The sequence below is a fragment of the Eutrigla gurnardus genome, assembly GCF_963514095.1.
Source record: "Eutrigla gurnardus genome assembly, chromosome: 19".
Classification (NCBI taxonomy): Eukaryota; Metazoa; Chordata; class Actinopteri; order Perciformes; family Triglidae; genus Eutrigla; species Eutrigla gurnardus.
The window spans coordinates 17,326,515-17,390,810 of NC_139930.1; the positions used below are offsets into that span (position 1 = coordinate 17,326,515).

At 43.1% G+C, this 64,296-nt stretch overlaps 2 protein-coding genes across 6 annotated transcripts in view; one reads left to right on the forward strand and one right to left on the reverse strand.

Annotated features, from left to right (window-relative positions):
* The first annotated feature begins 7,299 nt into the window (after positions 1-7,299).
* LOC311029774 (tenascin-like) lies at positions 7,300-32,499 on the forward strand. Of its 3 annotated transcripts, XM_084035109.1 has the most exons (29): positions 7,300-7,687; positions 14,012-14,560; positions 15,018-16,331; positions 16,674-16,937; positions 17,026-17,141; positions 17,909-18,062; positions 19,219-19,488; positions 19,606-19,791; positions 19,875-19,964; positions 20,096-20,359; positions 20,530-20,925; positions 21,638-22,069; positions 22,922-23,197; positions 24,432-24,704; positions 24,844-25,116; positions 25,203-25,475; positions 25,940-26,254; positions 27,465-27,737; positions 27,931-28,053; positions 28,224-28,367; positions 28,475-28,594; positions 28,736-28,879; positions 28,955-29,085; positions 29,377-29,509; positions 29,770-29,921; positions 30,538-30,634; positions 30,711-30,872; positions 31,125-31,288; positions 31,720-32,499. In XM_084035109.1, exons 2-29 carry the CDS (start codon positions 14,077-14,079, stop codon positions 31,828-31,830), a joined length of 7,134 nt encoding a protein of 2,377 aa, XP_083891235.1. In that variant the 5' UTR covers positions 7,300-7,687; positions 14,012-14,076; the 3' UTR covers positions 31,831-32,499. The 3 variants fall into 3 exon arrangements, with proteins under 3 accessions (XP_083891235.1, XP_083891236.1, XP_083891237.1); XM_084035110.1 differs by lacking the exons at positions 24,432-24,704; positions 24,844-25,116; positions 25,203-25,475; positions 25,940-26,254 and having other exon boundaries at positions 7,303-7,687; positions 31,720-32,495; XM_084035111.1 differs by lacking the exons at positions 20,530-20,925; positions 21,638-22,069; positions 22,922-23,197; ... (2 more) ...; positions 25,203-25,475; positions 25,940-26,254 and having other exon boundaries at positions 7,307-7,687; positions 31,720-32,483.
* A 12,502-nt stretch (positions 32,500-45,001) lies between these two features.
* Positions 45,002-64,296, reverse strand: part of pik3r1 (phosphoinositide-3-kinase, regulatory subunit 1 (alpha)) — a 24,066-nt gene continuing 4,771 nt past the window's right edge. Inside the window, exons 3-15 of one of the 3 annotated variants that reach the window (XM_084035131.1) lie at positions 58,735-58,827; positions 58,529-58,603; positions 54,621-54,752; positions 53,778-53,979; positions 53,332-53,414; positions 48,604-48,805; positions 48,333-48,513; positions 48,123-48,248; positions 47,901-48,043; positions 47,637-47,813; positions 47,451-47,525; positions 47,197-47,367; positions 45,002-46,982 (exon numbers count right to left, since the gene is read on the reverse strand). In XM_084035131.1, the coding sequence (XP_083891257.1) occupies positions 46,793-46,982; positions 47,197-47,367; positions 47,451-47,525; positions 47,637-47,813; positions 47,901-48,043; positions 48,123-48,248; positions 48,333-48,513; positions 48,604-48,805; positions 53,332-53,414; positions 53,778-53,979; positions 54,621-54,752; positions 58,529-58,603; positions 58,735-58,827 (1,850 nt within the window). In that variant the 3' untranslated portion in view covers positions 45,002-46,792. Of the gene's footprint in view, positions 46,983-47,196; positions 47,368-47,450; positions 47,526-47,636; positions 47,814-47,900; positions 48,044-48,122; positions 48,249-48,332; positions 48,514-48,603; positions 48,806-49,873; positions 50,027-50,831; positions 51,062-53,331; positions 53,415-53,777; positions 53,980-54,620; positions 54,753-58,528; positions 58,604-58,734; positions 58,828-64,296 lie in introns of those variants that run through there. The other 2 variants (XM_084035132.1, XM_084035133.1) reach the window with 2 other exon arrangements.

Below are 64,296 nucleotides of genomic sequence, written 5' to 3' on the forward strand. Positions count from 1 at the left end.
GCCGGGCCTGGAAAGCGGGGAGGCCTTGCAGCTCAGCAGAGACGGCCAGTGTTAGTTGAACTTATCCGGGACCGTCGTCAGCTGTGAGCCGTAGCTCTTTATGAAGAATAACATGTTAGGAGCCATAATATTAAGCTGACATCACAGTAGGATCAGCAGTGCGTGAAGGAACTGAAGGGAAACATTTCTGTTGACCACAAGAAAGTTGTTCACCCTGTGATTTATAGTTATTCTTGTTTTATAAGATATTAAAGATGACCTACATCGTGTTATAGGCTGTCCAATATTTGAGGCTGATATAAATATAACATTTTGACTGATAGATGTGCTGATAGCAGTTTTTGACCTTCATTTTTTTTTATTTTGATGCAGTTTAACCAAAAGTCATGCCTAAACATGAGCAAAAATGTTAATTGTGCTTTAGATGCTATAGATTTTGCATTGCATATTGTAGGAAATGAAATTGAACATTTTGCTATTTAATGTATGTTTACGACTTTCCTCATTAGGTATATTACGCTGCAAAACTGTTGCTGATTAGCAAATTAGTGGTATACCCACACGTTTTCAGGGAGGCATCTTCTGTCCTCATTATTATTATTATTATTATTATTATTATTCTCAGCATAGTATAAGGATACGTGGGTGTTTCCTGATGTACAACAAAATGGAACAGTTAACCCTGAAGTGTTTAACTGAGGTATTGAAAGGTGATAAATCTTTCTAGGAACAGTATTTCACAACAAAAACGCAGTGCGTTTCTCTAATCTTTCTATAATAAAATCATAGATGGTGTTATCTCTTCAGGACTCTTTGAAGTCATATGGAGCTGGCAACAGGTAGACATTACTTTGCTTTAAAGGATCACAACAAAGTGTTATTTCAAAGTTAGAAACTGAATTGTTCCAGAGAAATATCAAAGAGAAGCACAGAGACATAGTGGGATTGCAGTTGGCATGAATGTCATCACCCGAGAGAGGATTACGGTCTAATGCAGTGATGTAAACACCGGGGAGACGTCGGCATTAATGTTCAATGTGATATCTGAGTCGGCACATTCAGAACCATGAGACTCGGGACGGATGATGTATTTTTGGGACAATGAGTTTTGCTTGTTCTGAACGCCTAAGAAGATTTGTTGAGGGAGGAAAAAATGCGTGTTTCCACTGTCTCATTGAGTTGGCAGGCTTCAATGTTATTGTGACAATAGTATTGTGTGCACGGAATTTAAACAGTCAGCAAAACACATCAAAGAGGGAGCTATTAAATTCTGTGCTTCGTCATTGTTTGCAGTACAGATTATGGAGCTTGTATAATGAAGTAACCGTTGCAAATGCAGTCAAAGGTAATGGGTTTATTTTCAACTTCTGACTGAGGCAGATTATATCTGCTGCCGAATGTTCTCTGTTATTTCAGGGCACTTTGTTTGATTAATAACACCTGAACACATCTTCACTTTACAGCGCTGCGTTCACTGACGCATGCGGCGCTGACAAAAGGACTCTCCTGCTGCATTCGATGCACGTCTTTATGCTTCTTTGTCTGTTTTAATTGACGGTGATAACTTCTCCTCCACTTTGGTAAAACCATTAACTCAACAAATTGGATTGTGTCCACGGCAACAGCCGACATGCGTTCCCTTTTGTCGTTTAAAAGCTGGGCCGGTGTTTTGAATGTGTTTCAAGGTTATCTGGACAACTTCATGTGGGATTGCTAATCTAATCTAAATGAAGAGAATATGCTTATTTATTAGGACTGTAGATTTAGGTCAGGTGTTGATCTTACTCGACTGTCCCTCCTGGTTCCCTTACAGTCAATATGGCAGCAAAGACAACATAAACAGGGATTGATTCATCTCGTATTGTGCCTTACTTTTATGGATGAAACTGATCAGATTATGGAATCAATCTGCAGATGCTGCGGCTCAAAATGACACCAAACTTTGCTATGGGTGTTGGTTTTTGACACACACACACGACTGAAAGCTAGATTATGCCTGGCGGAGATTTGTTTATTACTAACCTAAAATGGTGAATACGATAAACGTTATACCTACTAAACATGCTAATTTATGTGATTAATTATCAAAATTGATAACATACTGTCCGAACCCCACTCCAATGGTGAAACATTCTACTTAATAATATCATGAAGTAGTCAAGTCTGACTAAATGGAGCCAATTCTGGACTTGCATAATACATTTATGATACAAATATTGTGCCATAAAAGCCATTCATCACGTCATTGACGATTGACTGCTAACCGATAAGGATATCGCGCCCTGTGGTTGATTAAGCTCCACCCAGCCAAACCCAGCTGCTAATAAAGGGTTCACATTCAGTACGGATCATTCACCAGTGTCCAAATAATCCCTCCACTAATGCCTGGAAGTGCAGATCCTCTAATCTGTAAAGCACACAAGCTCATTAGAGCTACCGCACTGAGACGACAAAGGGATCTCCGTCCGACTTCGCCTTCCGTAGTTTTGTTTTTGTCTTAAACCGCGACTGCAATCGGAGGCTCTCGGCGGATCCGCTGGCATCCTCCGGAGCGACCGGAGGGGGATTTGTGATGCCTTCAGAGCCATATTTGTTCATGTTTGTGTGAGCCGTGACATCTCCGGTCTGCTCAGTGTCTGCACATGGCCTGCAGCCGACTCGGAGTCGGACTGACGAGGACCTAACGCCACATATGAGGATGCACGGCTCACTATGTAGTTTAGAGTATTTTTAATTCATTCTTCAGGGTTATTTGCTGTCATTATTTCATTTTACACAACCCGTCCAGAGTGTGATGACCAGCTGTAATCGTGTTTGTTGGCAGATGTAGTTCTTTTACAAGTGTCTTGCAAGTGTTGCAGGTTTACAAGAATCAATAAAGCTAATGAGGTCATCTAAGAAGTAGCTTCTTGCTGTTTACGAGTTGATGACAGTTTGTTGATAATAAATCTGGTGACCCGCGCTGGAATAAGACCACATTGTAAATGTCTAGAGAAGCAGATATGGTACATTATGATCTTGGTCTGTAGTCTCAGTGGGTCCCACCACTGGTCTGTAACAGGTCTGTAGACTCAGTGGGTCCCACCACTGGTCTGTAACAGGTCTGTAGTCTCAGTGGGTCCCACCACCGGTCTGTAACAGGTCTGTAGTCTCTTTTCCAGAATAGAAACACGGAGATCTCCGTCTGAAATGAGGGAATGATGACGACATTCAAACACACTACCAGGTTTCTAACACACAAAGATGCATGCAGACGGTGAAGTATCCCTTTAAATATTCCTGTATCTGGAATATGAACATGCTGGAGGGTTGTATTGCGGCAAAACCTCTGAGAAGACACTCCAAGCAAATTTCCAAGTCACTGAACACCCTTGAAGTCCAATTGAATCAGTAATTTGGAAATGGAAAGTTAAATCAAAACCATGCATGGAAGTTCTTGGTGGTCATAAATTAATATTTTTTACAGAAAACCTCTTTACCACTAAACCAAATTAACGTGGCTCACTGATTATAACGTTTTCAATATTTTAAGCTTTAAGCTCCAACACAAAACAAACATTTAAAACGTCTTCGTCTTCCCCTTTAGTTTTGTACTCTTTAATAGAAAAGATCAAACGGTGCACCCACCTCCTACTTTAAGGCTGAAACACTCGGCAATTGTAGAGCTTTGTAATTAAACATTATGTAAGTAATCCATGTAAATATTTAACTGTAATCCATGTCCATGAAGAAAATTCTCTTTCATTGTACAAGTCTTTAACTCTGCCGTCGTATGCCAATTGAACATCTTAAAATGTTCCATGTTCTTCCATGTTTTTGACATAAACTGATTTTCCTGACCTCATGGTTCATTTTAGGTGAGCCTAAACCAGCCGTGACCCACGGAGCTCTATGATTAAACCCCGTCCAAAGGTCAAACTGGAGACGCTTTGCTTTTCTTTATACAGGTTTCAGCCTGTTGAGATTATAGAGGACTGGACCAAGTAGCACGTCAGCATGACTGTATGGATCGGCCGAAACGGCCATCATTTCTAGGGAGGAATGCCGCTCTGTAAACTACCAATAAATGTTTAGTCTCAGGACGGTAAAACTTATTTTAGTGCACTAAAAGAGAAACCATACTTCTTTGAGTCTCCTGAGGAAGACATTGAGTGTCTGAAACAGTTGAATTGAATAGCATGTGAATTGCATGAATGCTATTTCTTTGTTGACTTAATTGATGAAATTACCACTCACTGTCAAAACCCCCAGTCCAATGTTGAAATACATTCTATTTACTATCATAGAAGACTTAGAATGCCGACAAATATTCACATTTGAAGTGAAGTTTTATCCTTTTTGCTTTTAAATTGCCACAAATGACTAATTGACTATCAAAATTGTAAACCAGCAAATAGTTTCTCCTCTTCTTTCAGCAACAAACATTAGCATTGTATAGTCCTGGAGTTAAGGTGTTTGTAAAAATATAAACTTCGTATTTCTGTGTTTGAGGATTGTATTTAAGGATGTCGGCTGCACCATTTTGATCAAGATGGAAACTATTTGATGTTTTTTCTGCACCACTACTAGTATCGGGTATCAGGTCTGATACTGTGCTTGTGCACTCGTACTGGTAATACTATATCAAGTACCCAAATGTACTTGTACTTGGAATAAGTGACATCGGTGCATCCCTACACCTTTCCTCCGTGAGGATGAATCCTAATGACACTGTCTACGCTTGCATGTATGATGTTATTCAACTGTTTTAGCAAATAATACAGAATCTGCTACAAAATGATTGCCAGTGCTGCTTCAGAATTTAAGGAAATGTCATTAAGTCGCTAATTTAAGTTAGAAATAACAGTTTAAAAGAACGTTCAACATTAACAGCATTCTTAATTGATATTCATGGCCAATTTATTATAGCTATACTGTATGAAATAAAGGTCCAGATAGTAAGTATTTAATATTTGATTTCTTGCCTATAACTTCATTTTGACAGCACGTTTACTACGCGCCATACAGATGTATCCTTTTGATCGACATCAGCATCACCTGAACTTGATGTTTGGAGCTAATTAGTCAGTGCTAACACGCTAACACGCAACATTTGACCTTATGAGCTTCTCAACATGGTGGTGGTGAGCAGCTGTCTAGCTGTGCTAGCTCAGCTAGTCTCTGTGCTAAGTAGCAGACACGGTCACCTAAATGTTTTTGTTCCAGCGGTGTCGGACATTCTTCAGATTGTGTTTAGGTTTTGTTTACAGCCGCAGTAGTTGTGTGGCCGAGGCACACGCGTTCCATCGCTGTGTGCTACATGTGAAACACATGTGAAGGCTTAAATCTAAAGGGGGGGCCACGGCGAGACCCGTTATGCACACATTTTCTCATTCTTTAGGGTCCTCGTTTAAGACCAGATTCCTGGGGACTTCTGAAGCTCAGGGAGAGTACATGATTTAATGAATGATGACAGATTTTATGAGTTTACCCTCCTCTTCATCACATACTTGAACTCAGACACACATATATTTCCTGTTTTGCGTTAAAAGCTCCTGGAGAACAGACACTTGTTTGTCTCTGTGTTGTGGCTTCGTGTGTCTGACTCGAGCATCCTGAAATGAAAAGTGACAAATCTACTTAGCTCTGTTGTGCCGTTAGATTAGCCAGGATTTCTTGTTTTTCGTTTCATGCTCCTCCTTTGGGCCAGTTCATAAAAACAAGGCCAGGACTTGTAGTTGTCTTTGGAAGTTGGTTATTTATTTATTTGAGAATGCAGAAGTAAAGGTCAAATCTATGTACAGATTTAGGATTTTGTTGGAAAAACTGATGCCCTGTATCATAAAAATATTAGATTTGTATGACTATAAATTAATGGCAGAACCAGTCAGCGGTTATACATTATCAATTATTCCCCAATAAGAAATAAAAAATAGCTTTTTTTTTAAAGATTGTGAGGATTTGCTGCTTGTATTTGTCTTGTGTGATAGTAAACTGAATGTATTCCTGATTTTGAGTCTTGGTCTCAGAAGAAAAGCCTTTTTAAGAAGTCATCTTGGCTTTTAATGTTTTTTTTTTGTTTTTTGTGTGGGTGTTTTTCAGTTTGACATCTTAAAGGCCAACTATTAGTATGATGGGTATGAGTTGGTACCTGTTGTTCATTGGCCCCTTTTTAAACTATTTTATTATGTTTTGTCCCTAAGAACTGATGCAAATGTCACCAGGTAAGCCAAAGCATTCAATTATTTTAAGCATTTTCTAGTTTTCTTCATCTTATATGACAATAAATTAATCATATTTGGTTTTGGGTCTGTTGGTTGGACAAAACAAACCATTTTTAAATGTCACTTTTGGCTATAGAAAATGTGACAGCTGTTCTTTAAACCAAATTATTTATCGATGAAACCAGAAAAAAACGATAAATTCAAACAATAATGGAAAATAAACAAAGGTTGCCTAATCTGAATTATTCCCAATCAATCTAAATGACATCTTAACCAGTCTCACGGACTCTTAAAAAGATTTAATCCTCATCTAATCAAGTCTGCGTCCGTTTGCTGCCCGTTTGCCCAGCCGGGCTTCAAGTAGTCTCGCACGTTTTTACACATTTAGGTTTTGGGACCAAATGATATGACATCCTCCCGTTTTATTCCAAGATGTCGACCTTGAAAATGTGTCTGCTTCCTGCTCATCCCATCTGTTAAATGTATGAGAATGAACCCTTGTCTGTGCAAGAAATCACCGTGTCTGGGTTAGGAAACATTCCCTCCAGGAATTAAAAGATTGGCTTCACTGTTTTTGCACTTTTGAGTCACATTTCATGAATGTTTCACTAACTAGATAATTACTGGACCTATTCAATTGGGAAACGTGTTGCAGATTTATTCAATTAAGAGTGCTTGCATGCATAATAATAAAATGTGGTTACAGCTGCTGTAGATATCCATCAGTGTGACAGAACTGGAGAAAGATTGGCTGTGAGCGATTTAGAGTGTAGTATGGAAATGAGGGGAAGTGGTGATGTATGACTGAGGAGGGGATTCCCCTAAATATCATAATATATTTGAGGGAAATCATCAGACTGATTATTCATCATTTGTGCGTAAATCATTATCCCGAAGTTATTGAAAGGAGCCGTCTGTCTGCCGTCTACGTTCTGCCCTCACTTTCTTCTCGTTCCCGGCAGCTCCCCCCCCCCCCCCCCCCCCCCCTCTCTCTCTCTCTAATTTTCCTGCACAACCACAAAGCGCTGCTCGCTCTGTCATGACTCCCAGCAACACTGGCATCTCATTTAAAAAGGCAGCAGCCCGGATTAGTTGCAGCAGAAGGGAGGGAAGGAGAATAACGGCTATTTAAGGGGTTGGAGTTTTAAGCAATGGGGGTCTGACCTAAACTACTCCTCACACTTTAAAAGACATTTACTCCCACTCTCTCCCTCTCTCTCCCTCTCTCTCTCTCTCTCTGTGTGATTTCGACTCACTCGCTCTCCTGTCAGTGAAGGAGCTGAACTCCACACGGAGCTGTGAACGCTGAGGGACGATACGGAAGCTGGCTGAGGGAGGACTGACACCTTGCCAGGGAGGCTGCAGGAAGGAGACACATCAAGAGCAAAGCATCATTTTTCTGGTGGCTTCAATGAATGTGTGACGACTCGGAGGAGCGCCTCGTCTTACCTGCACGGGCTCGTGAGAAGTGGATCGTACTACAGGTAAGAAGATGTCAAATATCCATGTGACACAGAGGCACATGAATAATACAGTTCTCTTGACTTTCCTTTGAGTGTTTCCTTGAATTAGCGTCTTCACACTAGAGGTGTTTCCTTCAGCAGTGGGTTTCTGTCCAGCTTAGGTTACTGCAACGCCAGCAGGCATCGATTATTGCTTATTGGAAGTACATTCTTGGTGTATACTGCAACTTCTTCCTCAGTCAGACACACAAAGCAGCCAATGCAGGATCAGAGATGATGGCCGACTGCTGTGGGAGGGAACATGCAGAAGCTTTGATCCGCAGCCAAAAAGATTCTCTCACATTTGTGTCAGGTTGTAGATCAGTGTGTGTGTGTGTGCGTGTGTGTGCGTGTGTGTGTGTGGGAGCAAAAGAAAGCACGTATTCCTTTGTCTGGTGCAGTTTTGCAGCCTGATGATTCATCACATTACCTTCTGCAATGTAATTCAGTTTTCATTGTGTGTCATGTTTCCATCACAGAGATTAAATTAAAGGGGAAAAGTGGATTGTCGGCTCCGCCAGTGTGGGAATGAAAAATAGAAATGTCTTCATCCATTCAGTCAATTAGCTGCACTTAGTTGGAATCCAAGTCTGGTTTACAGTGGTTTGAACTTCTGAATGTTTCAGCCGAGGAAGATTTCTAATCATTTCAGCTCCTCTTGATCTTGTTTTTTTTGTCGTATCTGAATGCACGTCATGTCCCATCTGCAGCTCTCTGGTCTGGGATGTTTTACTGCCTCTCTGCTATGTGCTGACTGTCCTGGGATGTGTCTGTGCAGCAGAGTTAGAGAAGGTGTCTCCATGAACCAAACCTCTGTCAGAGGTTACAGCTGCTTTCATGGCTGGAGCTCCCCCAGGGCTCGTCCTACACCTTCCCCCTGAGTGACCTCTACACACAAAAGGATGAAAAACACACACATTTGATGTAAAATATGTCCAATTTCAGTGTGAGCTTGTGTGACCAGAGTGACACTGAGGAGTTATGTGTTGGTTTATTGAATGTGTCTCTTTTTCCTACTCAATTATCTCATGGTTGAAATCATTTTACAGTCCAGAAATGGTCATGGGACGACATTAAAATATGTAAATCATCAAAATATGCTCTTAAAATAGCACTTGAACATACTGGTATTGCTGATTTGCACACATTTTTAGTGGGAAAAACAGTCAACTAATCCAAAATAAGTTATCATCATAGTCTCCCTGAATAAATTAATAATAAATAAATGATTAATAAATAAAATATATATATATATTTTTGCATCCTGTATTTTTTAAATCAGGCTCCTTTTTCGCTCATTATCCCAATAATGGAAATTCCCCATGATCAGCTTATATCGTTGCATCCCTAGTACAGAATACCTGAATAAAATCTATATTATATAACGGTGCACTAATGATGTGTTAGTAGGCCTTTAATCTGCCAGATTGTCTAGAATCAGGTGTGTCGATTATGAGGTGGACTGAGCACAGATGGCTGTTTATGTATGTGGCTGCATTTCTAGCTAATTAAGATTTTCTTGGTCATTAACCAGTAGAGGAATGTTTTCAGAGATCCTCCCAGTAGGGCTGAACAGTTTTGAAAATAATATCTGATTGCAATTATTTTTGCCTGATACTGTAATTGCGATGTGATCTGCAATATAAAAGGGAATTTAAATGTTTTATTTACTCTCAAGAGCAAACAACCATCCAAAAACAAAGAAAAGAAACGTTTATTAGCCTCTATTACAAAGAAAAGAAGCAAATGATCAATATGAGAAGATGGAACCAGCAGGTGTTTGGGATTTCAGCTTAAAAAATGGCCATTTATCAAAACTTTCAATTGATCCATTAATCGTTTCTTCTCCGAAGAAGGAAAAACAAGTCTCCTGTTACAAATCTTCAGGCTCCTTCTCCTTAATTGAGGAGAGACCCCGTCATTTCACATTGGAGCTGAAGTCTGCATCCTGTCCAGGCCCTCATGGGAACACACAAAGCTCAGGTTTATTATGCTTAGAGGACCACTTCAGGATATCAGTGCAGCAGAGGGGGGAAATGTGCAATCTGCTAATGAGGTGTTTGCAATTTCTGTTATTGTGGTATCGGCTACTAACGAGTCCAATTAACTTTTCCCTGAGATGGTTTCCAGCTGCTCCAGATGCCACGAGAATCAGACCGTGTTCGTCTGTGATATTTTAGCTTTTTTTTTTTTAATTTAGCAAACAAGCAGCTGCACCCAGTTGATGTTCACTGCGCTGACCTGAGAGCTGACACGCCGCCGTCAGCCATAAACGTTTCTCCAGGAGGAGTGTGAGCCAGACATGCAGCGCTGGTGTTGTTCTCCTGGGTGTGAAACGAAAACAGCAGCTTGTGTCTCGTCACCAGAAAGCAGCTGATTGGACACAGATGATCACTGTGACATGCAGGGCACTTTCCATTTTCTGTCTGGACGGCAGGGCAAGTGCCCTTTTTTAAATTTTTTTTTTTTTATTTCTTTGACAAAGCAAAACAGATGTCCCGAGTCCAGAGCCAACATTCCCAGTTTCCACGCGGGAAAGTTCCCATCTCGCTGCCAACGTGAGAGAAGAGTAGTAAAGCTGCAGCAATTCTGGATTATAGCTTAGCGAACAGGTTATATTTATTTCAATTTGCTCTCCAGATTGTCTTCCCATGTCCAGTCGTCACATGAGACGTCCTTGGTCAACCCCTGCTCTGCTTCACTTGATGTATTTGTGGCTTTTTTTGTTTTGTTACAATAACAAATCTCCTTTTTTATTTAAATATTTGATACAGAACGGCTTAGTTGAGACACTTTTGAGGTTGTGAAGAACATCTTCAGCTGAGGATTTTAATAGGGTTCGTTTTAACCTCCAAAACCACAAATTATCAGTCTTTGTGGGTTGTAAAGTTTTCTAGGAAGAGATCAGAAACATATTGACAGACCTAGTTTGAAGATTTACAACAGCAGCCACAACCTGCCTTTTTATCCCCAACACTCACCAGATGTGCGAGAACTCGTGAAACTCAAACTCAGTTTTATATCTGTGTCTAAGGTGGAGCAAAAATGTAGGTCAGGTCAAAGGTCATGACTAGAAAAGGGGGATTGATTGAGTGGAGTTTAAAGGCTCTTTGGTGACAGTTATGGAAAGTATTTGTCTTTTGATTTGGGGGATGATTCACGCAGCCTGTCATCCAAATATAACCAAACAAAAATGAAAGAAAGAATAGAACGTTATTCCTCTTATCTGCTATAAACCACAAAAGGAACGTCCTGTCAGCTCGTCTGCATTCAGGCTGTTGGCCGTTAGCCCGCTGTGCTCTGTTGATTCCTGTTTCTTGATCTGTTTTAGTGGTTTTCCACAAATATTAATCTTGTGCAGGGGGAAATTCATCACAAGCTGTCTTGAGCTTCTTCATATTTTTTGCTGAAAAACAAATGCACACAGGCTCATTCTGCCCATTAATGCTGAAACGTTTTGTGTTAATCATTTGTTATTAGTCTATTAAGATTGTGATATTCTATGGAGGCACCCTTTAGCTTCTGAGGCAGACCAGGCTTTCAGCTAACTCCAGTTTTAACCAGCCTGCGTCAATATTAGACAGTCAGATCAACCGACGTAGTATATAGAGCAAGAAAGTCAGGTGGGAGGGGAGGTCGACGGGTCAAACAAACACAGGACTTTCATCCTGGAGCCCGCTGTTTGTGTCCCGTGTGAAACTAAACGCCGAAATGGGGTCCATTGGTTTAATACGGAGACGATAGTGGGAGGCAGACCTGCGGGTGTGTTTCTGAGGATTGTCTGACTCGTGTTCTTGCATATTTGGAACAGACACACAACATTTGTCTAAATGATGGAGTGCTGAAGCAGAATTCCACTAGATTTTTTTTCCTCCACGTTTTTAGTTGTTATTATTTTCATTTAGTTTTATTTCCGGCGTTGGAACTCGTATGTTTGTTGCTTCATTTGCTGCCTTGTTTTTTTGTTATTTTTGTTATTTTTTTTCGAAAGTTTCCATTAATTTTCAGTGTTATAATCAGTTTTTGATTTTGAATGTCTGGAGTATAAATTGTTTCCAGAAGTTTCCAGGAGAAGAAGCTGAATCCAGGTGCAGCACATGTATTATATATATTTATATATTATATCATAGCTGTCACCGAATGAACGATTCCCTTCTGGAAGTTGTTTCTCATTTGTTTGCAGGTGCTAGCTTCTGTCAGCCGCTACCAATCCAAAAAATCTGGACAGAATCCTGCATCACTGACGGGGATGCAACCTCTTCTTTATGGAGCTCGCTGCCTCCCAGACGTAGGAGCAGACATGTATATCTGCTGCAGTGCAAAGATGCATCCGTTAGTCTGTCGGCCTTTTATATTCATTTTCAGTCACTCAAGTAGGGCTGCAACGATTCATCGAGTTACTCGATTAACTCGATTATGAAAATTCCTCGAGGCAAAACATCTGCCTCGAAGCCTCGTTAAATTCCTATGACGCGCCTACGTGCAGGGATCCGATTGTTCCACACGGACCGTTGTTCAGGAAGCACCAGCGCGTCATACACGGTCATTCATTCTGAATTTAGTTGGCGCGATGGTGGAAAGTCAGACTCAGAATGTCCGTAAACGACAGAGAGTATCGGGGCTAAACAACGGTATCCTGCTTGCCCATGTGAGCGATTTATTTCTGACAACAAAACGAATGCGTAAAGTTGTAAAATGTGTGACTAGATGTCTCCTCGTCTCCGTGGCGCATTTCTCCGTTTTGTTGTATATCGATCACTTCTCATCCGCCATCTTGCGAGTGACGTATAGAGTTACGTTTATGCATCGGACGCTCGTATTGGCTCCCGTAGCAGCTTTTACAGCCAATCGGAAAGCCTGATTTACGCTTGGCTGTGAGTTGTTGTGTTTGCCCAAACGGACGGAGGAGTTCAAAGCAGAGAAAAGAACGGTCAAACAGTTACTGTAGTGATAGAGAAAGCTAAATACATAAATGGCACAGAAGAAGTACACTATATACACACATATTTAGGGCAGGGAGAGGAAAGGGCCATTGCTGGCAAAACAAAACGTAAATTAAATGTTATCCATGTTTTATCCAAGTTGATTTAACTGTATTGTTGTTAAATTCTCACTGGCACTTAATAAATGGGCTTAGTTTTGGAGCCAAATTTTGTAGTTGGAATGAATACCTCTGTTTATTTTTTTTAGAAATGCTTGATCATTTTACAGCCACATCATTTTCGTTATGCATTATTTGTTGTGGTTGTTTAAAAACGCAATTTTTTTTTATCCGATTCCTCGATTAATCGATCGATAAAGTGCTAAATTAATCGATTACAAAAAGAATCGATAGCTGCAGCCCTACACTCAAGTAACCCAAGCAGGCTTTCCCACGCCGAGGAACCTTGTCATTACTTCTACTTTGGCTACCACAAATTATAGCGTTGTTGGCGTCTCGCTGATGAAGTCATCTAGGGTGAAGAACAGTCCTGTGTAGGAGATTGTTTTTGTATTTTACATTATATATACATATACTATTTCAACAGCTACGTGTTTTCCGATATACGTTTGCTCCTGTGCCCACAGTGTTCTGTTGGTTACTAATGTAGCACAAACTGTAAATAATAATCAGAGTCAGTCTGTGTGGGCCACCGAGAAGCCTGGAGTCGGTTTGAGTAGTGTGAAGGGATCCTGGTATCCCGGACTGACCTCTGCTGTTTGTTACAACGAACAAATGTTTGGTGCAACGTTGAAGTGGGAATTGGAAAAGTGCGATAAATCTCCAAAAAGTGGAAGAAAAAAGGCTTCATATGGAGAGTGCAGAGTTTGATTATCCCCAAATTAAATCAGTCAGACAATGGCTTTATGTATGGCATTACATTATGGATGTATGCAGATATTGTGCATTTCATTATTTTGGGGAATTTGCTTATGCAATTTGCAGAGTTGGATGTGAACATCGATACCTCTGTCATGTCTTTGTGAGAAATATAAATATGACTTTCCTGATTGGACTCCAGGAAGTCAGGAAACGAGTGGGGGGGGGGGGGGGGAATCACAATATCATAGTTTTGTTCGATCTACAATCAAGAAACAAACTGTCAAAATATTTAAATTACTATCATGTGAGAACAACAATAAATTATCACATTTGAGAAGCTTGAACCATTAAATACAATTCAGCAACGATAACTATATCAGTTATCTTTCAGTCAGCTTATCGGTTAAGTGACTCATAGTTGCAGCTCTACGAGTCAGCTTATCGGTTAAGTGACTCATAGTTGCAGCTCTACATTACAATGAAACTGTCTTTGTGTTTTCCAGATCATCACGTTTGATGAAAAATCGCCTTTAAGAGGTTGAAGCAGATATTTATTCCCTCCTCTAACATGGGTCCACGAGGCGTCCTGAGCTGCCTCCTCCTGACCGCTTTGCTCAGCTTATCAAACGCCGGCCTCGTGAAGAAAGTCCTGCGGCATCGACGACAGACTCTGGAAACCCCCAAAGACCACAACATCACGCTGCCGAGCGCCGACCACCCTGTGGTCTTCAACCACGTCTACAACATCAACGTGCCCGCCGCCTCCCTGTGCTCCGTGGACCTGGACGCTCCGGAGAGCACGCAGCTCCGCCCCAAAGACGCGGCGGCGGCCTCTTCGGAAGGCGGACACGTCACCGAGCACACGGTGGACGGGGAGAGCCAGATCGTCTTCACCCACCGCATCAACATACCGCGGCAGGCCTGCGGGTGCACCGAAGACCTGCCCGGCATGAAAGACCTCATGAGCCGGCTGGAGATGCTGGAGGGGGAAGTGTCGGCGTTGAGAGATCAGTGCAACGGCGACGGGGCCTGCTGCGGCGCACAGGTCACAGGTAGGTGTCGCTCGTCTGGTATGGAGTTTTATCACTCTGGGACTGCGTTGTATTGAACATCACATGGCACATCTGTTCCATTCATCTGTCGAGGAGTTCAGGAATTCAGAGTGGGCGAATAGTACTCCGAACAACTCTCCGGTTTGAATGGGGCTTTATTTGACTCAAATGCCATGACATACAGATGCTGAGGTCTTCTCCTGGAATAGTTGCTAAAAAACATGAGCTTTTCTGGGTGACGCACTCGTAAAAGAAGAGATTGGCATTTCAGGAGATAAGCTTATTGCCGAGAGTTAGAGAAGATAAGATCCATATCCCTCTACAGCAGCTGTAGCCAGCAGCTCTCATAAAAACTGGAAGCAGGGGAAGCTGCACCCGACCAAGAAATGAGAAGATGATATAAAGCTTTCTATTAGCTTTTCTATTGATAAAAAACGTCTTTTCTTTCTTATCAAAGGTGCGGTGGGAACTAAACCTTACTGCCACGGGCACGGAAACTACAGCACCGAGTCCTGCGGCTGCATCTGTGAGTCTGGCTGGAGAGGACCCAACTGCACTGAACCCGAGTGTCCCGGTGACTGCCAGGACCGAGGTCGCTGCATGGACGGAAAGTGTGAGTGCTTCAAAGGCTTCTCCGGAGAAGACTGCTCCGTCCAGGTCTGCCCCGTGGACTGTGGCGCCCAAGGCCGCTGCGTGGACGGCGTCTGCGTCTGCTCGGATGGTTTCTCAGGCGAAGACTGCTCTGAAAGCGAGTGCCTCAACAACTGCCTGGGCCGCGGCCGCTGCGAAGACGGGGACTGCGTGTGCGACGAACCCTGGACCGGCTTCGACTGCTCTGAACTCATCTGCCCCAAAGACTGCTACGACCGCGGACGCTGCGAGAACGGCACCTGCTACTGCGACGAGGGGTTCACTGGGGACGACTGCGGCGAACGCACCTGCCCCAACAACTGCCACGGTAACGGCTTCTGCGTGGACGGACGGTGCGTCTGCGCCGCCGGCTTCAACGGCGACGACTGCTCTCGGCTCACCTGCATCAACGACTGCAACGGCCGCGGCACGTGCTTCAACGGGATGTGCATCTGCGACGCGGGCTACCAGGGCGCCGACTGCAGCCAGCTGGCGTGCCTGAACAACTGCAACAGCCGAGGCCAGTGCGTGAACGGACAGTGTGCCTGCGATGTGGGCTTCCAGGGAGACGACTGCTCCGAGCTCTCCTGCCCTAATGACTGCCTCAACCGGGGGCGCTGTGTCAACGGGCAGTGTGTGTGCGAGGAAGGCTTCGTCGGGGAGGACTGCAGCATCTGGAGCTGCCCCTCAAACTGCTACGGCCGCGGCGAGTGTGACGAAGGGCGTTGCGTGTGTCACACTGGCTTCACCGGCGATGACTGCGGCGAGCTGAGCTGCCCCAGCGACTGCCGAGGCCGTGGCCGGTGCATCGACGGGCAGTGCGTTTGTGACGAGGGCTTCTCTGGCGAGGACTGCGGTCAGAAAGCTTGTCCCAACGACTGCCTGGCCCAGGGTCGCTGCGTGGAGGGCGAGTGCGTCTGTCGGGAAGGCTACTCGGGACACGACTGCTCCGTGCAGGCCTGTCCGGGGAACTGCAACAACAGGGGGCGCTGCGTCAACGGAAAGTGCGTGTGCGAGAGCGGGTATGAAGGAGAAAGCTGCGTGGAGCTGAGCTGCATCAACGACTGCCAGGACAAAGGCCGCTGTGTGGACGGTCGGTGCGTCTGTGATGAGGGATACATCGGAGAAGACTGCTCAGAAGGTAAGAAGCCCTGGAAACACGATGATACATGAGACTTTCCAAGTAGATGTACTCTAACAGAGGTCTTCAGGCCAAGGCTTATAGTGACCTGGTGGAGGGACCCCCTTGTTGAAGATCTTTGCAGGATAAAATTAAACCCAGAGTGATGTAGTTTCTTCTTATTCTAAAACTATTTTAGTGAATATAAAAGAGGCTTTCGGTTTCTGGACTTTTTTTTGGCAGTTCTTCACACCGCAGCCAGATGTGATCTGGAGTTTGCATTAGCTTCGAGAGGAGGATACTCAGTGATGGCATGAGAAACACCCCTTCACTTTCCTTTCCTTTTCCTCTTTGTTTTTCCAGTGTCTCCTCCAAAGGACCTGTCTTTTAGAGACGTCACCTCTGACACGGTGGGCCTGTCCTGGACCAATGAGATGTTGGTAACGGAGTACCTTGTGACGTATGTGCCCACCAGACCTGGCGGTCTTCAGATGGAGTTCACCGTGACGGGAGACAAAACGGCTGCCAACGTCAAAGAGCTTGAACCCGGCATGGAGTACCTGATCAACGTCTACGCGGTTCTGAGCAACAAGAGGAGTGTCCCCGTCAGCGCCCGGGTGGCCACAGGTAGTCGCCAACACGTACTCCTCCATATCCATTGACAAATCAGCTGACTTGCCTTCGCTATCAATGCTTTTTGTTTCCATCCCTCCAGAGCTTCCAAAGCCAGAGGGTTTGATATTCAAATCGGTGAGAGAGACCTCGGTGGAGGTGATGTGGGACCAGCTGGACATCCCCTTTGACGGCTGGGAGATCTATTTCCGCAACACGGTCAGAGTCTGCACATCTCTTTTGAAGCCTCACCCAGGATTTTATCAAGTGATGGGGGGGGGAGGTGATGAAGCAATGCAAGCTTAGTGGAAGCCTGCACAGCATGGAGTCGTTTCAGTGCTAACCAGTTAAATTGCTTTGACATGTGGGGGGAAAAAACATCAGTGAGGGCAAAGTCTGGATGAGTAAATGTGTTGCTCAGAAATTCTTTGAAAATAAATGACTGTGCCAGCTGATAAGTCAGAGAGACTTATGCAGAGTTTACAGCCATTTCCAAATGTGCATGTCCTCTCCTGACATTGACGTTTGTGTTGATAAAAGGCTGTGTGATGTCGTTAACTACACACAACAGTTATCAGACCTCACACATTTTCCTGTGCTGTGTCACGCAAACACAGCGTTGGTCCATACTTCCTGTAAACTGATTACTGGAGTTTTGTTGTTTCTGCACATAGCTGTAGTTAATGTGCCTGGTTTTCACCAGCCCTCCGGTTCTGAAAAGTGAAGCCAAGGTGGAAGTGCCTTGAACTTGCATTCTTTCTACTGACCATCAGGGGGCGACTCCTGGTTGCAAAAAGGAGTCTTAGCTTTAAATTCACATGCAAATATAAGATCCATGCCTCTAGCTTTTGACAAGAAAGCAATTAAGCCTTTCCCCATAAAATGTCTTATGTTTTCGGGTCAGAATAATCCATAAATCTTAGCCTGATTTTCTCACAGTGATCTGGTCTCGTTAGCGTGTCCTGTCCCTTTATGTTTCCTTGCAGAAAGAAGAAAATGGAAAAATCGTGAGCACCCTTCCACCTTCCCAAACCCAGTTTGTCCAGTCGGGCCTTGGACCAGGACAGGAGTACGAAGTCTCTGTTAACATCATCAAGAACAACACCAGAGGACCTCAAACATCCAAAACAGTCACCACCAGTGAGTCTCAAAGCCTGTAAACAAACATTTCCTCAGAACTCTGGGTTATTTAGACAGAACGGGTGAGATCATAGGATCAGATGCTGCGATTATGTCATTTCCCTGCTCTGTCTGGCAGCGATTAGCAGTTCCGAAAAACCCTCCACTTCACTTGAGCATAATATAGAAGAAGAGTGATAACAGGAAATCCTAGCTGGCTCTCCATCGTTCCATCTCACAGATTTTAGCTGAAGACTTATAACTCAGACACAGTGACTCTCAGCCTAAGATGGCATTGGAATAGATTTATTTTCACTTCATCCTGCTCTGAGCTCTTGACCTTTGCTTTGCTGAAGCTTTTATTGCACTGTTACTCCATACGTCACGTTGGTGAAATGCCCCCCAGTTGCTCATGCGATCGACATGGCACGCCAGGCCAAACAGCTTTCATTGTACATGGAAAAGCCATTTAGTTTCCCGTCGGTATCTGATGTCATTTATTTGTGTAGGCTGAAAGTAGACGCAGCTCCCAGGAATGAATGATAAAGTGAGTAAAGTGAAACCTTTCATACTGTTTTTTACCCCCTGGAGGTCTTTTTTTACGTGGAGAAAAGATGTCTCCTCCACATGTAAACACAGGAGGTTTGTCAGGTTGTAAAGGGAATCACATTATATTTCACCACGGCCTTCTCCCTCGTTGATCCACATTATTGCTTCGTTCTTATGAGAGAGCCAAGTTGAGTTTTATAAGGGCTGTTTTATATATAAAGGCTACATTTGCAAATGTCACTGTTCCTGCAGAGACATATAGTTATATAGTTTAGAAGAACTTTGCAGACACTTCTCTGCTTAAGCACTCCAAATGGTGCACTATTTGAAATACACTTATTTGCTTGCTAAGAATTAGATGGATACCACTCTACTATAGTTTAGAATAATGACTGAAAGCAGGGGAAACCCCTTTCTTTCATTCATTCAGAATCATCTAAATGACTTACTTTAATGCTGACAAGCATCTCTTAAAAAGATGGATTTGTGTCGGCTTGTGATTGTCTTCAGAAGCCGTCACGAATCAGCTTGTGAAGACAATCAACTCATTTCTATTTTATTGTGATTTAACCCCTTGACTCTTTGTGATTTGATCACCATCTTTCCTCTCTCGTACCTGAACCCCCAGACATCGACGGCCCCCAGCAGGTGGAGGTGAAGGACGTGACGGACTCCTCCGCTCTGGTCGGCTGGTCTCAGCCGGAGGCCCCCATGGACAGACTCACCATGATTTATGGGCCCAGCTCCGACCCCTCGGATGAGACCAGTGTGGAGATTCCGGCCCTGGATAAGCAGTACAGCATCGACGGTTTGAGACCGGACACAGAGTACAAGGTGTCCCTCGTGTCCAGGAGTGGAGAGCTCACCAGCGACCCTGCCACCGCCACGTTCACCACAGGTAGGCTTTCCATGGCATATTTGTATTTGTATTCATTTGAAAGCTGCTTGTGTGTGTAGAGATTGCATGACAGACATACTGTCTCCTGATAGGACTCTAAATGTTTGTTTTTATTAGCGCTGGACTCCCCGACGCGCCTGCAGGCCGTCTCCCAGACGGACGACAGCATCACTCTGGAGTGGACGAACAGTCGAGCCGACGTTGGCGGCTACCTGGTGAAACACAGCCCCATCTCCGGAGCCACTCACGGGGAGGAAGTGTTCCCACGGGGACCGGGAGACACCACCAAAGCTACCATCACCGGTAAGGGGTCAAACGTATCGACAACAGCCCCACACACACGGGGGTTGTGTTAGTAATTTTCCTTCCATCCCGCCGTGGTGCAGGGCTGAAGCCGGGGACGGAGTATGGCATTGGTGTGACTGCTGTGAAGAACGAGAGAGAGAGCCTCCCCGCTACTACGAATGCTGCAACCGGTGAGCTGCCAGGAACAGCTGTCCAAACACTCGTCCTTCTCACCGCCTTCATAAATACACAGACGGACAAAAAAACAGGTGACAAAATCAAACTAATGAGAGGAAAGTGATTATTATTTCCCCTCTGCCAGATATCGATCCGCCCAGAGATTTTGGAGAAGTCGAGTCCTCAGAGACTTCCCTCACCTTGAGGTGGCAGAAACCTCGGGCCAAGGTCGGCGGCTACCGGCTGGTCTACGTTTCCAGGGACGGCCAGGTGGACGAGGTGGAGATCCCGGGCGCGGCGGATAGCTGCGTGGTGTCCAACCTGACCCCCGGGATGAGCTACACCCTCACGCTGGCTGCAGAGAGGGGCCACCAGAGGAGCACGCCTGTCACCTTACATGCATCCACAGGTGGGTAGGGGAACAGAAACATCATAACGCTTACCTCCAAAGCAGATTTAAATATGCTGTTGTGTCTTTCTGAAGTTCTATCAATGACTTCCAACGAACACCGAGAAAATAACTTCCACTGAAATGATGCTTTCTTGATTTGTGCCCCTTTTTTTTTGTTTGTCTCGTAGCCTCTTTCACATTTTATTTAGCTGACTCAGACGACCGTGAGCTAACGTCTCCTTCAGGCTCGGAGGACAATGTCATTAGCTTCGTGCATTTAGACCCCTCCGAGTCCCAGTTCTCCGTGGGGACCAATCACGACGACGAGCTTGAGAAACTGACAATATCGCTGGTCTCGCCTGACGGATTTGACCTGACGTGGAAACTAAAGGCTGTCTATGATAGCTTGGCGGTAGAATATAAAGACACTCAGCGGTTATGGGACGCGAGAGAGGTCCGACTTCCTGGAGATGCCGCTGGCTCTAGAATCCAGGGCCTGAATGCATCGACAGAATATGAAATAAAACTTTATGGGATTGCCGGTAGCCAGAGATCTGCGCTACTTGAAGCTGTTGCAGTCACAGGTATCTCTTTTAGTTCCATAGGGACACTTTGTCCTGTTTTTAGTTTTTCTCTATTTTAGTTTCAACATTTGGTAAGATCAGAGCAGCGATATGATTTGCATGCATCTCATTGAGAATACCTTTGGCATGATGACAGACCATGTGACCTCATCCCACCAGAATGTTGCCTCCCGAAATTCAAATACAAGAAGAAATCTACAGCGGGAGCCGTTTAATACCTTCAGATACGTGGAGTTCTAGTACGCCGGCTCTCCCGATTTCTTCCTGCATTTGAGCTTTTAAGTGCAACGATGTTGCTCTCTGAAAAGCTGAGGCCAATTAAAGGATTCTCCGGCAGTCGGGAGGAAATCCCAGCGTACGTCACTCGCATGTCAACAAGTGGCTTCAGAGCGGTCGTTCTTTTAGAGCTGTTGCATGGCTTTACCATCTATTTGAAGACAACTGTGCACTTCCACTCCGGTGGGGCTACTCAGAGGCTTCAAACAATTAATGGCGCTGACTCCAGTGCCATTAATGCCTTCAGCTGTTGCTTGATGATATAGGCCGCAGGTCCTGGAAACACCGGGACAGTAAGAGGAGAAGGTTTTATCGAGGACAGAATTATTTGGCTTGAATTGTACAGTATTTTGTTTCTTCTTCACAGGTTCCATTTTCAGTCATCAGCAGAGCCGGTTAACAAATGAATTCTCTAACCTGCTTTTATTCATTGTAGCGCCCGAGCCTACCTCCCCAGGTGTTGTTGAATTGAGCATCAAAGATGCCACAACAACAACAACAACAACAAATGTGGATGTTGAAGCCATTCAAAGCCCAGATCCCCTCCCTCCTCTGAACTCCTCTGATACTGGTGAGATGGGTTCTGGGGCTGAAAGCTCGGGCCTGGAGCTCCTGGGTGACCTCACGGTCAGTGTGGCGTCCACCAGCGTGAGCCTGGTGTGGTCGGCGCCCGCCGAGGCGTTCGACGGCTTCCTGGTGGAGCTCAGTGCTCCGTCGGGGGAGACACAAGCTCGCGTGATGACACTACCAGGAGGTGTGAGGGAGGCTGAGATGGAGGGTTTGTCTCCCTCCACACAATATCTTATTACTTTGCAAGGGCTGGTGGAAGGGAAGCCCTCTTTACCTCTCAAAGTTTTTGCTACTACAGGTACTTGGAGCTAGTATTTCTTTTTTTTGTAGGCTTTTAAGACAACCCATCATCATCACATCTTATATTTCAGGATGGCTGCACTGACTATTATTTGTTATTGTTGGTTATTGTAAAAGACAATCTTTCATCCTATTTTTCCTTCCTTTGCTTTAATTCGAGTATTTGGGCTGCAAAAAAAAAGAAAAAGATTTGAGCGATAGATTTCATGATTAATACTTCCAGAAAAATTTGGAACATTTCAGGATCGCTATTCACACAATGAATCAAAGTAATAATTTTTTGAGAAAAAAAGTCTATTTACATGTTTAAGTGAGAACATCTCAAGATTAAAATCCTAATATTTTGAGAAAATGATGTAATATTTCAAGATTTAAGTTACATTAAAGTTTTTTTTTAATTGTAATATTTAAATATTAAAATGGTAATAATACATGATTAAAGTTGGGATATTTTGAGAGAAAAAGTAGGAATATTTCAACATAAAGGTAAAAATATTTCAAAATCCTAATGTTTTGAGAAAAAAAGTTGTATTATTTCAAGAATATATTCTTAATATTTCAAGAAAAATCTGGTTATTTCAAAAAAATGTTATACATTTCAAAATTAATTCCTGGAATAATATACCCTTTTTCCTGAAATATGATATTTTTTTCTGGTAATTTGAGTAAATGAATTCAACCAAATTTACATAATAGTTATTTCGATTTTAATCCTGAAAACGGAGATGTTTTTTTCTCCTAACTGTGGCCCAAATGCTCAGTGGTATTTAATGCCAGATGAATATAGTCGTGATGATTACGATCCAGCTTGCCCTTCAGTTGACCCCACTGTGATCTGTCTATCTCCCAGAGGAGCTGAAGCCCATGGTGGTGAACCTCACCACCTCTGACATTACATGGGACGGCTTCACTGCGTCCTGGAGCCCCTCCGCTGGGGAATTTGACAGCTTTGTCATTGAGGTAACAAACCTGGACAATTTGGAGGAGAGCCAGAACCTCAGTCTGTCCGGAGACGCTTTCAGCCTGGGCATCTCCGGGCTGAACCCCAACACCAGCTACATGGTGGGCCTGTTTGGGATGTATCAGGGCTCCTTCCTTGAACCCGTGTACACTGAAGCCACCACAGGTACCTGCAACCGTTTGCAGCGTTGCAGCGTTTTTGTCCTCTTTAACTTCCTTTCCTTTTTGTTTTAATATTAACGTTCTGTTTCAGTCGATGTCGCGGCCGTTAGAATCCCACTCACAGTGGAGCGTTCCACACCTCGCTGCATGACACGACAACAACACAATAACATCATTTCTGATTGGTCATCGCTGTCCCAACACCCTGTGGGTGCCGCTTCATCTTAACCCAACATGCCATGAACCACTCTTTACCCTCCAGCCACTGTTTCTGTCTAGCTGAGAGAGGGCGGGGTGATGGGGACTCGTGCCGCATCACTGAACAAACCAAACGCCCCTCAAATGTTCGCCCTTACCCCCGAACGGCTCCCTCCCAGTTACCAAAGTGCATGAAGCCCCCTCCTCCCCTCCCCCCCCCCCCCCCCCCTGCATCGTGGTGAGATTTGACGCTGATGTGCTGCAATGATTGCAAAAGCAAAACCCATAACTTTCACCCACTTTCACGCCATTGACGGCGTGACCATCTCATTTCATTCATCAACCACTCATTCAGTGAATCATCGATTAACCTTCAGGGATCATTTGCTCGTGGATGTGCTCAGTTTGACTCACATTTGAGCTCTGTTAAGTTTGTGTGACATTAGTTGGTCGATTCTGATTCAAAAATATCCTCGTTTCCTTTTTGAACTACTAGGTGGCAAATGATTCTTGTCGTTATCAAGGTAAAAGAGTGAATAATGTAGATGTTAACGGTAACGCCACCTTGTTTCTACATCTGAATGATGCTCATTTATCTGCTGCATGTTTCGCAAGACTTAATTTCTCTTGGCATGTGAAAATATGTCTTTATTGAAGTTGAACTTTCTCTGTAGCTGTTCCCTGTTCTGCTTTGAATCGCTCCAGTATGCAGAATTTATCTGGATCTCAGATCAGCAGCATGACCACATCTCCCTCCACATGCATGAAAGAGACATTTTAAATTATTATTATTTGGCATCACACGTTCGTCCATCTAATAATCATCATTTTTTAATGAAAGCAATAGGCGTAATTTGTTTAAAAGTATATATTTATACAAAAATATATGCATGCGTTTAATCTTTTAAGCTACTCAGACTATCAGGGATTTTTTCAGGTGGTGAGTGTCCTGTAACTCAAAGCAATTAGGTACCAGTGTTTTTTTTTAAACTGTGTTCTAAAAAACAAAATGAAAATCTAATAATGATTTCTCTCTTTAGTGAATGAACCAGTGGTTGGCAAACTATATATCTCAAACTTAACGTCAGAGAGCTTTTCAATCTTCTGGAACGGCACAGAAGGAGAGTTTGATGGTTTTATCCTGGAGATAATTGATTCTGATTGGGTGACGGAGCCAAAAGAGTATAACATCTCCCACAGTGATAAGTCCCACGACGTCCGAGGGCTCAGGCCCAGCACGGACTATGTAGCCTACCTCTACGGGATGCTCAAAGGATCCCGAACAAGTGCTGTCAGTGTTGTTGCATCAACAGGTATTTAGATTTTTGTGTCTTTGCAAAGAATAGGGGTTTTAAATATTCTTACCAGCAATATACAGTTGATTTGGGCGAGAAATACGTGCTTTTCTATGTCGATGAATGAATCTATTTTTATATTTTTCTCTCCTTGTAGCCGAAGAGCCCGATTTGTCCGGGCTAGTTGTTTCTAACGTTACCTCAGACAGATTGTCTCTTTCGTGGCGGACGGGAGCGAAGGCTCTCGATAACTTTATAGTAGAAGTCAGAGAGTCGGCCTCGCCCTCGCAGGCGATGGGCCGCGCTCTGCCCGGAGACGTGCGCTCCACCGTCATGGCGGGGCTCAAAGCGAGCACGAGCTACGACATAAAGCTGTACGCCAGCGCCGGCGGCCACAACACGCAGCCCCTGTTTGACGTAGCCACGACAGGTATCGCATCATTTATTGATTTGTTATTGACATTTAATTTGCCAGAGCAACGTAACTGAAAAGCCGTGTTCTCTTTCCCCGTTCAGAGGACGTCCCACTGTTGGGGCCCATAGCCGCCTCGTCCGTGAGCCCACATAACCTCAGCTTGTCCTGGAGCACTGTGTCGGGCCACTTTGACGGCTTTGTTATCCGGGTCAGTGACCCCGAGCAGCAGTCTGACACGCTGGAGTTCAGACTGCCCGGCCAAGCCCGTGACATTACCGTCTCTAACCTGATGGATGCCACGGGCTACGATATTGAATTGTACGGCGTCTCTCACGGGCGCCACACTCCCTCGGTGTTAGTGCACGCCGTCACAGGTACAACGTATTTATCTCTTGTAGTAAAAGGTTTGCAAAAAGACTCTTCGTTGACATAATTAGGGTAAAAGCTAAAGCCAGAACTGTTAATATGCGGTTCCTTTAATGGTCAACGCTGTTTTTACCTTCACGTTTTGTGATGCACGTCTGCTAATTGCCATCTTTTGCCTTATAAGAAATCCCAGCAGCACCCTTGTTTTGGTTTTGTGACTCCAGACAGGAAATGCAACCTTTTAAAATATAGAATTAGAGGAGAGTTTGCATCCATAAGTTTGGGCCTTTAAAGTCAGCGGGTATTCAGATCGTAAACTTACTTTTGACCTCACAGGAAGAACAGATTTCATAACATGCTTTTGCAACCATTGCACACATAATCCTCCTAATTCAATCTTGTTCCCCCCTCCCACATGTCCCCACACACACACACACACACACACACACACACAAATCAAACTCCTCTCCAGCTCCTTTGCCCAAAGTGGAAAACTTGACTGTTTCCAATGTAACCCCCTACGGCTTCCGTGTGTCGTGGGAGGTGAAGCAGCAGCAGCAGCATCAGCAGGAGGAATTAGCTCCCTCTAGTGGCGGCTTCAGCCGTTTTCACATAGTGGTGACAGACTCTGGCTGGCTGCTGGAGCCTCAGGAGTTCACTGTGCCGGGAAACCAAAGTCACCTGGACATCTGGGGCCTCATCACCGGCATAGGCTATGAGGTCCGTCTGACCGGGGTGTCAGAGTCGGGGCTCCTCTCTCGGCCTCTGACCACAGTGGCTGTGACAGGTACACTCACAGAGCGCTTCAGGCCCCCCCCCCCCCCCCCTACTAAAGAAGTGTTAACTACTGTACATTTAACTTAATGATCCAAATCTGAAGTCTCACCATCACAGCTGGGCTTTTAAGATCCATGCTCTTTGTAGAAGAATTTAAAATAGAAGATATCATTCATTGTTGACTCCCATGTTTTGATGGTGTGGCTTCAGCCTTGCACTGTGACCTAACACAACTCTTTCTCCAGACTGATCTCCCTTCATCTTTTTTAAGCGTTGGCTTCGTCCCCAGCAGGAAGAGACGTGGAGCTCCCGTCTGTCTTCTTCTCTACCTCCAAAATATGAGCAAGCATATTTGTTTGTTTTCATATTTTAAAATGTGTTTTCCTTCAGACTTCTGACATCTTTCCCAAGTTACTTTCACCGTGCTGCTACCTTTTATTATTTCCCGCCCCCGAACCCCGTCTCCTGCCAGATTACTTTCCCATACAACTGAACTGCACTCTCAGTTACGTTTCCAGGAAAAACTGGATTTCTGGACCAAACGGTTGCTGCTCTAAACACTTTGTTTTAGGAGCAAAAGGACATAGTTAGGTTAAAGCAACAAAACCTGGCTAGCTTTAGCTAAAAAACTTAAAATGACTACGATATTGACAAAACAAACATGCAACAAAAACCATGGAAAACGACCATCAGTTCCCGAAGAATTCCACAAACTTGTTTGACGATGCAGTTTTGTCGTGTGGGAACATAATCGTTTTTTTTTAGGAGAGCGGGCTGCTTTATCAATCTGGCTTCAAAAGGGAAAAAACAAAAGTGATCAGACGCAGGAAAACACTGATAAATCAACGAGACATCCCGAGCATGAAATGTCGGTTGATTTAACTTGTAATCTCATTCGTTTCATTGTCTTTTTGAATGCACTGAATGCATCGAGGCTGGCCTTGAAGATCTGAACCGATGCCCGACAGACGGAGGGAGGATAATAACCTCCGAAAAGCATCTTGTCTTTTTAATTCCCCCGGGCCTTCGTAGCGTGTGTGCTGTGGTTTTAACAGATTTCCACTAACGGACGGCTGTAGCATGGTAGACCTGTCTGCCAGCCGGAAACCTTCTTGCCTGATTGCCGACTTCCTCCACACTCCTTCAGAAGTTGATGAATATTTCCGGGTGGGAATCAAACCCACCAAACTGCAACGTTGTGTTTTCCTTGTCCAACTCAGAGGCTGAGCCAGAGGTGGAGCATCTCTTTGTCTCGGACATCACGGCCGACGGTTTCCGCCTGTCGTGGGCGGCCGACGAGGACTTGTTTGACAGATTCATCATCAAAATAAGAGACGGCAAAAGGTTAGCCCACCCTCGGGAGTACAGCGTCCGCGGCGCCGAGCGGACCACCGTTTTAACGGGACTCATGAGCGGCACCGAGTACGAAATCGAGCTTTACGGTGTCACGTTGGATCAGCGCTCCCAGCCTATAACTGGGGTGGCTCAGACAGGTATATGTGTGTGTACTAACTGTGTGTGAGAACTGGACCCACTAATCAGCTTTACTCCTCTGGTTTAGGATTAACTCTGATGGAAAATCTCTCTTCTTCTCCGAGCTTCTTGCGATGTTATTTGACATATTATCCTCGTTTAATTCTCTCTTATTTTTTTTGTGTCTCTGCTCAACCGTCTCCACATTCCCAGGCCTGAGCACACCGAGAGGACTCAGCTTCTCTGAGGTGACCGACTCATCGGCTGTAGTTCATTGGTCGATGCCAGGATCTCCGGTGGATAACTACCGCATCACCTACGTGCCCTTTGAAGGAGGTGAGAGGTCAACGGGCTCATTGTGTTGCTTTAGTTATGGGATACATATTTAAGTTATGGAATTCAATGACACTTTGTGTAAAGAGTGACCTTTAAATGTGTATTAAAAGGTCAGATTTCTGTATGACCAGTACTTCCGGACCTGTATGTTCCTCTCTGACCCTCCACAGGAAGCCCTCTGATGCTGACTGTGGACGGCGGTGTGTTTGAGGCTCTGCTGCCCGACATGATCCCCGGTAAACTGTACCAGGTGACCGTGAGCGCTGTGAAGGGTCTGGAGGAAAGTGACCCCAGCACCGACACCGTCGCCACAGGTCTGACCTCCTCCTTCTTCTTCTTCTTCTTCTTCTTCTTCTTCTTCTTCAACAGTCTCTGTGGCGGACTGAAGAATATTTAATCTCCTTGTTTCTGTGTCCTCCAGCTTTGGACCGACCTCGGGGTCTGACTCCCGTTAATGTGACCGACTCCTCGGCCCTGTTGTTATGGCAACCGTCTGTGGCCACCGTTGATGGTTACGTCATCACTTACAGCGCGGATTCAGGTGTGTTTCTGCATTAATTATATTAACTTAATGTAGAATATAACTTAACCTCACAAATAGAAAAGTTAGACGTGTGTGACACTTCCCTGTGACTGTGATTTACTTGGTGCTGATTGGTTGGGGGGCGTGTCCTTCCTACAGCGTCCCCTCTGGTGGAGCACGTCTCTGGGAACACGGTGGAGTTCGAGATGGGGTCTCTGGTTCCAGCGACGCACTACACGGTCGGAGTCCACGCCTTGAAGGAAGCCCAGAAGAGCGACTCGGCCTTTACCGAGTTCACCACCGGTACGCCCACAGAGAGAGAGTTAGTATGGATCCTCGTCTGCTTTCATGAATGATCACTCTGCTGTGCATTCGTAGGCGTGGATCCTCCCCGTGATCTGACGGCTGTTAACGTTGAGACCGACGGTGCCACGCTCACGTGGAAACCTCCGCAGGCGGCCGTGACCGGCTACACGCTCACCTTCTCCTCAGCCGACGGGTCAATCAGGGTACGAACACTTCACTTACAGCCTCACGCACGACTTATCCCAACAACTTCCTCCGTTTGGAGCATTCACTACAAGTAACAGTACTGCATTCAGAACCTCACTTAAGTAAAAGCTAAATCTACTCAAAGTATGAAAAGTACTCAGCGTCTTACTCTTATATATACTATATATCTGCAATTACGTCTGCATGTTTTTAACTGCTTTATATAGGTTTGCTTGTATATATTTTTATATATATATGTGTGTGTGTGTGTGTGTGTGTGTGTGTGTGTGTGTGTGTGCGTGGACCAGGAAGTGGTGCTCAGCCCGACGGCGTCCTCTTACAGCATGGGTCAGCTGACCGGCTCCACCGAGTACAGGGTGAAGCTTCAGGCCATCGCCGGAGCCCAGCGGAGTCGTCATGTGACCACCGTCTTCACCACCAGTAAGGAGGAGGGTTTAGTTTCATATGAAAAGGCAGATCTGGCAGGTTCGTCCTGCAGCGCTCCAGACGCACATCAGAAGTGTTTTCACTGCTTTGAGCCCAGATTCCATTCCTCAATGTGATACTCCACCTGTGCTTATCTGTCACGCTGCCCAAGGAATGGAAACTCACTTTTTCCTTCTCTTTCTCCTCACACATGTTGGATATGAAGCAGCTCAGGTCTCTAAGGTTATATGTTCTTTTTTAATGCGTCCCTCTAGTCGGACAGTTGTACAGACGGCCTCGGGACTGTGCTCAGCTCCTGCTGAACGGAGAGACGACCTCAGGGCTTTACACGGTCTACGTGGGCGGCGAGGACGGCCCGCCCATCCAGGTCTACTGTGACATGACCACCGACGGTGGCGGATGGCTGGTGAGTGAATCCATAACTGTGACATGCAGGGTTCATACGGGTGCTGGAAATCCTTGAAAACACTTGAGTTTTGTGGTGTTTTCCAGGTTTGAAAAGTGCTTGGATTTAGACTAAAGTGCTTGAAATGTGTGTTCTATGTGATGACATCTATGATAGAACAGAGAAAAGAAGATCTCCATGTTTGAGGGACTGAAAACAGCATTTTCTGACATTTCTGCATGAAAAATGACTTTTGATGATGAACAGATGATGAAAATAGTTGGTGATTATATTTCTGTGGATCTGTTAGTGGAATTAGTTTTCCTTTCATTTGTGGTCCTTCTGTAAAAAGCTGTCTCCAAACATCATGTTGGTTGTTTAGAGGACAATAACATCTCATTTAATGTGATGAACAAGTGCAATAATAAGTAGACTGAATACTTACCATTGGATTGATACAAATATGGAGTTTACCACAGCTGGAAGGTGCTGGAAAAGCATGGAAATGCACCTGGAAATGCGTGGAAAGTGCTTGAATCTGACTTTGGAAATGAATCCTGTATATGATCCACACTTCTCTGATGACAGACGGTAACCACGGTGACCTTGACGGTGCTTGTTGTGACACCTCCTCTAGGTTTTCCTCAGACGGCAGAATGGAAAGTTGGAGTTCTTCAGGAACTGGAAGAATTACACCGGCGGCTTCGGCAACATGAACGATGAGTTCTGGCTCGGTAAGAAGAGCTCTTCTCTCTCTCTCTCCATCTTTCTCCTCTTACTCTCTCACTCACACGTGTTAAATGATCGCAGGTCTCTCCAACCTCTATAAAATCACAAACTCCGGCCATTACGAGCTGCGGGTGGACCTGAGGGACGGCGGGGAGTCGGCCTACGCTCAGTACGACAAGCTCACCATCGCAGAGCCGAGGACGCGCTACAAGATCTACATTGGAGCGTATAGTGGAACAGCAGGTGGGTGCTGGGGAATACATGTTTTAAGTCTACGATGAGGGCATTTAATTGTTTGAAAAACTTCTAAAAGATAGAAAACATCAGTTTCTAAACAAAATAAACGAAAAGTGTTAATCATTGAGATTTTAAAAAGAGGTGCAGGTAGGAGGATGTTCTTCCTTTTAGACAGTCAGGTTTCCAGTCTTTATGCTAAGCTAATAATAAAAGCTACTGGTTTGAGTGTTTCCTGAGTGTGTTTCCTGTCACCACCAGGCGACTCCATGACGTACCACCAGGGTCGACCCTTCTCCACCTACGACAACGACAACGACATCGCCGTCACCAACTGTGCCTTGTCCTACAAAGGTGCATTCTGGTACAAGAACTGTCACCGCGTCAACCTCATGGGCAAATACGGCGACAACAGCCACAGCAAGGTACGATGACCAAACATTTAAAAACAAACTAAACAAAGTCCTACAGCCCGTGCAGTTTGAGTCTTGTACGTCGAAATTTTGCCCCTTTTTTTTTTTTGTCTAAAAAAATGTCAGTTTTTATATTGGCAAAGATTTCTTCAAAGATGAATATTGGTGGTTTGAAAGACTGAGCTGTCTTCCCACAGTTCTGCATAATTGCTATTTTAATGTGCTAGGAACAATATTTAACAAATTATAGAGATAATGTACCGAGTATTTTATTGTACCTCTTACCGTTTTACTAAATAAAGCTAAAAGAAAAATGTACCGTCATCTACGTAACTGTTTGCTTTTCATCTTCGGTCTTAATAAAGCAGCTGATATCAGAATTTTCCTGGAGACTTCCCTCTGTGTGTGTGATGTTTTTATTATATATATCTGTATCTTTGCAGGGGATCAACTGGTTCCACTGGAAGGGCCACGAACACTCCATTCAATTTGCAGAGATGAAAATCAGGCCGGCCAACTTCAGAAACTTCGAGAGCAGAAAAAAGCGATCGTAGACGCCTCATCCCCCCCCCTCCACCCCCCGAACTTCTGTTTTCCCTCTTTCTCTTTACAAACAAACAAACAAACACATGCAACAAAAGACAATCGCACTGAATGTCAATCAAATTCCGGCTGTGAGAGAAAAACATTTGCACCAAGTAGCCGAGTCACAGTTTGGTTCCTGTTGTGCATCTGTGATTTAATATATTAGAGCGTAAATGGACTTACATGTTAACCAAACGTCTGTAATCACACGAGGAAATACAACGTGAGATATTTCAAATGGAGCCACTGAATCTGTAACATGTCAAGGGCACATAGTCAGGAGGCATCACCCCCCCCGAAAATGACCGAATACAGCGTTTAATTCCTCCATCGAGTCAGAGTTGTTGTTCACCAGGGTGAATAAATAAAGTTCCATCCTAATGAACTCTATGAAATGTCACGTATTTACTGTACGACCATTCGGACTAATGCCACTGAATTCATATTTAAATTTTGATAGAAGAAATGTTCTGTAACCTTCAATACAAAATAAAGTATTAGTTTGATATAAGTGTGTGTGAGCTCTTTTTTTCTTCTTTTTTTTTATAAAGTGACATTTAAATTATTTCCACCTTCATGCCAGCAGATGGCAGTGTTTGCTCTCTTTGCAATACTGTGTGGTTGTCTGGAGCTGCATTGATTATATTTTTCAGAGCTAAAAAATACATTAAACTACATTTAATTTTCTTAATTAATTGTAGGTGATATTCATGTTTTTTGTGTAAATGTTCGTATGTAATGCTAAACATTCTTAATTGCTGGTGTTCTTTTTTACATTTTTTATTTTAAAATAAAAAAATAAAGTCTCAGGTAACTTCCTGCAGGAGGGGTGCTTTCACTGTCTGACGCTGCTGATATTCCTGTTCTTCCACCGTTCCAAAGTTTAGGTTAAAATCTGCGTTATCTTTCTTTTTTTTGCCCTATGGAGCCGATTTTGTGCAAGCTGCCCGAGGTTTACAAAATCAATATCTTCTACAGATGTCATCAAATTCATATTTTCTGTAAATTCGTCATCGATAACAGATCAGACTTCCTAAAGCCACAAGTGTGTTGAATAAATGATGACCGGTCTGTTTGTCCCACTTTTCAAGCAGGTCAGTCTTTCCACATCCGGCGGGTGACCCCCCCACCTCCACGTGGCTGGTTCGTCCTGCTCCTCTCTGGTACCGTTTGTTGTTGCAGTCGCCCCTTTAAATGGCTTCATTTAGGCCTCTTTCTTCATCGTCCACCAGGTCAGTCCGACCCAGACTGAATATGAAGTCATCGTCGCAGCGGGAAGTATATCAGCTGGTTTTAAAACATATTGATATAATATGATGACGAGGTATGAGAGGATGCTCGATGACGTTCGAGATCTGGAAATAACAGTTGACCTGGATTTCTACATACGCAATTTAATGTGCCGAGATCAAATTTCATCCTGAGATGTTTCTAAATAAGTACTTGGAGGTCATTAGTCCAGTGCCTCTGTAATAACCACCCCCCACAAACATAGAGTTATCTTTCCAGATCTCAAATGTTTAGGAAGTGATTAGGTTGTACAATTGTCTTGGCACTTGTGTTTGTCTAAATCAGCACCGTATGTTCCCATGACCCCGATTACTTCCTGTTGTCATGGAAGGCAGATAAGCGTTGATAACGGCCGCCATTAAAGACATCATTTGTATTCGGTGGTCGACTTGGTGCCCAAATCAGAAGATTTCATATAAAAGCCAACCAAAGAAATAGCTGGATTTAAGATTGTGTACATTTTTAGCTTTTGCTCCACAGATGGCGGCGTATCTCGACATCTACAGGAAAGACTGCAATCAAGATGTTGTCATTGTGCCCTGATGATGAATCCTAATGACTTTGGTGATGCTCTTCAGTTATTTCTTCTTCTTCTAGCGCCACCATGAGGTTCACATTTGTGTTTGTTTTTTTTGCGTAAAAAAAAATAAATCCTGACAACTGCCAGAGGCATCAGGTACAACATTCATGTTCCCCTGGGGATACACTCTAGTAACTGTTGATCCCTTAAAGGGCCATACCAGTCTAATTCTGATTTATCTCCTTTAAAACTGTTTAAAAAAACACTCTACGAAACTTGTAGTTTGTCTAAGTCTTGAAGCTAACTCGCTGAATTTATGTAAGTCAACCTTGTGAAAATCACTGCGTTGTATTTTATATTATATTACCGTATTATCCATCCATCCATCCATTTTCTACCGCTTATCCTGTATTCAGGGTCGCGGGGTATTACCGTATTACGCTAATAAAATCCGTAAAAAATCGCGTATTGATTTTAAAGTCTGCGTCCGAAGCTAGAAGCAGGTTCTGGGTGCGCTCGTTGTAAATGTCCGGCTGCTTCCGGTGTACGTAAGTAAATCAGCACGAGCCTATAGTTCACACAGGCGCGAAGTCTTAAACTTTTAGCCAATCCGTGACCTTCTTCTTCTACTTTGACCCCGCCCCTCTGAGCTGTCAATCACCAGATAGCCGTTGGGCCTAAAATCGTTTTTTCTCGCTAGAAGGAAGATTTTTAACGACGAGGTGAGTTTAAACGAAACATGACGAACATTTTCAGCTACATTCTGGATCGTTTATTGAATCTGGACGAAACGAAAACAAATAAACGATGTAAAAAATCACGTATTTTTTGTAAACAGGGTAAATGTTTATATGCTAACAGTGCATCAGTGGTTGATGTTGCTAATGCTAACGCGCTAACCCGTTACGTCAGCACGTTAGCATTGCCATTGTGAGCATGTTAGCACGCCGATGTTAGCATTTAGCTGCTCTGTGGCAGATTCGTGGGAAGTGGGCGGAGATTGGTGGCTACTAGCATCATATTTTGTTTCCCAGGAGGGGAAAAAATCGTATTAAAATATAAAAAATGTATGTTTTTTGTAATTCGTTGGGTATATAGTTAATTTTGTGCATGGTTTTTATTTCAGCTCCACTTAAAGTTGCTGCTCATTTGTTAATTCACCAATTCAAGATTTATTTATTTTTCAATTTACAGTAAATTCAGCCCCTTCATGCAACACACACATTTTAATTAGAAAAAACAATATTTAGACTACTAGTTGGTCATAAACATGTACTTATACACCTTGACACACAAAGTATGTGCATTGTCAGAATAATCTGAGTCATTTTAAATCAGAAACATTTGGCTCAAAGCCTGAAATGTAACCTCCACAGAGCGGTTAGCGGTTAATTTATCCGTTAATTTCCACACTGTAGCTACTTATACACTTCTTATACGGGGGTAATGTCTACAAGCCCGGGCTGCGGTTCAACGAGGACCAGCGCCTTCAGTACATGCGAACCAAAATTAGCCAACAGTTCTCAGAACTGTCACGGTGTTGCTCCACATTGTGATACTCTTTAGTGTTTGCACAGCGTTATATCATTGTTTGCTCAAACAGCCGCCTCACATTTACACAAGCCCGACTCTCTCCTGCTGATGCAACGGCACTGAAGACGAGTCCGACGTTCCCGCCGTCTGCTTTCTAGACGCTTTAATTACACTTCATCAGGTTGTGTGTGTGTGTTGTTCTCCCCCCCCCCCAACATGTTAGCATGCAGAGAGAAGGGTGTGTAACACAAACCCTGAATACAACACTGTACTTAACTTCACAGGGGTCAAATAGGAGCCATATATATTTATATATGTATGTATGTTTATACATATATATATATAAAGAAACGTGAATTCCATATGTGCCAGTTGAGCAAAGGTTACTCTGTTGCCTAAGAAAAAAAAACCTTGTTTGCATTAGTCACGCCATGCAAGCCTCGCTGAAACACGCCGGGCTGCCATTAATCATGCTTTTTCAAGGAAACTTCTTCCCGAGAGTCCGTGCTATATTTGAATTGGCTCCACTCTCAGGTGCAGAGTCCCCTGGCTCTGTGTGAACATGTATCTAAATCATCTGCTCGCTGCCCCGTCGCTGCGCCCCCCTGCTGCCCCACACACACACACACACACACACACACACACACACACACACACACACTACTTTCCACTCCTATGTTTACCGCGTGTAATTGAAAACGAGCTAATTTCACGCTCAGTGTGATTATTCTGTACGCTGAGTGAGTCCCTCACACATGTGCTGTAAATTGAAGATGACTGTGTGGCATAAAGAACATGCTTTAATATTTTGTATTTTATATTTTTGTGACTGTAGGGTGTTCTTATTCATCCCTAAGTATAGAAAAAGTAATATTCTGAGAGTTCAGATGCTAAAGAAAAGCACATAAACAATAATTGACTCCAACTGAGCAGCAAAGAAACACTGCATGCTTTGCCTGCGGGGGGTCCGCTCAAAGCAAACTTGAAACAGCACACACACACACACACACACACACACACACACACACACACACACACACACAGAACACTATAACCAATAACAATGTGCAGCACTGTAGCGGTCCAACAAGACTAACGGGGGGCGAGTTGTGGGCAGAATGGATCAAATGGAAATTAACTGTTAACTCGCACAGCTTTGTTTTAATATTCAAGTCGCATGGAAAGTCAAATCATATCCATCATACTGTGTGGTTATGTATGTATGTATAATAAGTAGGAATTATCCTCAGGGGACCAAGAATGTCTGCAGGAACATTTCGTGGCAATCAGTCCGATAGTCGTTGAGCCATTTCAGTCTGAATCTCATCTATAGTCACACCAGACGGGATCATATGAATTGATTAATGGTGAAAACATGCAACATCCCCTGGAAGTGATGCAAAGCTTCTTATGTGCTATGATGCTGTAGTGTCACACACACACACACACACACAAACACACACACACAAACACAAGGGATTTTGATAAATGACATCCCATTATAATCATTAATCGTTGTGATCGTCTCCTGACATCTGTGGGCTTCAACAGCGGCCATCCGGCTAGTCGTCCAAATGAAAGTGTGGAAAACGAGAGAGGGTCAGTGACCTGCATGTACATGTATGTGGGGGGGGGGAGGGGGGTTTATGACCTATCAAGATGGTGAGTGATCTCCTCTAATGGGTCCCTATTTCATAAAGAGCTCATTTAGTTAATCACTTCGGATTTGATCAAATTTATAGAGTTGATGCTATTGTCCATTTCAGGAAAAAGCAGAGCAATTACATGAAAAAGCCCCCGAGGCCAAGATGTCAGCCCTCCAATTAAAAAAGCCCAGAAAGCCGAGCCGACAGTCAGGTGAATTATTTTAAAGATAGTTTTGTCCCCGTATGTATTTGTCCTCTCCTTATCGCTCCGTATCCCCCGGGATGAAGCGATCTTGTAATCCTTCCGCATCGCGGCGTACGTCCGGGCTTTACATCGCGAGCATTAAGAGAAAAAAACAAAACACATTTCATTAGATCGCTGCAGCTGTACGTCGAGTTGGACCTGAGCCTAAGAGGATTGTGGCCGTGTTTATAGCATACATGTTAGAGCACACATATGACCGGGTCAAGCTGCTTCATGGCAGTCCTACATCGCCGCAGAGATCGCAACCCCAATTTCTTTACCTCATCAAGTCGCCATCTGGACTTTCTGGGCATTTTGGGTCCAAAGCTCCTTATGGGAAAATACTAATAAATTCCATCAGCCTATACGTCCGTGGATGTATAGTACATCTATGTGGGGGTAATCCTGATTAAAGAGCTTGTTTGGTGACCAAAAGACAAGTTGTACTTTGCTGCACTGCATTTTTTAAATTCACGTGAAGCCTAAAAGAAACAATCTCCACTTTTACATCAATTACTTCCTTTATGGGAAAGGTTGACATTTTGGGAAATGTAGCTTGCCTTCTTGCAGAGAGTTAGAGGAGAAGATCGATACCACTCTCCTTAGCTTAGCTTAGCATAAAACATGGAAACAGAGGGAAACTGCTAGCCTCGCTCCTTCAATGGTAAAAAAAAGAAATAGCCAAATAACGTGCTGGACCATTTCCAGTCACTAAAACCACCATTTATCATTTTAACACATGATTAAACAAACAAGATATAAGTTGTTAATTAGTGAGATTTAGAGGTAGTTTTTATTTTTACATATGGCTTTACACTATTCCCTTTAAATTGCATTGCATGCATTTGTGTCCATACGTTTGTTTTGAATGTATGTTGTGTGGAAAACGTTTCGGATCGGCTCTGAAAACCCTTTTACGGTAAACGTCGTACCTTTCTTCCCTCTCATTTCCTCCCATGGCTTCAGCTCTGAACTGTGACATAACATCCCGGCTCAGAACGGGAGCGCATGGTGGGCTCGGTGACGGGATTACGGCTCATTCTTCAGAGCGCTCGGTTTATTTTAGGGTCCGACTGGATAGAACGGGATTAGCATCACAATGAATCCATTGGCATCCAAACCCAGAGGTCAGCTCCTCCGTGGCCTTTGACATTTGAAATGTTAATAAATCCCCCATCTGTGTTGTGATAGCTAAACATAGATTTGATCAGCTGTCGTTCCGGTGAGGTGTCCCGTTTTTTTGATAAGTGCCGTGCTGTTTTACAGACTCTGTCCTGGCGTTACATTAGTTCTGCAGGTTCTTTAGAGGAACAGTTGCTATTGCAGTCTGTATCCACTGATCTCTGCATCCGATAGAGCTCATGTTCCCCGCTCAGAATGTTACGCAGGTAGCTGCAGCAGAATGCGAGATTAGCTTGTATGTCAGAATGCTTTCTGGTCTGTTGGACTCTAAATGGACCTGTCAATCAGCAGGTAAGCCCCGCCCCCTAAAGCATCCCCTGCTTTCTGGTCTGGTGGACTCTAAATGGACCATAATGTACTAAATGAACATCATGCTGGATTGACGAAGACTTGAAACTAGAGATTAGTGTTGTCACGATACCAACATTTTGGTACCGGTACCGGTACCAACATGTGTTTCGGTACTTTTTGGTACTTTTCGATACTTTTTCAAATAAAAAGTGAACGCAAAAAATGTCATTACTGACTTTATTTTAATAGAAAATCTTAGAACAGTAACATATTAATCAGCAAATAATATAAAATACCACAAAGACAAGCTTTTCTAATGCACACAATTTTAAAAATGTTAAAATATAAATACAATAATATAATATAAAATATAATAATATAAATAAATCAGCTCTTTTTTTTTTCTTCCAGAGCTACTTTTGTTAAGAGTGAAGGGCGGTGGCGCTTGCTTTTAGCACTGAATGTGTCTTTTCTTCCTGAGTAAATGACCTGTCGTTCCCTGAGCTCAGTGTGCAGGTCTGGGTGCTTGTCCTTTAAGTGTTTGGCTAGTCGGAGGTGTTTCCGCCGTTAGCCATGCATGTTTTAAACACCGTTTACACAGTGGTGCTTCGGCGTTAACTGCCTCGCTTTGCGCATTTGTTTTTAGCTAAAGTACGGCGATATCGCACTTCGCGGCGCTGGTTTGTCCGCAAGTTGCGGCGTGGTGACGGTGGCAGCAGCCATTCTCCTCTCCGTGCTTCGCTCTCTTGCGCGCGCTCTCGCGCTCTCTCGCTCTCGCGCTCTCTCGCTCTCACGCTCTCTCCAAGCTTTCCTCCTGCTCCGTTTGTTGTTCCAGTCTAACTTGCTAGCGGTTTCCTCCGGCTTGCCTTTTATCTCCCCAAGCTGCGGCTCGCTCCTCGTCCTCTCAGCTGTAGTTACAACGCGGTGACGTCACGTGGCGAGTTCGCCGCGCTGTTGCGGGCACTGCCGGCGGTGCTGCAAGTACCGGTCCCGTCCAAATGCAATATGGTACCGTTTTAAATGCCTCAGTACCCCGGTACCAAATTAGTACCGGTATACCGTGCAACCCTACTAGAGATTGAGACCATAAACTAATGTTCATTTTCTCATAGACTTCCAATCGGACGTCTTTCTGCAACCGGGGGAGTCGCCCCCTGATGGCCAGATGAGAGAATGCAAGTTGAAGGCACTTCAGTGTTTGGCTTCACTTCTCAGAACTGGAGGTTGCCACCTGGGACAGAGGTACTCACACACTCACTGATTGCGTGATCCCCCCGATGTAGATAATAATAATGCATTTAAGTTGAAAACATATAACAGGTCCTGGAGTTTTGATTGACTCATACTTCAGTAAACAGAGTTGCAGTAATCCAGACGAGAGGTTATAAAAGCATGAAATAATCTGTTTAAAAATGATGTCACTTTAAGGGGTCAAAGGTCAGTAGGGGCTGACAGTGGAAAGAATCTTTGGCCTGATGGTGTGGAAAAACTGATTTCTATTTTTGTTAAACAAGCGGATACAGAATCTAGAGGATTTCATCACAATTTAAAGAACAAAAGCACCAAATACCAGCGCAGACAATATGCAGAGATGGGAGACTGAAGGCTAATAGTCGACACCATCCGACCATGTTCACATATTTCCTCTTTGAAACTGCACCAAACCACAGTTTCTCTAATGCCGGCCTCCGAGGAGCAGTTTGTGGCTTGCTGTCGAAAGTTTCCATTGCGTTGCCTGAACGGGTCACGAGCTCGAAGCCTGAGAAGTTTGCTCACCTCGGTGGGAAACGTCGCTGTCAGATTTACCTTGTTTTTAGGAGATAAACTCAAAATATGTGAGTAAAAAAGGACATAAATGTCACAGAATAAAGATTAAATCTACAGTATTTGCAGTGGTGAAAGTCACATTTACTCACGTACACTTTCACTTTTCATTTCCTTTTTTTTAGATTGTTTTTGCTACTTTATATTTCTCACCTTTTTACTACTCAAATACATTTGTCTGAGCACTTTTATGGCTTAAAGTTGACACAGATTAATGATACAAAACATTAACAAATAATGATTTACCATTATGGATAAAGATAAGAATTTATTGATTTATTGAAACTTGATTAAGTTTGCAATCTAAATCTACAAACCCAGCTGTAGAGCAATAAAAACATTACTGCATCACTAATTATGATCTAATCTTATAATATTATTCTGAAACTGGCCATTCTGCTTAAAGGATACTTTTGTACTTTACATATACTTTTGTTTTTTAGATTATAATATATATATATATTATACTTTTTTTAAATGCAGGACTCTAAAGTCAGTCTTTTTTTGGAGGCAGCGGAGATTCTGTTGTTGTTGCCCTTCGTGTTTTGACCCGACAGACTAGTTTAATAAATGAAACCCTTAATGGAATCACAGTTTATGATCCGGCCCTCTCTCAGCGCTTCCATCCGCACACTTCTGCTAATCAGAGCTGATGTCATCGCGGCATCGGCGGACCCCGCCTCTTCAATTACCCAGAGGCCCATATCACACATTAGCAATTAGATAATCGCCCCGAGCTTGATCTGGGAACCTCGTCCGGAGGCAGATTTACCGTCCACTTACCGTCCACGCGCCGCAAAACTCAAGTATTTTCACAACGTCGAATATGAGTGATGACTAGATATGCAGCAAAGTTCATAAATCATTCGTTCCCCATAGTTATGGGCTGAACAGGAAGTATAATGGAGTCCTGCTGTGAGCAGCGGGCTACATTTTTGTCAAATTAGCACCATTCAAATATGTTGAATTACCGGTGGCAACGCTCCATTATTTACAAAGTCCAGAAATGTCCAGAAAACAAAAGCCCAACGTTCTGAGAAAACACACACACAGCTAATTATTATGCAAAATGACATCGCAGACACCATATGTTTTGTGACAACCTGACCCGAACCAACCCGACCAACGAGGCAGAGTGGTGGATCACGTCTGAAAAAAGACACCAGGATGGTCCGATGATGTCATTCTGCCTCATAACTAGCCATGTTGGTTGCGTATATATGGGTTTTTTTTGGAAAACAATGGGTGTTTTTTTGCTTTCGGGGTTAATTTGTCGGGACAAATAAAGAAATCGGGGGTTTTCCTAATAATGGGCCGTCGGAAAGACAACGGACATTTCCCTGAATTAGCTGTTATCCGTTAACAACGTGACCATGGATGTAAAGACAACCATCACTGGATTACTTTGATGGCGAAGAACATTTTTAAAAGCACGACGATTCAGATGACGCAACTTCTGAAGTTAAAATTAAAAAATGTAAATGTATGGATGTTTATTGACATCTGCAATCAAGGTTTTAAATCACCTTAATTGCCTCCCAAAGCTTCCTGAGAGCAAGTAATGAGTTAATTGAATTGAAGAGATTATCTGGTTCTCCGAGGCTGCTCAGGTTCAAGGACCTGCAGTCACCTCCGTCGGCAGTTAGCATGATCAGAACACACGATATCTGCATCTCAGACGCCACACATTGCTCCGGCGAGAGCCGCTTAGTCAGGAGAATGGCCCCGGGTTATTGATTAACCAATGGCAGTATTTACAGTGTGCACACTTCTGCAGGGCGGCTTCAGGCCATGTGACTTCTGAAAGTCGTCTTACTCCACCTGAGACGTTGTTCCTGGCCTGATCTGCTCTCCTTCCTCTCCTAAAGAGTCACACGGCTGCACAGCTGGAGGCGTCCCAGTGTCGAGCACATGTTGGTCACAGATGTCATTCCCACTGGTGTGTTCACTGTAATTCCCCGGTTTCCTTGAATGCAACTTGGCTCCATTCCAGGAGGCAAATATGTGTCTGAGTCCGTGTTTCAGCCTTCAGGCGGTTCCTGTCTCGTTACTAGTCAGAGGTAGCCGAGTAACTCGGTGAACCTGCTTCCTGGAACCCATCAATTTGCCAAAAAGAAACAGATTTGATTTGTATCTCATGTCAAAGATAAACAGTGGAACTTTTCTGAACGGCATGAAAGCGTTCTTTCAGAACGTCCACTCTTGGGTGGAGAATGTAAGGGAGATAAATACTGCTGAAACGCGTCTTATATAAAGTGAATAACGAGCTTGTCTGGAGAGACGATCGACGGACTTCGACCCCCAATTACTTCCCTGAGATCTCGTTCTGAGAGGAGCTCATCAATGCTTCAGATACAGCTGTTAAATATTAACAGGCTGCTGTACAATCAGGTTTGTGTGTGTGTGTGTGTGTGTGTGTGTTTTAAAGATAAGCCGTCTGAACCCGTTGCCTTATCTTTAAACCTCATCCTTTAGGGCTCTGTAACCGGTGCGACTACATTACAGCGTCTGCCCTGAAAGAGGAACAACTCTGCTTCTTAAAGGACCAGAAAAGTCAAACATGCATTTATCATAAGAGGAATTCTTAGTTTGGGCGACTTGCTTTGGCTGACTGACGGGAAAAATAGCAATATTTCACTGTAATGGCTTCAAGCAAAGCTTCTTCTTCACGTATGATTTACCTCATAATAATCTGGACCCACTGGATCACCCAGATTCCCATGATTACGAGCATTCAATCACAGTTACAGCAGCTATAAAATCTCCACCTATAGTCTCTTAAAGCTAACGTAGCACAGGAACACAAAGTTTTGCAAACATCAAAACGATATGAACAAAGAAAGCAACAGATCAACCCATGACCGTGTCCGATTGAAAGGTTTATAAACAAAAACAACTTTCGGAGTTATAGAAAAGTCGGGTTTCTACGACTTTGGTTTACGTTTTGACTGGAAGTCAGGAGGTTTTGGAGGGAAACCTTGATGGACGTTCGGTTCAGACGTAGGCCGGATGTCGACAGACGTTGGCCGGATGTCGGCTCCTTTTATGTCATATTTGTGTGTCCACACAATTCGGCAGAAAACCAGAGCAGATGTGGTTTTACTGGTCAAAGTTCCTCTCATCTCTGGTACGACGGTCACGTTCCACGCAGGTTTCAGCTCTTCAAACATCAACGACGTCTCGCTGCACAAACCAACCAAAACAACCCGGTATCTGTTCTGATCTCCAGGATGCTGGTCCCAGAGGTTAGACTTGATGAGGATCCAAACGTAAGAGGAAGCTTAGAAGAATAGATTCATAGTCATGTTGACGTTGAACCGCCCATTAAACAGCGTGCATGAACATGAATCTCGTTTCCAGATGTGATTCAACGTGATTACATTCAACTCGGTATTAATATTTAGCCGTATTATTATTTGCCTCCAGGTTCCACACTGAGATCGGACCGCCTGAAAGAGTTGAGTTCCTCAAAGCGCTGCTGGAGAAGGCCTCGCCAACGGGATCTGAAGGTACGTGGATTTAAAACCCGCCTTTCATACTTTTAAAACATATTGATCACTGGTCTTATACGATCACTGAGACGTAGACGACATTTTGGAATTTTTCTAAAATTTTGGAAAAAAAAAAAAAAGATTTAGAAAATCATCAGATAACTCACCATTTAAAGCGTTAGCTGCCTGAAGTGTGTTAGAGGGAAAAGCAAGGGATCATCATCTCGGGAGCATGAATTTCTGAATGAAAATTGTTCATTCCATCCAATATTAGCAGCAGCTTTAATAATCCTAAAAACCAGACCTTGTTTCTTAAAAAGAAGTGTTTTATTTCCATTTTAACAAAGCCCAATACAGATTTGAAGCAAAACTTGGGGAACACTGGTAAATCTCAATCCAACCATCATGTCTGGGACACCCACAAAAAGATGAGCTTCAAATAAAAAAATACACCGAAAATAATCATACAACCCTGAATCGGGGCAAAGAAAACAATGGTGCATGTTGTCCGAGAACTATTTAAAAAAAAAGAAAAAGAAAGAAAATATTTTTGACGATAAGAAACAAAAAAAGGTTCATGCCAGCAGCTGTTGGAGAGGTAAATAAAATCTAGTAAAATAAGTCATATATGACAAATATAGCATCCATGACAACCTAGAATAAATGACAAATGTGCTAAATTAAATCTTAGATGAGTAACCTGGTCAAATACGTCTAAAACACATTTTTAGTTACAACATTTCTGCCGTGAAGGGAGGAGAATAATACGCACCAAACTAAAAAAATATATAAAATGTTTCCATACTGACAAATTTCTTTGTGTCCAATGACGTCAAATGCATCGTTCTACCTTTTTTTTCACAAAAGAGAAGTTGTGCCAAAGATGGAGAGAATTAAGTCAAATTTGAAAAGAAATAATCATAATTACATTAGATTAAGGTTATTATTATTATTATTGTTTATTTAACAACTAATTTGTTACACAAATATATATTCAACAGTTTAACTTGACAGCTATGCTGAGCATGAGTACATTTTGGGGGATGGAAATAAAAAATATATCTCAAGTGTTTCATGGCAGGTTGATCTATATTATTAACGGCAGACGTTATAAGTGAATTATTGATTTTTTTTTGTACGTTTCCACGTCGGTGAGACTTTATTTAAAGTACTTTCTGATAATTATTATTACACGCGTACCGTTCACTGGGACTTTTTAAAAAGCTAGAATAAAAGAAGCGGGAAAAAAAGAAAAGAAAATGTAGTTTAGCTGCGGCTACATTTTATTTCTGTCAAATACTCCACTGGCACACGTCGTCCGTTCTGAAAATCTGAAATTAAAGACTGAAATGAGCCGATCCACCCCATGTAAACAGTGATTTTCTGATACAGAAAAATACTAACTGGACAAAGTATATTGATCTTTTTCTTCTTTTCTTTTAATAATAACAATATCCATCAGCTGAAAAAACTGCTTTAATATATTCTCGTGTGGGAACATATATATTTTATAACAAAATAAATCTATACCTGTTGTTTTCGTGGTGATGGATAGATAAAGGGGTTTTTACAACTTCCCATCATGCCATTCTCTGAGTTCTCTCTTTGTCCGTCAAACAAAGAACCGCTCTGTAAGAAATATATTTGTGACTGATCAGCTCAAATACTCAAAAAGGGCTCCGCCTGAGAAGAACATTAGTTTGAAGCAAAAGAAAAAGGACTAATAAAATACTCATCTTTTCCATCTTTTTACCAGTTGTTAAAGTAATTTATAATAAAGTTTATGTTGCTATTATTTTTTTTAAATCATAAGCAGGTTGTTTTTTTGTTGTTTTTTTTTACTGTATCTTGGCATTTTGACACAAAACATCCTCTCGGATATTTTACACAGGAAAAGATACTTTTCAAGCGATAAAACAAGCTTATATGTCGGGGCTGCAACAGAAACACAAATTCTGAAGAAATAATGGAGAAAGAATTGCATAGCAGATCAGAATAGAACTCAACGGGAACTGATCCTTTTTTTTTTTTGGTATGGTGCACGTAGATTCATTCATATGTACATGAAATATTAAGTCCATTCATAGTTTCACCTGCCAACAGTAAAGATCAAGTCTGAGCTATAATGCTCAACAGTGAGAAGGAGGAAGCGTCTCGTCCTCGCTGCTCTTCTCATCAAAGTCCATAGGAGTCTTTAAAAAAAAAAAAATTAAACTTTGTTTTTAAAAAGTGCCATTTTGCTACATTTATCAGCTGATCCATGGTCTGCTACTGAACAGTTAACACAAGCAAATGTGTTACCCCCCCCCCCCCCCCCCCCCCATCCCCACAACGTCACACATTTTCCTGATTCTATGAGTTTTGGTCACATGGACAATCACACACACACACACACACACACACACACACACACACACACACACACACACACACACACAAATACACAGAAACACTTGTGCAGAAACACAGACACACACACAAAAAATGACGTGAAAGGAAAAAAAACCCAAAGTCGTGGCCGGTGAGTACAGTTCCATCTGAAGAGTTCATCGGTTGCGATTAGACATTCCCGGCTGGTAAAGCTTTGAAAAAGAACAAGCACCATTAGGAAAAGGCCTCAAACGTCCTCCGCCGTCGGACAGTTCAGCAGGTGACCGCTCCATTCTGTGCTCCAAGCAAGAGACATACATCTACATTCAGACTGGCCTCGGGCTCCTGGTCGGGAAACGTCTCTGAAAAGGTTCAGGCTCTATTGTCTTTTCCCTTCGATTTCAAGTCTGAGTTCGGCAAGCTGAGCCTCCTGTTCTCTTTCTGTGTTAAACCCATGGAGTCTGAGGTCGTATCTCCAACAACCCAACGAGGCCTTTTTCTTCCGTGTCCGTGTGGAAACGTCCCGGTGGGGGGCGGGGCTCACCGTCTCTGCTGGGTGTACACCGGGTACGCTAGCGTCACATTCAGAGAGTCGTTGTGCTGGACCAGAGACGTGTGCTGGTAGTGAAGTACGAGTTCCTTCAGCGAGCTGTACAGGTTGTACGGCTCGGCGAAGCCGTAACCTGAGGGGGTCTTGTTGATGACGCAGTGCTTCACCTCGCCGTCCACGCTGCAAAGAGAGACGACAACGGTCACCATCACACGGAAACACATCGGCTGGTTTTAAACGAGAGTCAGGCGCCCCGAGTGGACGTTAAAAGAGATTTCATTTGTCTGAACTTCTATGCCGAAACGTATCAGAAGCTTGTGTGAGGTTACAGCATATATATTGATATCCTTTGAGTATAAAATACACTCAGGAAGTACGTGGAGGTGATACGTACACAACGCTGCAGGCGTAGCATCCCGCCTTGCTGCTGTCTCGGACCAGGAATGTTCCGTCTCTCTTGCCCTGGAGGAGAGCCTCCGCCTGCAACCGGTTGATGTTGCCCAGCTTCCAGGCCCGCTCGTCGTGATGAGGAAGGTCTTCATCGTCGTCCACCATAGAATATTGACTAGAAGGAAACGACACCATGTAAGTCGTGATGGAAAAAGAGCCTCTTACGCTCGGTTAGTTTGTTTAAAAGCAGACACTCACTCTTCTGTGTTCTCGTTCTTGATCCCGAGCCACTCGTTGAGCTTCTTCTGCCGGACTCCCTTCTGGGTCAACCACCTACAAGAGAGGGAACGTTAGAGACTAGGACAGATCCCATTCATGTTCTCCAGAGGAGGGATCTCAAAGCTTCGAAAGCAGCCGAGGCACTGAGGGGAGCGCTGCACTTACATGAGATACTGGTCTCTGGTCTTGCGGAGCTGGATGAGGTCAGGCTTGATGCTGTTCATCCTCTTGTCGATCTCTCTGTAGTCCGCCGCCTGCTTCTTCAGATCTTCCTCCAGCCGGCGCTTGCTGTCTACGATTTCACTAATCCGGGACTTTAACTTCTCGTAGTTTCCCACAATCCTGAAAGCAAACGCACAAAACGTTGTCATTTTCAATTTCATCATCTGCTGACGTCGTTTCTGCGACGCATTCCTCGTGCGCTCTCACCTCTGGATCTCCTTGTCGTTGCCTTCTCGCCTGAACTTCTCGATGTACTCCTTGCTGTACCGCTCCTGTGTTTGGCATTGCTCCTCGAATATCTTTATAGTCTCATTGAAAGCCTCGATAGCCGTCCTTTTCATTTGGATTTCCTGGAAGCAGAGGTCCGGTGATGAGCACACACGGCATAACAAACATCTCAGTAAAGTGGTGACTCTGGGTCGAACTCACTTGTGAGGTTCTGGTGTATTCTTCGTAGAGGCGGTCGTACTCTTTGTTCTTCTCCTGGTACTGCTGGTGGTACTCGCACAGCTTCCTGCCCACCGCTTCAATGTTGTCTTCTTTCACCACCTGATCCTAAAGAACACAAACAAGTTGCGGTTAAATTGCTTGAAGGTGTGCAGTGTTGTGAGGTGAGCCAGGTGAAGCCGGGGGTCTCACCTGCTGGTGCTTGGAGACGGGATACAGCAGCTTGACGTCTAGCTTGGGGTTGTACTGAGCCAGCGACTCGTTGCGATAGTGGTTGATGAGCTCAACGACCGAGCTGAAGGTCAGCGGGTCCGAGAAGCCGTACTTCCCGTCCCGGTGGAATATCTTAATGAGCTTGTTGTTTCCTCCTTTCCTGAAAACAGAAACAGAAACCTGTTAAACCAACCGGGCCAAATAATGAATCAGAGATGGGTCGGTGACAGGAAGTGATGTCACAACTCACCTCAGAGTCAGAGTGTAGTCTCCGTGCATCTTCGTGGAGGCGTCTCGCACCAGAAAGGTACCGTCCGCCGTGTCCCTCAGCTTCTCGTTGACCTCCTCCCTGGAGATGTCCCCCCAGTACCATTCGGCATCCTGCAGCGCCATGTTGTTGTTCATACCGTTGTTAGTCACAGAGGTGGGCTTGGGTGGCTTCGGAGGTAGAGCTGAGGAGGAGAGGAGGAGGCAGAAGGTAAATAAATGTGCAGAAATCCAGCTTTAAAGCTGCAGAAAACACAACTAGACACCAAATGACACGACGCTGAATTAATTCCAGCCTTGTGCCGATGCTGTGAATCGTCTTTTCTTTTTTTTTTTCTCTCTCCATTGATTGAACAGAGATGAAACCCCCCCTCCACTCCAGCAGGGAGGCGGTCACAGCGAAGCAGTGGGAGGGGAAATGAAGCATGAGTCAGGGAGAATGAATTTCATTCAAGAAAAGTGACTCAATATATGGATTTTCATGCAGGGGGAAAAACGCCTCATTATGAATACAACACCGGGATTGTGGGAAATGAAACTGAAAGGTAAATACACACTTTTATAGGAAATAACCAGATTCTGTGAGATAATTACATCCTTTTTCCACTGCAGCTTAAAGGCAGCACTCAGAGATGTGTGTCGTTTTAACGAGCGCCGCAGATCTGAAATAGAAATTAAGTCTGCAGTAGAAACGAGCCGTAGCAGAGCTAAGGTGGAGGGCTATTTTTAACCCACAAATCTGCACTGCCTTTGTTCACTCCCTCTGCATTACCTCCCTTTCTGCTACAGCGGAGCTCGCAGGGCTCATTGAGAACGGGGGGGGGGGGGGGGGGGGGCAGCGAGCGCTTGCCAGACGGCTATGATTGTGACACGGCAGAAAATGCAAAAAGCTTTACAATCTGTGCAAAAAAAAAAGCAGCTTTCCTAACTCACAACCACAGTGCACGGTTTCCGCTGCACTTCACTTCTCTGCCTCCGATCTGATTGCATTTCCTCTCCAGATTGCAAGAATGTTTTTTCACTCTTAAACCCCCTTCGTGTGGACAATCCAGTCCCAACATTTCTACAGATAAAAACACCGAGCTATTTCTCCACACAGCCACCTAAACAGCCATTCAAAAAGCCACTAAAACGCAGCCTGCTCGGTAACGTGTTACATCACTCACCACAGCCAATCACAGAGGGGGTCTGTCACCAAGCACTCTAGCATCTTTCATTTCCTGAGTGATGAGGTCATTCTGAAAGCCCATTACCTGTTTGTTTCCCCGCTTCGATTCTTTACAGCTAAACTGGCGGGGGGAGAAAAACGGCATCATTGTCTCTGCAGCATCCAGCGTTACGTCCTAGTTAGCATCTTAAAAGCATCCGTCCGTTAGCCGAGGAAGAACCTGCAGCCTGTTTCCATGCTTCCCCTCGGTCATCCTCTCCCCCTCTCTCTCTCTCTGTCGAGCTGCTCGCTCTCCTGCAGGTTGCTCGGCCCCGCCTCCCCCCGCGTGTCGTGCGGTGGTTTAGTCCGGCCCTCTGCTGGCACTCAGACAAAGCCAGCTCTGCTGCTGCAGCAGCACGTACACAGCTAAATTATAATACTTGGCCCCGGTCAACGACACTCCGAGCTCCAAAATACGTCTGTAATCCCACAGCGTGACAACTCGGCATGACGGAGATAACTCGCTTTGATTTCCTAAGTGAAATTTAAAATAGACCTGCTTCTCGGTAAAGGTATTCAGGATTCAAGTGGAGCGCCGTTTGATTGGTCTCTGCGTGCTTAAACCTAAGAAGTAACTAACCCGAGCATATTAACAACTCACCAGCGGACCAAAACATATATAAATAAAGTGTGACCTAAATGCCCATTTCTTTAGAACATCCAGTAAATTAAATCTCCTTCTGTAGGGTGAAATACTTCAAATGTAAAGTAAACCTTCTCCGCTGTGGCCAAGCGCATACCATTCAGGAACGTTTGAAATATTAAGTCCAAAATGAATATCTTCCCTGAAGTCTGAAACATTCATCAACTTGCTTCATGAGCGCTCTGTGAGAACAGTTTAGAACAACTACACAGCGTTGAGCACCATGACGGGGACTTACAGAGAACACTATTGGTGTTCCAGACTTTTCCTAAGCTGGGTATTTGTGGTGTTATTGTTCCAGCCCGGAGGCAGAAGCAGAAACACAGCTCCACGACAAAAAGATGCAGAACATCAAACTTACGCTGCAAGTTGTGCATGTTCTTCTTTGTAGCTTCTCTTTTATTCCCAAAAGGTAAATTAAATCCAAAAGAGTTGATGTCAAGTCCTCCAGTAAAGCTCCATTTCATAGTTGATCAGTTTTTTTTTTTTTAAAGAAGTTTAAAAAGAAAGAAAAAGGCAGCAGCTTTATGTGACTCTTAATGAAATCCCAGTAAATCCGCTCGGCGTGAGGCAGGTGCAACAAGCGACTCGCTGACTGACTCCAGTTCCTGCTGCGAGTGTGGTGAAGGGCTGAGTCTCTCTCTCTACCTCCCTCTCTCTCTGTCTCTCTCGCTCTCTCTCTCTCCCTCCCTCCCTCTCTCGCTCGCTCTCAGAGGCTGCTAGCAGGGAGGCAGATAGTTAATGATTAGCTGGTCTGGTGTCTGAAAAGCAGCCACTCGTGCCCAGCTGTGTGTGTGTGCGTGTCTCTCTCTCTCCAGCTCTTTGGTCACTCCCTCCCTCCCCCCTTCCTCCCCCTCTCTCTCTGTTTGTAAAGGAGGAGGCAGTGGGGGGGGGGGGGGGGGGGAGTTCAGTCTTATGATTAACTTGCAAAGTTTCAAATATTTGCTGAGCTGGGCACTTTGAGCCAGGGAGGACATGTGGAGATCCAGGCGCAGGGAGAACGGGGGAGGAGGGGGAGGGAGGGAGGAGAACGGGGGGAGGGAGGGAGGAGAACGGCCCTAGAAACTGGAAGCAGCCCTCAGTTAACAAGCAGCGCTCTGTGGAGCAGGCCGACTTTCCAGCCAACCAAATCTAAGTGGGCCTTTTGTCGCTTACTTAAAATAGTCACGCAGTAACTGGGAGGAGACACACACACACACACACACACACACACACACACACACGGGTCATTCACAGAAACACATGTACAAGACCAGGAACGATGTGAACATCTCATGTCATGATTATTCTGGCCCCCAAAAAAATCATTTTGATTCTCGATAATTATCAAAATATGCAAAAAAACTCTTCAATTGGCACTAAAACACACTGGAATCACTTAAAATGTGCCATGTAAAACTATATTTTATTGCAACACAGATTATATCACATCTAAGCGAAGATTGTAAAATAATGGGATACATGTAAAAAAAAAAAAGAAACTGCAACACCTAGAGGCGTTGTTTATATCTATTTTTCTGTGTTTTCAAGTCCCCCATCTGGTCATATTCCCGATTATCCCAATAATCACCACGATCAACTTAATAATAATAATACATTATATTTTTATAGTGCTTTTGAAGAACTCAGCTTAATGTGAGTGTTTGTTGTTTTTATTCTGATCCATGATAAAATCCTATACCGTCCCATCCACCACCATGTCCATCACACAGAGCCTGTAAGGGAACGTGTTTACAATATGAACCTCCCAGTATCTGGATGAGACGGGTAACTGGAACCAGTTTGGCACACCTGAACTCCATCATATGTTTTACTGACTCCTGTGTTTATTTATATACGTGTCGAAAAAGAACTAAAAAAAAAAAAAGAAACGTTTCAAGGTTTGCGTTTCTTGACCGCCTGCCTGGCCGCCTTTTAAATCCCTCCATCCATCCCTCCAGCCATCCCTCCATCCATCCATCCCAGTGCCAAAGTGCTCCCCGCAGGTGCAAATTACTGACAGCTGAGAGTGGCCCATGCACAGGAACATTATAAATAGACCTAACAGGTAATAAAATGTTTAAACAGTCACAGCCAGTCCCCGGGCCAGCCAGCGACGTGCTTTTAACTAGCACTGTGAAAACATAACTGCCACGCAATGCACTGCACACACACACACACACACACACACACACACACACACCAGACCAGCTTCTTCTATGCAGACCACCAGTGCACCAGCCATGAAAACTGACTTTGTGCAGTTCTGTGTTGGACATATTAGCAACTAATAGCATCACATGTGAAGATGAAAACCATTTTCGTTTTCGTTTTCACACATTTTCCACACCTACACCGTTATATGATAGATGGAAAGTAATTTCTTTCATCATGCTCAGTTAAAAAAATAAATAAAAAAAGTCTTCTCAGCTAAATCCAAAAGCCATAAAGACACATAATCACAAGTTCCTGTGGAAACATAATGCAAATATGTATTACTAACAAGCTCAAAAACCTCTCACCGACACTGTGCTGCAAACAGGAAATGTGTTTCAGTTAAAACACTTGTATCCACTGACCTTTACTTTAATAAAACAGTCTTAACCTCCCCTGCAATGTCTGTATTTACCTCCACCGTGGAGCCCACGGCCCTCAGCTGCAAGTCTCAACATCTTTTCTCCGAGCTAGTAATAGTCCAGGCCTTAAGGGCGTTCAGTTCACATTCTGCAGGCACGTTCTACACCCAACAATACATGCAGCGTACCAAACCGCAGCAGCGCTAAGCAGTCCTGCATTTCATCATTCAATACGTTCTCTACCGCGAGCAGCAGCGTTCAAGAGTGTGTGGAGGACGGAAGTGGAAACCAAAAGTGGTTCAGTACCTGGAGCTGCCTGACTCTCGCTCCCTTCGCTGGTCACCAGAGCCTCAATGATCCTGATGTGAGCGTCCAGGCTGGGTTCACAGCTGCCGGGACAAACAAACGAGACAAGAAATAAATAGGCGAGTTAAATAAAGTTTGTGTTTCACAGGCCCAGGTGACCAGCCTCTGCTGCTCCGGTTGCTCTGCTGGCTTCAATCTGATGGTAATTCAGGGCTTAGCTACTTTAATTGCACAGCACAGCTGGTTAAGTAGAAAAGCCCCAACCTATATAATCGTGTGCAGCTAAAACCCCAGAGTGGCTGACAGACTGTACTGTGCCAGTACGCAGATGTGTGCGTGCACGTTTGAGAAGTCTTGTGTGTCTCGGTGTTGCATGACTGAGCCTGCACACTCTGTCTGAGCGTCTATCTTTGACATGACACCCCCCCCCCCGATCTGACACCCACCTGGTGGCCTGCTGTCTGAAAAACACGGGGCTGAAGATCTCGCCCAGGGCTCTGGCACTGAGCAGGTTCTTGGAGCTGTTTTGGCACACTCTAGAGAAATGCCTCAGCAGACAGTGGAGGGACAGCCAGTATTGGGGAGGCAGGCTCGGGGTGCTGGCGATGCGACGGAGTAGCGGGGCACATTCCTCAACACTCGCCACCTCTGTTGTAAACGAGAACGGCCGAGAGGTTAGTTAGACAGATGTGAAAAGTCATTCTGCCTGAGTGGAAGAGGAGCAGAACATTCAACCATGCAGAGATGGAAAAAAGAAAGCACGTCGTGTGCAGTTTGAAACCACAGAGAGATTGTGTGGTTGACAATGAGCGTAAGGTACACTGGCAGGTGATTGGCTGCTTAGAGATGCTAGAGATAAACTCTCAGGCTCCTTTTAGTTCCTATTAACCACAGATATCCTGTTTCTGGCCGAATGACGACAAGATAATGCAACATACAGAACAGTGTAAGAAGTGTGTGTGTGTGTGTGTGTGTGTGTGTGTGTGTGTGTGTGTGTGTGTGTGTGTGTGTGCGTGCTTGCAACACAGACACAGACAGACAGAAACTAAGCTAAGTAAAAGTGGAGAAAATACACTAATTATATACATTATGGTAATTTTTTTCTTTCATGTTTTTAAAAGAAGCACACAAAGTCGAAATATAAAAGTCTTCTTTGAGGGTGAAAGAGTACTGGCAGGGTCTTGTGGTTTTGTGTTCAAAGTACTGAATGTTCAGTAGCCGAGGGAACATGACGTCAGCACTTCTGCTTTACCGTACAGTAAAAAATGAAGTATGGTTGCATGTCTCACCTTTGGCAGTGTGGACCAGCTGAGCACATATGGCAGTGGGGACGATTGGCTGAGGAAGATCCTGCAGGTACCGGCGCAGACCATCACACAGGAGGGGGAGTTCCACCTGGTCCAGGTCTGGTGAGGGAGGATCTGAAGTACAACAAATGACACATATTTAAAAGACGCCTTTTGTGTTCAGTGAAGTATTTAATAACACGCTGCAAAAGTATTATCATGTAGATGTAGATGCAATCATGGATGAAATAAAGCCTTCAAATCCTGTGCTTCTTTATTTTTACAATACTGTAAAAGCACACGACAAGTCTTTTTTTGGTCACCTCGCAGACAATTGAATGTCTGTTATTTGACGTACTATACTAAGACCTTTCGACATCCTATACCATTACTTTTCCAATATGCAATCTATCAATCAATCAATCAAATTTTATTTGTATAGCACTTTACAATAGCCAGACTGTACCCAAAGTGCTTTACATCAAAGCAAAAATAATACATTAAAACAATACATAAGCATACATAAGTGCCACAGTGCTGCAAGAAAACACAGGAAAAGTGCTACTAGTGCTGCAGGGTGTTTGAGGCCCTCTAAAGTGCATTTAAGTAAAAACAGGCAAAATAAGTATGCCTAAGAGCAGGACTACCCTAGTCACAGTTAAATGCCAATCTAAAAAAGTGTGTCTTCAGCTTTGATTTAAAAAGGCTGAGGTCAGTAATGGTGCGAATGTCAGGGGGCAATCTGTTCAATCTCTGACTATTGTCATCTTTTTTTCAACATGCTAAACCATGACCTTTTTGACAAACTATACAATTACTTTTTTAATGATTTATGGTTGTGTTCTAGACCTTTAACTTCACTGCTTCACTTGGGGATTGAACCGGCAACCTTCAGTTTCCAAGTCCTTTGTGTAGCACACTGAGCTACCACTTTGATTGATGTCTATATATCTGACGTTGTCATGTGTGTGTTTTAGATCTTGAAATTCACTTTTCACTTTGTGTGTGAACCTGCAACCTTCACCCCCTGAATATTGTTTTTCTAGATTTCTCTTCAAAAATAGTCATAGCAAGTTGAAAAAAGGTAGAGTATATGTCAAAAAAGTATATGTCAAAAAAGTTGTAATATTGCAAGTCGAAAAAAGTAATGAAAAAAGTCATAGTATAGTATGTTGAAAAAAAGTCATAGTATAGTATGTCGAAAAAAAGTCATGAAAAAAGTCATAGTATAGTATGTCGGAAAAAAAGTCATAGTATAGTATGTGGAAAAAAAGTCATAGTATAGTATGTCGAAAAAAAGTCATGAAAAAAGTCATAGTATAGTATGTCGGAAAAAAAGTCATAGTTTAGTATGTCGAAAAAAAGTAATGAAAAAAGTCATGTATGTCGGAAAAAAAGTAATGAAAAAAGTTAACTTCACTGCTTCACTTGGGGATTGAACCTGCAACCTTCAGTTTCCAAGTCCTTTGTGTAGCACACTGAGCTACCACTTTGATTGATGTCTATATATCTGACGTTGTCATGTGTGTGTTTTAGATCTTGAAATTCACTTTTCACTTTGTGTGTGAACCTGCAACCTTCACCCCCTGAATATTGTTTTTCTAGATTTCTCTTCAAAAATAGTCATAGCAAGTTGAAAAAAGGTAGAGTATATGTCAAAAAAGTATATGTCAAAAAAGTTGTAATATTGCAAGTCGAAAAAAGTAATGAAAAAAGTCATAGTATAGTATGTTGAAAAAAAGTCATAGTATAGTATGTCGAAAAAAAGTCATGAAAAAAGTCATAGTATAGTATGTCGGAAAAAAAGTCATAGTATAGTATGTGGAAAAAAAGTCATAGTATAGTATGTCGAAAAAAAGTCATGAAAAAAGTCATAGTATAGTATGTCGGAAAAAAAGTCATAGTATAGTATGTCGGAAAAAAAGTCATAGTATAGTATGTCGAAAAAAAGTCATGAAAAAAGTCATAGTTTAGTATGTCGAAAAAAAGTCATGAAAAAAGTCATAGTATAGTATGTCGGAAAAAAAGTCAAAGAGTATGTCGAAAAAAAGTCATGAAAAAAGTCATAGTATAGTATGTCGAAAAAAAGTCATGAAAAAAGTCATAGTTAAGTATGTCGGAAAAAAAGTCATAGTTTAGTATGTCGAAAAAAAGACATGAAAAAAGTCATAGTTTAGTATGTCGGAAAAAAAGTCATAGTTTAGTATGTCGGAAAAAAGTTATAGTTTAGTATGTCGGAAAAAAAGTCATAGTTTAGAATGTCGGAAAAAAGTCATGAAAAAAGTCATAGTTTAGTATGTCGGAAAAAAAGTCATAGTTTAGAATGTCGGAAAGAAAGTCATAGTATAGTATGTCGAAAAAAAGTCATGAAAAAAGTCATAGTATAGTATGTCGAAAAAAAGTCATGAAAAAAAGTCATAGTTTAGTATGTCGGAAAAAAAGTCATAGTTTAGTATGTCGGGAAAAAAGTCATAGTTTAGTATGTCAAAAAAAAGTCATGAAAAAAGTCATAGTTTAGTATGTCGGAAAAAAAGTCATAGTATAGTATGTCGAAAAAAAGTCATGAAAAAAGTCATAGTTTAGTATGTCGGAAAAAAAGTCATAGTTTAGTATGTCGGAAAAAAGTTATAGTTTAGTATGTCGGAAAAAAAGTCATAGTTTAGTATGTCGAAAAAAAGTAATGAAAAAAGTCATGTATGTCGGAAAAAAAGTAATGAAAAAAGTTAACTTCACTGCTTCACTTGGGGATTGAACCTGCAACCTTCAGTTTCCAAGTCCTTTGTGTAGCACACTGAGCTACCACTTTGATTGATGTCTATATATCTGACGTTGTCATGTGTGTGTTTTAGATCTTGAAATTCACTGTTCACTTTGTGTGTGAACCTGCAACCTTCACCCCCTGAATATTGTTTATATTAAAGATATATTAAGATAAAATATCTTTTTATTGTTGTTTTATCTGTTTGTGAAGTTTTTCTAGATTTCTCTTCAAAAATAGTCATAGCAAGTTGAAAAAAGGTAGAGTATATGTCAAAAAAGTATATGTCAAAAAAGTTGTAATATTGCAAGTCGAAAAAAGTAATGAAAAAAGTCATAGTATAGTATGTTGAAAAAAAGTCATAGTTTAGTATGTCGGAAAAAAAGTCATATTTTAGTATGTCGAAAAAAAGTAATGAAAAAAGTCATAGTTTAGTATGTCGGAAAAAAAGTCATAGTATAGTATGTCGAAAAAAAGTCATGAAAAAAGTCATAGTATAGTATGTGGAAAAAAAGTCATAGTATAGTATGTCGAAAAAAAGTCATGAAAAAAGTCATAGTTTAGTATGTCGAAAAAAAGTCATGAAAAAAGTCATAGTTTAGTATGTCGGAAAAAAAGTCATAGTATAGTATGTCGAAAAAAAGTCATGAAAAAAGTCATAGTATAGTATGTCGAAAAAAAGTCATGAAAAAAGTCATAGTTTAGTATGTCGAAAAAAAGTCATGAAAAAAGTCATAGTTTAGTATGTCGGAAAAAAAGTCATAGTATAGTATGTCGAAAAAAAGTCATGAAAAAAGTCATAGTTAAGTATGTCGGAAAAAAAGTCATAGTTTAGTATGTCGAAAAAAAGACATGAAAAAAGTCATAGTTTAGTATGTCGGAAAAAAAGTCATAGTTTAGTATGTCGGAAAAAAGTTATAGTTTAGTATGTCGGAAAAAAAGTCATAGTATAGTATGTCGAAAAAAAGTCATGAAAAAAGTCATAGTTTAGTATGTCGGAAAAAAAGTCATGAAAAAAGTCAAAGTATAGTATTTTGAAAAAAAGTCATATTACTTTTTTTTTGTTCCATTTGAGACTTTTGACATCCGTCGGTCACTGATTGGAAACGTACTCGTATGACATTGATTGATATAGAAAAGAGAAGCTACTTACCACATTCAAAATACTGTCTGATTTCAAGTCCACCCCCAGCAGTGAATGTTCGGTATAAAGTAGGGTTATCCAGACCTGAAGACAGAACCGGTGAAACTCCAATCGTTACCTCTACTGACTTGAGAAACGCATGCAGTCAAACGTGGTGAACAAAAGAGTGGCGCTGCATGTCAAGGTGAGTGATGGTTTTGTTTGGTCAAGCTCACCTTTCCTCTCAATGGCTTCCAGCAGTCTGGCCAACATGGGTGGACTGGTCTCTGGGAGGGAGAACTGCTCCGTCAAGTCCAGCAGACAGAAGCCTGGAGGGACCACAACAGACCGTCAACCATTTTGAAAAAAGGGGGCTTCTTAGCCATTCTTCACGGGTCAACGCTTTGCCCTTTGATGCTTTCCCTGACACATGATGAATGTGTTCATATGTAAACAATGCAGGCGTAAAAGCCCTTCTGCCACCTGAAATAAATTACCTTGCATTGAATCGCTTATTGGACGAGTGAATAATATATCATAATGCTCTAAAAGATACTAGTCGATAATCACATGAGAGAAAGTAAAGCATCAAGTATTAAGAGTTGAGAAGTTTTGAAGATTTCTTGCTCTCGTTATGAAAAAGAATAAATAAAATCCAGTTCAATGAGCGGTTCTGAAAACCAGTGGCTCTGAGGGGATTTGACTCGCCCATTTCTTTCTGGAGGCGAGCGGTGACAATGACGATGATTTTTCAACACAGTCCGGTTACAATTCTACATAATTTCAGCAAATCCACAGAATTGAAGCACAACGGAAAAAATAAGTAAATGTGTCCCATAGACAATTTAAATGCTGTGCTAGCCCTCAGAAAGTTGTGTTGAACGTATTCATCTGAACCACCAGAGGTTGATTAGGTGCATGACTTTACAAACTGCTAAGAACTTCAAAAAGGAAAGCAGGTATGAGACCAAAGGATCGACTTTAAAAATAATAATAAAAAAAAAAGTATTTACAGCAGATTGATTCAAGAACGGGAGGTGCTGAGAACTCAAGTTAGGGTTTGGTGGAAATAAGCAAATACCCTGTGATATGAGGTAAGCCAGGTCTGAGCTTTTTCCAAGTTTTCCCTTTAGAACTTTGCACCCAGGTGTGGACATGAAAGGATGAAGGGGTTGGCAAGGATTTTATTTGGATTTGCAAAGGCATATTTTTGAAAGGGCACTTCACTGAAAGGCTCAACTGTTCAACGCCGAGTCTGCATTTTCAAAATGCTCAGAAACTATGAATGGAACCCTTTCTAGTAACCCATATTTTTCTTTCTTTCTACCTTAAAAATTATTGCGATTTTTTTTTTTTTTTAAATCGAGCATCTACCGTTCCCATTGATGCATATTGCATTGCATGCGAGTCATTACCCCAGGAACTACCCCTCTTCCACCACAGTGTTCAATCAAGCAAATAATGAACCACTTCATCCACATCCTCTTTGGCCCAGCACAGCACAGGCTGGGTGTTGCGTGTGAAGAGAAACTGGATTACCAAAAAAAAAAAAAAATCTTTCTAACCACAGCACACACACACAAAACTCCATGTAGGACAACTGGTCATCTGGAAGACATTATTGGAACTGTGGAGTGGGAGGGGGGTTTTCTCAGAAGCCGTGAACTCTTGAGATGGAACACCAGAGCTTCCCTAAATAGAGATGGAGACATGCGGCGCTGCCATCGCACACCTTGGAAGTGTAACCTTTCTCCCAGACAAGATATCCAACACGGCTGCCATTCTTCAGCCAACCGTTTTCTGAGAACCTTTTCACAACCTGAAGTTAAAATTAACACACACCTTCATATCTATGAAAGTTTTATTAACAATAATTATGTGAAACATCTATTTAGGTTTCAGCAACAGGTAGGTCTAGCGTAGAGAGCCTTTAAAGACACATTTGTTTGTTTATTTATTTCCTCCCATGTGTGCCGGCCCCTGAGAGACATGGGTCGGCCCCCGGAGATAGAGTTGCTTCTCGGTACTGTCCACCGATGGAACTGTATCAAGTAGCAGACGGAAATATGGGAGAAATGTCGGGAGCTATCGGTGATGATTTCTGAGATGCCTTGGCACGGGATCAAGGGGTGAACATGTCCCTGCTGGTCGGAGCCAATAACCATGGCAACGCGCACACACACACACACACACACACATAAATAATAAATTGAGGAAAAACATTTGTGAAGTTCACTTATGCAATGATGGATTTAACTAGATAGCTTTTTTTCGCTGCTGTCGAGCAAATGGGTAAAGAGGATTTTCCATCTCCATCATTTTTGGTGCATTTTTATTAAAGGTGTAACGATTCATTCGATTAATCGATGTGTCAATTGTCAGTCCTATCGATTCAGCTAAAATAAATAAATAGAATCAATCGTTTTGGCTTCACCAATAATCGATATAAATGCGTTTAATCGGATGAATCGTGATTCTTACTTATGATTAATGTTTTAATACGTTTAAGACACTCTCTCCTCTGCCAGCATGTAGTCTATTGAATAATGTTAAAAATAACTGAGCAATGTTTAATTACATTTTTGTATTCAGCATAAAATATTATGCAGGACTACTTTTTTATAGAATAGATATGTTATTTTTTCACCTTTCAGAAGAATACAGATAGTCTCGCTCGCATTATTGCATGTTGATTTCATGGATATGGAATTTTGGTTACAAGTTACTGAATCGAATTGTGGTTTACGGAATCGAATCAAATCGTTACAACAACAAAAAATCGTCCTTGAATTGAATTCACACCCCTAATTTTTATACAATTACACAGGCGTAGCTGAAACTCTGATTCACACCCAGAAGCACCCACGTTAGTAGCCTAATTAGTATAATCAATGCCCCAAACACACTTCATAATATTCCTACACATAAGTATGGTCTTTGTTTCGAACAGCTGAGTGTCTACACGTGATGAGACTCTTTCAAAGGAAGTTTGGGGGGTTTTTGTGGCAAGTAAGGAGAGTAAGGAGACCCTTGGACGTGTCTCTGCAAGCCAGCGTTTTGTTGGCAGACCTTCCCATGATATCCCAAAAGGCAGTCAGTCAGTCAGTAGTCAGTCAGTCAACCGCAAGGCGAGGAAGTCGACGCAGCTGCCGCTGGTTGTTGCTGCGGTGTGGAGAGAGGACAATCCCCCCTCGGCTGAAAGCGGTATGTCTGCACCGAACAAAAACTGCAGACTGTGGGCAGGACAGGCGTGGGGCTCCACCGACACACGCTAAAGATAGCACACGCTTCGGGTTAAATTTAGAGGGTCTACTCAAGTAACCGGCATTTTCAGCTTATACCATTTCTTCTGGTCTGAAAAAGCACGGCAGTAAAATAACCTCGGGAACGTACAACAAACCACACATTATTGTGCAATAATGTGTGAAAATACAATATTGCATTCTAGTATAAAAGTAGATTTGTATGCTGTACGGTGGCGTTAATGAACAGGGTGCAGCTGCATTAAGGCATCACTCAAACCTTCAACAGAAAAAAAAGGATTTGTTTTCATGAACACGCTTTAACATGCTGGTTCTATAAGTCAATGAATGACAGGCTTTAGTATGTAAAAAAAAAAGAAAAGGCAATGTCTCCTCCTACAGGGTAGAAGATGCAGTGCATCAGCAAAGCATCAGCCAATGAGGAGACTGTTGCTACAGCCTGACAATTAACCCTATAAAGCACAGACCATCAATGAATCACAACACCTCCGCAAATAATCAAGTCTCCTTCTCCCGATGTGCAATTAACATGAGTCAGTTTGTATCCGGCTGCATTCCAACACATATACTAAGTCTTTCCTACTTGTAGAGGATGCATGCAATGCTTTGTCAGACTGAGAGACTTGTATCACAGTCAGATTTAAGACATCCAAGTCCACACACACACACACACACACACACACACACACACACACACACACACACACACACACATCCACTCAAACCACAAATACTTCATTGTCTACATCAAGTTACAATGAGACAAGCTTATAACCACTTGATTACATTTTGGCATTAATTGCAATAATAATTGATTTACTACATAAAAAAACATATCAGGGAAGCAGATCTGAACAAGTAATCTGTCTGAAGGCAGGAACTAATTTGCATTTACATGTGAGCGTTTCCCACGTCGCACGGTCTCGACCCTGCCGTTCTCGTGGTGTGACGGGAGCGAGCGAGTGATGGTCACTTAAAAAAGGCCACCAACTGCAGTGTGGGTGGTGCACTGAAAGGGTGTGCTGTAGCTCTTTCCCCCGGCATCGCCGCCCAAGCACACCGACGGCGAGATACAAGAGGCTCTTTAGTAAAGTGAGAGCTTCTATTTTTAATAGTTCCCGGCGAGCGTTATGACCCACGCCAGGAAAATAAGATCCCTCCTTGATGAAATAAAACTGAGGCCATCCATCTTGCTGGAGGCCTTATGTAACGCCACACCTCCACACTAGCTCGTCCACATTGCCCTCCTCCCTGTCGAATACCTGCACGTATTTGAAATACCTTTTTTCTGCTCTGCTTCTCTTATCTCGCCTCCTGTCTTATTGCACCACGTCTTCAAGCCTATCAGCCTGTCTATCTCTCTCTCCCTCTCTCGCTCTCTTAATCCTGCTAGCAGACATGCCCCAACTCTAGTAAAGAAGATTTGCCAATTCGGTCTCTGCACACACAATGAAGTAATGAAACAGTTATGCATGCTTTCCTGCACACGGATTCTTTACTGGATTCATACAGAGAAATTGGAATGACAGCCTTTAGTTTTTATTGAGTCCTGAAATGACTTATCTTTACTTTGTCACGTCACATAATAGCAACATATTTATTTTTTTAAAGGGGGTATAATACAGCAGTTATGTTAGAATTAGAATATTTTCAACACCATCATTTTATAGACTAATAATTTACCGACAATGAAAATAAGCATTAGTTGCTGCACTAGTTATAGGTTGCCTGCTGCACTTTTAATGCTGTTGCTAGAAACACGAGAGAAGAATCAAGTTGAGACAAGCACAGAAGAAATTGATGACACTGAAAATATGTTTAAATAAATATATATTTGCTGCTACCGCTCATCCCCGACTAATGCCGGCAACTCTGCAGGGCAATGTCAAGCAACAAAAGAAATTCTAAAGCTGGTAATTATAATATACCTTCTAATTAGAGACATTAGCCTCACGCCTGCAGCATGCACGCTGATTACAGTGATGGTGTAAAAGAGCAATCGGCCCGGGTCCCCGTTCGGCGCGGAAACCTTTTATTGTCCAGCTGCATTGTGCACCAGGTTACTGCAATCAGCACTTAGCACAATACTGATTCATCACAAAGCTACAAATCAGTCTACCATGCAGTCTGTGCACGGAGCGTCCACCAAAAGAAGCGCCAACACATTCCTGGCCCCCAGCTGCCTTTTTAGCCCCACAGAGGAAACATGGGAGCAAATAAAAGCAAATTATAAAAACCAAAAACACTCTGCTTCACACTGACTGGATTTAAGTGATATGCGAGTGTCTTTTCTGGAAAGAAAGTACACTTGTAGTAGTGTTTGTATAGAATCTGAAATCTAAACTTGGAGAAAGTGGACAGTAGTGTCAGAAGGAGGCCCACGGAAGGAGAACTACATTATCTCAAACTCCAGCTATGCTGAGTCCTCTCCCGTCTCTTTGACTGCTCTCTTCCTCCCAAAACGTCCAACTTCCACATCAAACCATGTCTTTTGCATAAAATATATGACGTTAAAATCCACATTTTGCATTCAAT

Bases quoted from the DNA above. Each gene is read 5' to 3' on its own strand.
- LOC311029774 (XM_084035109.1), top strand. From the start codon at position 14,077: ATGGGTCCACGAGGCGTCCTGAGCTGCCTCCTCCTGACCGCTTTGCTC. The intron at 23,198-24,431 runs GTACCTGCAACC...TTCTCTCTTTAG, and splicing joins GTACACTGAAGCCACCACAG to TGAATGAACCAGTGGTTGGC. The intron at 28,054-28,223 runs GTGAGAGGTCAA...GACCCTCCACAG, and splicing joins CTACGTGCCCTTTGAAGGAG to GAAGCCCTCTGATGCTGACT.